A 72,089-nucleotide genomic window follows, 5' to 3' on the forward strand; every position below is an offset into this window, starting at 1 on the left:
TTATGTTCACCCACAAAATTGGTTAGTAGAATCACTTATTAAACGCCTCCAATTAATTACTAGACCCTTACTTATGAGAACAAATCTCCCAACTTCGGCTTGGGGCATGCTATTTTACATGCCGCAGTACTTATTCGTTTGAGGCCAACGAGTTACCATCAGTTCTCTCCTATGTAATTAGCTTTTAGTCAGCAGCCAAATGTTTCCCATTTAAGAATATTCGGGTGTGTGATATATGTTTCCATTGCACCACCTTCTCACACCAAAATGGGACCCCAAAGAAAATTGGGAATATATGTCGGATGTGATTCTCCCTCTATAGTAAGGTATCTTGAGATACAAACTGGAGATATATTAAAAGTTCGATTTGTGGATTGTCATTTTGATGAATTAAAATTTCTAACATTAGGGGGAGGGAATAAACTTCCTGAAAAGGAACTCAATTGGAATGCATCATCATTGATGCATTTAGATCCTCGATCAGGGTAATGTGAACTAGAAGTTCAAAAGATTATACATTTGCAAAGGATAGCAAATGAATTGCCTGATGCATTTTTTGATACAAAGAGGATAACTAAATCCTATATACCGGCTGAAAATGCTCCGATTCGAGTTGATGTCCTAGTCGAACAAATCGCCACCTAAGCAAATTCATGCCAGAAGCGTGGCAGGTCTGTCGGTTCTAAAGACAAAAATCCCTCGAAAAAGAAAAGAGGTAAATACTATTCCTGTTGAAAAAGACATAGTAAAGACACCTGCAGTTGTCCAAAATTCTAATATAATTTTAACGCCAGAAGACGTTCAGGTACCTGAAAATTGTGAAAATGACGAGATCTCGATAAATTATGTCTTTATAGGAGAGAAATAGAACCGAAATAAGACAATTGTCAATGAAATATTTGCATATAATATGGCATTAAATATCATGCATGAAAATAAGGATCTTGAGCCAAGATCAGTCGAAGAATGTCGACAAAAAAATGATTGACCAAAAATGGGAAGAAACCATGAAGGCTGAGCTAGACTCACTTGCAAAATGTGAAGTCTTTGGACCTGTAGTCCGTACACCAGAAGATGTGAAACCTGTTGGATACCGATGAGTATTTGTGAAAAACAAAATGAGAAAAATAAAGTTGTACGCTACAAAGCTGGACTTGTAGCATAAGATTTTTCACAAAGACCCGGTATAGATTATGAAGAAACATATTTTCCTGTAGTGGATGCAATAACATTGCGTTATTTGGTCAGTTTATCCGCATATCATAAACTACATATGCATTTAATGGATGTGGTAACAGCATACTTATACGGCTCATTAGATCATGATATCTATATGAAAGTCTCTGAAGGACTAAAGATATCTAAACTATCTAATGAATATTCACATGGGTTATACTCAGTCAAATTTCAAAGATCTTTATATGGTCAAAAGCAATATAGACGAATGTGGTATAATCGTCTTATTGAGTATCTGGCAAAAACGGATTTAAGAATGATGATATCTGCCCATGTGTTTTCATAAAGAAATCTGTATCTGAATTCATTATAATTGCTGTGTACGTTGATGATATCATTGGAACTCTTGAAGAGATTCCAACAATTATAAAAAGTATAAAAAAAGATTTTGAGATAAAAGATCTTGGAAAGACTAAATTTTGTCTCGGCCTGCAGATCGAGCATACAAAAAATGGGATCTTTATTTATCAAACAACATACACAGAAAAGATCTTGAAAAGATTCTATATGGATAAGTTACATCCATTAAGTACCCCAATAATTGTAAGATTTTTGGATGTAGAAAATGATCAATTCCGTCCTAAAGAAGATAATGAAGATATTCTTAGTCCTAAAGTACCATATCTTAGCGCCATTGGAACGCTAATGTATCTTGCTAATAATACACTACTCGATATATCATTTGCTGTGAATTTACTAGCAAGGTATAGTTCCTCTCCAATCAGAAGACATTGGAATGGAATCAAACAAATCTTTCGACATATTCATGGAACGGTTGATATGGGATTGTTTTACCCATATGGATCTAAGTCACAACTAGTTGGCTATGCAGATGCAGGCGATACTTGTCTGATCTATACAAAGGGAGATCTCAAACATGATATCTGTTCACATATGGTGGTACAGCTATTTCATGGAGGTCCACAAAACAGATGATAGCAGCAACCTCCTCTAATCATGCTGAAATACTAGCGATACATGAAGCTAGTCGCGAGTGTTTTTGGCTTATGAGTCTGATCCAATATATTATGTCATCATGTTGACTGATTGATTATAAGATAGCTCCAACTGTCCTGTTTGAAGATAATACAGCATGTATTGCTCAACTTAAGGGTGGACACATCAAAGGTGATAGAACAAAGCATATTTCTCCCAAATTCTTCTTCACTCATGATCTTCAAAATCAAGGGACAATTGATGTCCGACAGATCCGCTCAAGTGATAATCTGGCAGATTTATTTACAAAGTCACTCTCAAAATCCTCTTTCTTGATAAGGTTTTTAATGAGCCAGTCCCCATCAAAGGATATTGTATTCTTTTTCCTTTACTAAAATTTTTTCCTATTTGGTTTTTCTTTAGTAAGATTTTAGTGAGACATAATTCTAAATGGTCATTCAAGAGGAGTGTTATGATAAGTGTGAAGTGGATTTAAGGTGGATGACTATTTCTCTATGTTTTTGAGAATGTCAAGAAAGATTGTATAATTAATTAAGTTTGAAAAGGTGACCCTTATATGTATATAAATAGAGGTTTTGGTCCAAAGGAATATATACACATGAATAATAAACATCTCTCTTTATACAAAAATTTTCCTCTTCTCTCTTTTATACGTTCCTAATATATATAATATTAAGTTACTTATATTATTATAGTGAGATAATTATATTGGTAAATATCAAAACTAAAGTCATCTATTTACATTTTTATTTTATATTTGTTTTATTTATTATTCTACAACATAATATTTTTCTTATTATATATCATACAGCTCATTAATTATTATATAATTAAATTAAATTTTAAATAATAAATTTTGATAATATAAAAATAAAGTATTAATCTAAAATATTGATTAATATGAGTAAACAAATTTTCCTTTAATAATTTTTCTTTGAAAAAGTCTAAAGAATCAATACTTTTATTAAAATTTGACCAGCATCTAATTAGCAAAAAAAATTGAGTAATCTTACATCATTAGATGTAATCTCACACCATTAAAAATATAAATAATGACTAATTGATGACTACAAATCATAAAATCTACTCCTATATCATTCCTCTTTTTCTTTTACTACTCGATCGTTATCAGCTCATTATATAACCAGCAAAGGGCTAGCTAGTTAAGGCAATCGGAAGAAGAAATATAATTGAATTTGAAGAAGCCAATAACAATGGTTAATTTCTATGTTAATCGTAGACCTTCCTTGATCTCTTCCATTGTGCTGATTTTCCTTTTACTTGATGCATCCTCATTATCCTATGCAGCAAACAGAGTTGTGGAAATAAACGTAATATGCAAGAACAAAGACCTGATGGAAGACGACGTACCCTTCCGTGTGTGTTACAACCTTCTAAACTCAATTCCTGGTGGTGCAAAGGGTAAAGATCTCGTTACCCTAGTACGGTACACAATTGGCGTGGTACGTGCCAAAATTACGAACACAATCCATTTCATCGACTCTTTGATTGTGAATTCGCGTAATTCTAGTTTAAAGGATCACTACGAGACGTGTTTGGACCACTTCGGCGAAGAAGGCGCGCTCGGCAGCATTGATTACAGCGGAGAATTGTTGGAGAAAGGAGATTACCTGGGCGTGAATGTGGCTGCTAGTGCTGTCAATACCTTTATTGATGATTGTGTTTATGGAGAATCACCATCTGATCATCCTTTACCTGATCCATCTAGGCTCCCTCAACATGCTTCTAACGTTGAGAAACTTGTTGACATAATTATGGCTATTGCAAAGTTACTATACACAGGTTAATAATTAATTAGTTTAGCTAGTGCTTTAATTTGTACTTGAAGCTTAAAAGTTGGTGTTCATTGTTCAGGGTTTTTATGATATATAAATAAAGGCCAACAATATAAATAATACGAAATGAATTAATCTCCACACACAAGTCTTTTTGCTATACAAGTCTTACAAGTTCTGAAATTCACTTACTTTTAAAACGCGCCTCTTATAACACACGCTCTTTCTTAACAGATTTTTCGATCAACGCGCGCACGTTCTTCTTCCTTTTCGTTATCGTTGTCATCAACACCATCTCTTCTTATTCCTCCTCCTTTTTTCATTGGATTTTCTTCTCTTCCTTTCTTTTTCTCTTTCTCCCCCATCATCAATTATCTCGTTGTTAAATATAATGAATAATTCAAGTTCAGATTGTCAATTGAATCAGAACAAAATTGATTATTATTTTTTAATCCAATCAAGTGACTGAGGTGTGGTTCAATTCAGAAGAAAAAAATACATTAGAGGAAATATTTTTCTGTATTTGCAGCAAATTTGGGTATAACACGAAGATATTTGGGTGTAAAATGAATATATTTGAGTGTATTTTTATTCTAATAAGTTCTGCATAATTCAAAACTCTTTTTTTTTCTCCTCCTCATCTTCTGGTGCTGCTTTTTTTTTCATCATCATTACCATCTTCTTTTTCTTTTTTTCTTATTCATCTTTCCTTTTTGTTTTACCTTCTCAAGTTTCTTCTTGTTTTACTCTGTTAACAAGAATAAAAATAAAAAAAATCAAACAAAGAAGAAGAAGAAACACATAATGCTGCAAAATTACTTGAAAGAAGATGAACTAACATTTATTTAACTAAAAGAAAGAAAGAAATAAGGAAAAGAAGAAGAAGAAGAAGAAATGCAGCATTAGAGGAAATATTTTTCTGTACAAAAATGTTATTTGTACGTTAAAATCAGCTACCAATATATTTGTGTATAAATACATGCGTGCTTTAATTTATTTTCAATGTATATTTGTATTCCGGTATGTATTTTATACTGGTGGCTGACTTTGGTGCCTGATTTTAGTGTACACGTAGCATAACTCATTTCTATATTTGCAGCAAATTTGAGTGTATTTTTATTCTGATAAGTTCTGCATAATTCAGAACTATTCCTCTTCCTCCTCCTCATCTTCTGCTGCTTCTTTTTTTTCCATCATCATCACCATCTTCTTCTTTTTTTCTTATTCATCTTTTCTTTTTTGTTTTACCTTCTTAAGTTTCTTCTTGTTTTACTCTTTTAACAAGAATAAAAACAAAAAAATCAAACAAAGAAGAAGAAGAAAATACATAATGCTGCAAACTTACTTGAAAGAGGATGAACTTATATTCATTTAACTAAAAAAAAGAAAGAAATAAGGAAAAGAAGAAAAAGAAAAAAATGCAGCATTAGAGGAAATATTTTTCTGTACAAAATGTTATTTGTACACTAAAATCAGCCACTAAAATCAACCACCAATGTATTTGTGTATTAATACATGTGTGCTTTAATTTATTTTCATTGTATATTTGTATTACAGTATGTATTTTATACTGGTGGCTGACTTTGGTGGTTGATTTTAGTGTACACGTAGCATAACTCATTTCTGTATTTGCAGCAAATTTGGGTGTAAAACGAAGATATTTGGGTATATTTTTATTCTGATAAGTTCTGCATAATTCAGAACTCTTCCTCTTCCTCCTCCTCAACTTCTGCTGCTGCTTCTTCATCTTCATCTTCTTATTTCATATTTTTATAATTCTTTTTAGGAGAAAAAATCAAACAAAGAAAAAAATACATAATGTTACAAAATCAAAAGAAGAAGGAGGAGAAACACGACGATGAAGATGAAACACACGAAAAAATAGGAGGAGAAACACAAAGAAGAAGGAGAAGAAGAAGGAAGAAGAGGAGGAGGAGGAGGAGGAGAAACACGAAGAAAAACTGATAGTTGTGATTTTTATCGAGGAAGAAGAAGAAGAGTCGTTTATAATAGTAAAAGAGCGCTTTGAAAACGTGATGCGCATGTTAACACGCTTTTGTGGGTGAGTGTAGCTTCTGTTAGGTTTGGTCCAACTTGTAAGACTTGTAATGCAAAAAAACTTGTATGTGTAGCATAACTGGTACGAAATATATATTTGTGCTTGAGTATGAATGTTAAAATAAATGAATGATAAGTTTATTTATTATTTATTTAATTTTATCTTTCATTTTAAAAGTTAACCATCATTTTTAATACAAATTAAATCAAGAAAAATATATATTAGGAGGACAACAAATCTAGACATTTTATCTAGCTATTATAAAAACAAATTACACATTTTTAAACCGTAAAGATTAATTAAATTAAAAATTTGGTGAAATTATAGAATTAATAAATTAATTAAACCAAAAAATTAAAGCAATAAAGTGGGGCTAAAAATTATCCTTTAGGCTTTGTTTGGATATAGAAAAGAAAGTGGAAGGAAAGAAAATGGGAGAAAAGAAAATGAGTGGAAAGAAAATAGAAAGAAAAGTAGAGTTATTTGTATATTGTTTGGATTAAAAGAAAATAGATGGAAAGAAAATAGAGAGAAAATTTTCTTTTGTTTGGATGGAAAGAAAAGTGAAAAGAAAGAAAATCATAATAGTATAAGATTACATTAATACTCTTATATATATTATATATAAATTATAATATACTAATATATTTAAATTATTTTTTAAATAAAAAAAGTGTTTCTAATTATATTTTAGAATTTTAATGTATTATTATTATAAATAATAATATTTGTTAAATTTATTTTTTTTATTTTCTATTAAATATTATAAATTTTGTTTTTAATTTTAATAATGGATATGTTAGTAATTTTACTTTTACTTTGAAACTTTCAGCAGTTTTCTTAGCAAGTTGGGAAAGAAAACTTGGATGTGGCCCTACGTCATTATTTTTCTTTTCCATCTAATTTCTGTGCTGATCCAATTAAGAGAAAATTTCATTTTCCTTTAATTTTCCTTCCTTCAGTTTTCTTTCCTTCTAATTTCCATTTATCCAAATATAGTGTTAGAGTATATATGTTTACAAGTTTGGTTTTCGGATGATTTTGAAGAAAAAAAAGAAAGGTTTTAATTAGTTTTATTTTTTGAGAGGATAAGGATTTTTTAGGTTTTTATTAACCTTCCAAAACCCGTCAAACTCTTCATATTTTCAAATTCTCTAAAATTAGAGGTTTGATATTTAAATTTAAATTATGTTTTTCTAATAAATTTTTATATTATCATTTATTTTTTGAGTTTTAATTTTAATACACTGATAATATAAACTATTTTATATATTTATTTAATTATGTTTGTTTTTTTAAATGACCAAAAACATATTGAGTCATTGATTTTTAAAAGTAGTTATTTTTATTAACATAATGATATATAATTATATATACATGTAAAATTTATTTATACATAATATTTTAATAATAATTAAAATTGTAAAAACTTAGTATATGTATTTGTATAATATACAAATAAATATTTATTTTTTTATATTTATGTATAAAATATGTAAAATAATTTTTGTATGAACATATTTAACTTATATAGAATAAGCTCGTATATTTTTTTTTTGTCATTTATATGAATACTGAATAATGATATAAAAAGAACTCAAAAAATATTTGAATTTAATAAAGAGAAAGGTATAATACAATAAATAAATATCTCAATATATATATAAAAAAATATACGTACATACACAACTTTTTGGAAAAACTAATACTTCAATTTATAAGAAATTGTCTTATAAAAAATTAAAAAATATATTGTAAATAAAAAGTTCAAATAATATTCCATTTAATGCATATATTAAATTCAAGGTTATACAATAACCTAATTAATAACCATGACAATGGTTAAGTAAAAACATAAAAATTTAATTTAAAAATAATGTAATTTTAAAGGTCATAACCTGTCAATATAGTAGGAGACATATAGACTAAGATTAACTAAATTTAAAATTAGAAAATAATTTTTAATTAATAATGCAATAATTTAATTACAAAATAAATAAATATAAATATAATATATAATTAAATATTTTAGATTATATATATTAATTAAAAAATATAACATATGGTTATGCAATTAAAAAAACGTAATCAATTATATATTATTAAAATTAGATTTTTGTAGTTAATAGCATAGTTGACATGATATGTTTTTGAAGGTATTTTTTATTTATTTTATTTGATTTATTTAAATATATTATTTATTTATTTATTTATTTTATTACAATAAATATCAAATTATTTAATATTTTATTTGACCATAATAATTAGAACTAATCAATTACATTAATAATTTGATTTGACTAAAATAAATGAATTGATACTATAAGAAAAAGTATTTTTTTTTACGCCAAAAATCGACGTTTATTTCTGCCGTTGATAATTTTCGACGGCTTGCTGTCGATATTAATAAAAATTTAATTGAAAATGGAATATTAAAACCGACAATCAGGTCGTCGATATTTTTATAAAGCATTAATTTTTTTTCTATTATAGTCACATTATCGATGCACTTGAGGTCAAAAATACTTTAATTTAAAATCGATGCACATAATATCTATTCTGTTATTTAAAATATCGTAAAAGATATCGTCGATAAATTTAAATGGTCTAAATTGCTTTCCAAACTAAAATTAACAGTATAAATTTAATATATAAAATAGATGCTAGGAGTGTTATTTTTTTTTTAAATAAAAATCGACCCATATGCCGTCGATTTTTATAACCACAAACACATATACCCGCGCCCCCCTCCCGCTTCCAAAGTGCAGAAACGCAATTCTCCCAAATTCTCTCGTTCAACCCCAAATTCACACCATTCTTCGCTGCTGTGGTCGCTCCGTCATGGTTGTGCCGCCGTCGCATTCTGTTGCTGCCGTGTCACTATCGCTCCTCACATTCACGCCACCGTCGCTCCTCTTCCTCGCGCTGCCGTAAGAGGTAAATCATTTGGAGTTTCAATTGACAAGATCAAATAATTTTCTCTTTATTGAAGAAACCTGAAAAGTTCTGTGATTGGTTGGGGTTGAAATTGATGTATTGATTGTGTTAAATTTTCTCTTTATAAGGAATGATTTGCAGAAACTTCTGAATTTTGAATCGAATTCTTCAATGTGATCGAATTCGTTAAAATACATTTTTGAATTTGTGGAATGCTAGGTGATAAGCAAGAAAAAGATAATGGGAACGTCGCTGGTTTCGAACGTAAAGCGCGAGGTTTCGATCATGAGCAAGCTCAACCACCCAAACATCGTGAAGCTGCACGAGGTGCTGGCGACAAAGACCAAGATCTATTTCGTGTTGGAGTTCGTTAAAGGCGGTGAGTTATTTGCTAAGGTTTCGAAAGGGAGGTTCAGCGAGGATCTCGCTCGCAAGTATTTCCAGCAGCTTATCTCCGCCGTAGGGTACTGCCCTCGCGCGGCGTTTTTCACCGTGATTTGAAGCCGGAAAATCTCTTGCTTGATGAGAATGGGAATCTCAAGGTGTCCGATTTTGGACTCAGTGCCGTCAAAGACCAGGTCAGCCCCAAAATACTGTAATTTGCATTTACAGCATCATTTTGTTCTTTTTGTTCAGTTAAATTGTTGGAGAATTTGATTTTTCACAAGCAATTTGAACAAAAAAAATTCTGTCAAAATTCTTCCCATAATGAAATGCTAGAGCTCAAATTAGAGTTTAGGGTAATTAATGTGATAGATGATGGATTTTAGAATCCTGTGTTTAGGGTAATCAAAGGTGCTGGAGGATTGCTTCTAAATTTATGAATTTAATTAATTTGTTACAAAATTAAATGATTTGTTGGAGAAAAAGTTTATTGGTCCCATCATGATTTGGATATGTGGTTGTAATTCTAGCTGCAGTAAAATTTGCAGTTGATGTTGCTGTAATTGTTGTAAAGGGTTACAAAATTGTAACATCAATGCCGTAATCTTGATTGCAGAGTTTGAAATCATGGCTTGCACATTAATTTAGTAATTTATATTGAGGATAATTATGGGAACAATAATAATGACTGGTTAAATTAATATTTTCTGGAACATCTTTCTTGCTCTAAAACAATTAATGATCTCTCTCCTATAATGACAGGTAAACCTTTATTAAGAGTAGGTCCAATTTTCGATTATGATTCCTAGGAATTTTGCACAGCTTGGTTATTTAAAGAGACAAAAAATGTCTTATATTTATAAATTATTTAAAGATTATATCTTTAAAGAAATGTAAGACTTGTGGTAATTAGTATTGGAGTGTGATTTTTTTTAAGTGAAAGACGAAGGAAGAAAAAAGAGAAAAGGAAAGCAAAACATAGTAGTAGAATGAGTTAGTTGATTAATCCGAGACCCACTTCACTCACCATTCTTCCAGAACATTCTTCCAGAACATTCTTCCAGAACAATGGAAAAATCTCAACTAAGTCGGAAGTGGATTTTTTTAATTGGAAAAGTATAAGTAACTAACAAGATTTTTGAACAATGTGTAAACAATGTGAATTAATAAGGTTAAAAGAGTAAATTTAATTAGTAGTATTAAATTAGAGTGTAGTATATTTTCATTTGATTGGTGGTTGTTTATGTTGTTCAAAATTTTCATTGTTTTCTTAGCACTTCTCTTTTCAATTATACAGGATTTTCTTTTGAAAGTTCATTTGCAAATTGGAATTTTATAAGCTTAGTTCACATTTTAGTATCTCCAAATTATTTATATATGGCGTATAATTTTTAAGATAGAATATATGATGAAATTGAGTTCTGTCCGTTAGATTTAATTTTAAAAGATTTACAAATTATTCATCAACCATTTCAAAAGTAGTATTTTGTTCTAACTTTTTAACCTATTTAAAATGTCGCAGAGAATATATTGAAGAATGGTGAATTTGAAGAAGGACCATATGTATTCCCAAACACATCATGGGGAGTGCTAATCCCACCCAACATTGAAGATAGCCACTCGCCTTTACCGGTTTGGATGGTCGAGTTCCTCAAGGCTGTGAGGTACATCGACTCGGCCCACTTCTCCGTCCCCCAAGGGACAAGAGCCGTGGAGCTAGTAGCCGGTAAAGAGAGCGCGATCGCGCAAGTGGCGCGAACCGTCCCGGGCAAAACATATGTGCTCTCATTTGCAGTTTTTTTTTTTTTGGTCATGGCTCTCATTTGCAGTTGGAGATGCAAGCAATTCATGTGAAGGGTCTATGATTGTTGAAGCATATGCTGGGAAAGACACCCTAAAAGTGCCTTATGAGTCCAAAGGAAAAGGTGGGTTTAAAAGGGCAGCCCTAAAATTTGTTTCTGTTAGCCCAAGAACGAGGGTCATGTTCCTTAGCACTTTCTACACTATGAGGAGTGATGATTTCTCTTCTCTTTGTAGGCCTGTTGTTGATAATGTTAAGTTGCTTAGTCTTCGTAGGCCATAAAAAATTATAGTGTGTGATGGGTTTGGTCCATTAAGTTGTGAGGTCAATTAATGAATCAAAATATCATATATGGTTTTCTTGAGTCTTGGATATTTATATTTATATATTGTTAGGAGAATATATTATTATATAAAAGTGTTTGTTTTTTTTTTCAAAGAAGAATATAAGAGATGCAAGAGTTTTTAAGTTTGTTTTGCAATTTTATATGAGATGAGTGTGTATATCAAAGTGTGTATGTTAGGTATATATTAAAGGCTATATACCACATAGTTGAGTATTATTCCTATAAAATCTTCTATGTAATTCAATTTTCCAAAATAAATAGTGAAACATAGATTATTGATCATTATTGTTGCTTTCAGTTGAAGTACTATGTTTTAATTTAGTTTTAATTTCTTAGAGCTAATAATTAGTATTAGCATTAAAGTTAAATAGGTTTAATTATTCAACTTTCAAAAGCTAATTTAAGAAATGAATAATATCTTATATTTTTAAATTATTTAAAAGATATATTTTTGAGATGGATAATCCTGATTATTAGATAAATTTTGATATTATTTTAAAAATAAAATTAAATATATAACTTAATTTCAAAAATTAATTTAAGAAATAAAAAATATCTTATATTTATAAATTATTTAAAGATTATATTTTTAAAAAAATGTAAAACTTGTGGTAATTATTGTTGGTGTGTGATTTGGTTTGTAGATGAAAGAGGAGGAAAGAAAAAGAGAAAAAGAAAATAAAATATAGTAGCAAAATGAGTTAGTTGATTACTCTAAGACTCACTTCACTCACTATTCTTTCATAACAATGGAAAAATCTCGACTAAGTCCAAAGTGGATTTTTTCAATTATATAAGATTTTCTTTTAAAAGTTCATTTGCAAATTGAAAATATCTTTAAATTTAATAATTACTTAAATTCGTTTTTAAAATTATCCTTCGAGACTCGTAATAGTCCTTAAATTAATTTCTGTTTAGGCTTACCATTAAAGATATCATTTTACAGTTACTAAAAAAAAAAAAACTCTCCTTCTCCATTCCCTTTCCTTTCCCCTTCTCCTTCACAATCTGAGGCTTTCCCTTCCCCTCCTCCTTCCTCTTCTCCAACACATCCCCAATTCCCTTTTCCTTTTCTCTTCTCCTTCTGAAATTTTTCATATAAACCAAATCACAGATAAAATATTTTTAGCCTCTTCTACTTGCTAGGTTGAAAAGATTAAGAATAGCTGCATGTGTTTTCTATGGCATCAAGTTATTTACAATCCATCTTGTCACCACTTTAGTAGGAAAAGTGTTAGTTTTCCCTCTCCAAATTTCAATTCTAATTGGTTGGTTCATATGCTTTACCGGTCTTCTGGTCTATTAATTATTGAAAAACAGAATCGTCTTGTTTTATATTTATTATTGAATTGGCTCTATCTCTATTTCTCAAGCCTTCATGCCACTTTAGTAGTTTAAACTTACAACAAATTTTGGTTTCACAGTCACTGTCAGTGAAGTTGAAGCACTTTTTGAGCTATTTAAGAGCATAAGCAGTTCGGTTCGGTTGTTGATGATGATCTAATAAGCAAGGTACCATATAGCAAATGCGTTTTCCTCCTAATTTCAAACATAGTTGTATTTATGACATCTATTTTGTGATGTTCATTTTATTATGAGATATTTGGTGTGTCTTTTTTATTTCTTGATATGAATGATCAACAATATACTATATTGTTTTTTGTGCTTTTCATTTTCTTAAATAGAATCTGTCAGAGTCACACAATATCATGATGAATTGCTTATACAATTACCAATATTTTTTATTTCTATTTGTTCTTCACATTCATTTCATAGTCTGTTCTTTGATTACAGTGTTCTTTTTTTGCAGGAAGAATTTCAATTGGCAAGCTTCAAGAATAGGAAAAAGGAGAATATCTTTGTCAATCGGATACTATACATACACAACATGGGTCTGGTTTATGAATAAGGCCTTCATTTTTAAGGTTTCTTGCATGCATGAGTGAATGCCTATCTAGCATCACAAATTTACTTTGTTAAATCGATAATTTGCAATGCAAATAGGTTAATGAAGACATTGTTCTATCGCCATATACTTTCGGAAGAAACTCAATTTCTTAATCCCTTTAATAACCTGAAGCATAAATGCTCATGATGACACATTTAGCTAGAGGTCAGTATTCTTTTAGATATAAAGGCACATGCATCTCCATATTTAAATTTCCATATAGAAATAAGTGTTTTTTGAGTCTTCGCTAGTTGCTACTTAGTAATAAATTTCATTGTTTTTCATGGTATCTCCAAGCATTAGTCATTTCAGTTATCTGAATGTCCTTTTGACATTAGAATTTTACTGCATGCAGATTTTTTATCTATTTGATGTTAAGAGGAAGGGAGTAATTGACTTTGATGACTTTGTTCGATCTATCAATGTCTTCCACCCAAATGCACCACTGGAAGACAAGATTGATTGTAAGTAGAAGATTGAATCCTAACCCCTTTTCTGGTTAAAGTGGATTTCGATTGTGAAACTCATATTTAGGTTTTGCAATTATCTTGCAGTTTCATTTAGGCTCTATGATTTGGACAGCACAGGCATTGTAGAATGCCAAAAGGTAGCATATAACGCAATCCTATTATGTGTCAATTTACTTAGATTTTCACTCTGTTTTTCATGATATTAGATTTTCACTCTTTTTTTCATGATATAAAAAAACAACTAGCCCTACAGAAGTGTGCTCTACGAACACTTAATAAGTGATATTCGCCACTAAAATATGATTTGTTGTAGTGTTCATCTACGCCTCCGCTTACGTCCGATTAATTTTAGTCATCCTAGCTTCATTGTTCTTTTGCGTTATTTCTAACAGGTCAAGCAAATGTTGATTGCGCTTCTCTGTGAATCTGAAATGAAGCTAGCAGATGAGGTGATCGGATTTTCTTTTTTTTTTTTTCAATAAATAATTCAGGTTATTTTGATTCAGATTTTGTCCATATCTTCTATTAATTCAGGTTAATTGTGGCTGTTTACAGTTACGGATTTGAATGTTTTACTATTTTGATTTATTGTGTGCTTTGTAGTGAAGTTTTTAGTTGAAGTTTCAAGAAATTTTTAACTGATAAAGTTTCAAGAAGATATTATAAATATGTATGTAACTGCAAAATTAAAGTTAGAAATTGTACTGAAAATCAAATCCTTCTAGCCAAAAATGGATGAAATCCATTTACCTCTTCATTCATATTCACTATAGATTCTTTTAGTTTTTGGGGTGGGGGTGACCCACTAAAAAAGAAAATTGATCATGTGTGCAAATTAAATGTGTCTATAAGAATCAAGAATGTCTCTAAATTGCAAGTTACAAGCTATTGACTGCTGCTGGGTCCAAATCAGTGACACATGAGGATTGAAAGAAAAGAAAAGGGCATTTCTGAAGCTGATTTTAGTTTTATTTTTTATTTTTATTTCAATTGACAAGGAATTAATTAAAATACCAATAGCTCAAAATCTAACAGAAGATATATATGGTTTTACATTTAATCTAAAAAATCCCTCTTTCAATTTTGTTCTGTTTACTTTTTGGTTTCAGAATTCAATTTGGTGTACATTAATCTTTTTCTTCTTGATTTGGTTTCAATTTACTCTTTTGTTTTGATTTTGTTCTTGACAAGAACACAGGACAAAAGAGGTGAAGCAAAATCCAGTCCAGCAAGTCTTAACTGTACCGCTGTGAAGACTTGCCGCTGCAACGCGCTGCACCTCCATTCTGAGTCTTTCTTATCTGGTACATGATGTCATTTTCCTTTCACTGTACCTTTTTTTTAAGTCTGAAATTTATCTGTGATGTTCAAATGTAAAGTTCTACCAGATCTTGAAAGGAAATTATCTGTAATCAACACCCATGGAAACTCCTAAAAACTCAGTATATATTTGTGAAAAAGCAGAATCATTCATAAAATCTAAACGTGTTTTGTTACATAACCTATGCTAAGTAGTGCACTGCATTCTGAATTCATGAAACTTAGGCATTAATCATGTGGAAATGCATTAATACAGCTATATTTCACTGTCATCACTTGTAGTGTTCTGTTAAACAAAATATCTTTACTATGAAACCCAGTACAGCACATAAACTTGGGGTAGAATCAGTTGTCTTTAATTTGGATTCATTATGAAGTGGTTCAGGAGTGTATTTTAAACTTCTCTATGTTTTCTTTTTGTATCTTTGTAGTGGCTGGACTGCTAAACCTTCTTCCCCAAGGTACCATTGGCGCTATCTCTGCTTGTTTAGACAAAGACAATGCCAGATTTGCTCGCCATCTCCTCATACTCTTGCGTGGTTCAAATCTGCTGCAGCTATATAGATTCCTGATGAAGATATTGGACTTTATGAGGTTAGTTTATGGTGTCTCCTTTATTGGATTTCCTCAAGCGAGGGATCGATAGCGGACTTACTTGAGCCTGAGACCTTCCGCATTCCTCAGGTTGCCAAGAAAATCGACAACAGTATGGCTTCGCCACCTCGGGGATCCTCTTGCTCCTCCTTACTCTTCTCCTTCTTGGCCTCAACCTTGGTACCCAGGTACACAAACATGATAAATTTTTATTGTTTTTCATTTGGGGTGTGCTAATATATGTATAATTCGATTTGGAATTCAGCTTTATGAATTAAGTATTGTTTGAAATTGCTTGAAATGTTAGGGGGCAAGCTGCAACTTAGTTAACTCTACTGTTGGCTGTTTTCAATTGGATTCCTTAATTATTATGGTTATTATTATCAGAAGATTTAATTTAACTTGAATTAGTTTTTGAGCTTGAGCTGCACCTGAACTTCTAGTGATATGAGCTCAATCATGGGAATTAAGTTCACTTTTCATTGAGGTAGTTCAATTGACGGTTTGTATAAATAAACATAAATCCACATCCTTTGGTTAGGTGTGCTATGCGCTATGTTATATTAGGTGGATTTGTCATTAGTTGTTTCCTTCAATGGTTTCTTGGCTCTTTGTTGAAGTGAGTCCATATTGACTTATATTTTATAATGGAAGGTATTTTCCTCCGTTGCCGCTGCTGTGATCAATATTCAAACTTCGGGGATTAGGAAGTTTCTACAACTAAGTTTAGAAGAGGAGTTGGATGATAAAACCTCCGATTATAATTTTGGACTGGTGTTAAAGGAAACAATGCTTAATCTCGGCCCAACCTTTATAAAAGCTGTGAAATTTGATCTGATTAGCATCCTACTATAATTTTTTAGTTAAGTTTCCATCATAATTTCATTATCATGCTTTATATGATTCCTTTAGTGCGTATTGCATAAAAAAAAAATGGGTTTCTTCATTTATGTCATACATTCATAAGGATATCAATATTCTTGTTACATTCGTTTTATTGGTGATGCAGTTGGTCAGTCCCTTTCTACAAGAGCAGATATCATTGGTGTTGGGATGTCCAAGGTTAGATTAAAAACTGTATGTCTGTTGCTATTTTCTTATTGGTGGACATTTCTTTCTAGCAATGGATTCCAAAGGAAGGGGCAATGAATTCCAAAGGAAGGGCTTATTATTGGTTATGAGCAGTCATAATCTCTTGTTGGATGAAGATAATACATGGTTATAAGTCAAATTATTAGTGACTTAGTGTTAAGTATGTTCTTTAGCAGTGATACTAATTTGAGTGTAAAAAGGTATTTTTGTTTTCTATCTTAGACTCGTATGGCATCTACCTCTGACTCTGTGCTGAACTCTTTTTTTTTTGGGCCATGTACAAGTACAACATAATTCCATTTCACTGTCTTGGCAATTTATTCCTATAGGCGTTGTTTCAGAATGGTACTTTTTCTTGTGAGGCCTAAAGCATGTGCTTCTTTACCTGCTAAGCTCGAGTCAAAGTAGTCATGCTGTCATTTAGTGATTAAGTTTGTGGGTGGGTTGACAATTATTACAACCAAATTATTTTCTTTTATTGGTGTTATCAATTATACAAAATTACTATTTAGTGCTCTTTTATACAAGTATCTTAAGTTTAATCAATTATGATGTAAAGAAAATAAGTTATAGTAAAGAAAAAGGGTAAAACATGTAGTAGTTTAGTTTTAAATATCATGTAAAAAATTGTGGCGTTATGTAAACTATTTTTTTTAATATATTGAAACTATTACTTTTTAATTTGAAAAATAAAATAAAAAATAAAAAAGTAACCTTAATTTATGAAATACTTTTAAAGTGTTATCAAAGTTATATAATCACTCTAGTTTTTATAATTGTTAGGATATATATGATTTAGTTACTGAAATTAGTTAGAAAAGTGAGGCTTGGTTCAGTTTGTTATAGAGTGAGAAGCAAGGTTGTTGCATTATCTTGCTATATATAAGTTTAGACTCTAGAATCAGAATGTACACATCTTTCAATTAATTCTAATTCTAATATTCTCATTCTCACTCTTTCTACTCTCTCTTTCTCGATTACTCACACATTGCTTCATCTCCAAAACTCCAATATGGTATCCAGAGCCATAACTTAATCAAGATCATGATCAATTTTTCTTGTTTTTATTTCTCCAAATCAACCTTCTGTTTTAAGTTTTGCAACAATAATCATGGCACCTCTTCTATCAAATTCAACACCTGCATCCAAGAATGCTTTCGTCCCAATCCAAGATAAACTTCGTGAAGACAATTACACAACTTGGAGGATCACAACATGGAACGCTTTTAAGTTTTTTAATTGAATTTTTTTCTAAAAAAATATATTCAAATATTCAATGATGCGGACAACAATTTTGAAGAGAAAATCTTGCTATCTACTTTCTATCTTGCCTGAAAGAGAATTGCTTGTTTGAAGCTCTTCAAGTTGGAATCTTGAATGAAGATAACAAGCAAGAGATTATAGAAGTTGCTAATATTACAGCAAAGTGTTTGAGTCTTAAAGGGGAAGAAAGACCATACATGAAGGAAGTGGCAGTGAAATTGGAAGGAATAAGGGAAATGTCACAGCAACAATGGGTCAATAATGCCGACAACAATTTTGAAGAGACCCAATCGCCAGAAAGACATGATAGTATTGCCAATGATGAAGAAGCCTTATTGTCTTTTGCATATGGAAGGTGATAGGTGAAATACTATTGCCTTATTGCCTTATATAGCCTTATTGCCTTATATACGGTGATACTATCACCTTCCATATGCTAAAGACAATAAGGCTTCTTCATCATTGGCAATACTATCATGTCTTTCTGGCGATTGGGTCTCTTCAAAATTGTTGTCGGCATTATTGACCCATTGTTGCTGTGACATTTCCCTTATTCCTTCCAATTTCACTGCCACTTCCTTCATGTATGGTCTTTCTTCCCCTTTAAGACTCAAACACTTTGCTGTAATATTAGCAACTTCTATAATCTCTTGCTTGTTATCTTCATTCAAGATTCCAACTTGAAGAGCTTCAAACAAGCAATTCTCTTTCAGGCAAGATAGAAAGTAGATAGCAAGATTTGCTTTCTCTTCCGACCTCGCAAATGAAAGAGCTTTCTCTCCTGTAAGAAGCTCTGCCAGCACAACGCCAAAGCTATACACGTCGCTTTTCTCAGTAACCCATCTTTCCTTGCACCATTGTAGCTAATGCAACTTGATCCCGTGGAACAAATCTTGAAGCTTCAAATTCAGAGACTTTGGCAGTGTAATCTTTGTCTAAGAGAATGTTGGCACTCTTAACATTTTTGTGGACAATTGGAATGGAAGCAGCTGAGTGAAGATATGATAAAGCTCCGGCTGCCTCTGCTGCGATTCTTAACCTTAGGTATAACAAACAAGTCCCCACCAAAATAGCCATGAATCCTGCACTTGCACCTGATGAATGTGTTGGACAAAATTCTTTAATTTTCTCTTACAAGTATTATCTTATCTTATCTGATGCTATATATACATTAGAATAGAATAACAGCTATTTATTATTGAAATACAAACTGATATCTACAATTTTATTAATATGAAATATTTTACGCATTTAAATAAAAATATCTGACTAATTATTTATAAATGTAAACGTAATTAAATTTCTTACCAATAATAATACGTGGAAGCAAATTTTTCTTGTGGCAACCGTTTTGGTACCATTTTCTGATTGTCCCTTGGGACAAAAGCACTGGTAGGATCCAATTGTGTTAGGACAATTATTGTTCATTAGACATGTATGATTTCCCATATCACATTCATTAGTGTCTGCAATAACAGAGAAAACAAATTGAAATTGTCAAAGAAAAGATAACAAATTAAACTATATAAAGATAGATGAATATTTAATAGAATTAGTTAATAACCTGTGCAAGCATGAAGATATGGATTTCCTTCAAAACCTTGGTTGCATTGACACTGGTAACCATATCCACAATAATAAATAACAACATGCCCTTCACTCCCATTCCCTCCACAACTATATTAACGTCAATATGATCCTGTATGACTCACAAGATCAAGCTTCAACTCTCACAGATTAAACTCAAGTGTTAGGAATTTCAAGTGTGAATTCTGAATAGAAAGATTGCTCATGAGTTGATTCTCTTATAGATGTCAAGAAAGCTAAGCGCGTTAAGTGTTAGACAATGAGTTTCTCTAACTGGCTAAAGCGTGTTAAGTGTTAATTGTTTTTGAAATAGAATTCTTTCAGTTCCGTCCAACTTTCAAATTTCTACAATTGTTCATTGACCATATTAACTTTTTTTTAACAAAAAAAAGTCGTTTTAAAATTTATTGTAACGTAGTGATAATTTTGATTAAAAAAAAAAAACTAGAAAATTAAAATAATATTTTATCTACGTATTCTTGAACAAATTTTTTAATATATAGTTATTGTGACAATTATTAACACCAAGAATACTAAATATTTTTTTATAACAATTAAGTGACAGTGAAAAATACATTTAAACAAAAACAAGTATTTATTATTATGATTAACTTTAGTGGCCATCAAACTAGGTATTTTTCTTGTAGTGATATAGATATATAATCACAAATTTTACTACGATAACAATGCCATAGTATCATAATTTAACAATAATATTACAATTGCAAATTATTGTTAATATGGAATGGTCATTAATGTGAGATTATTTGAGACGAGAAGTTATTTAATCTCGTAGTCAATAGTGCTGAATTCAAATTCTAGAATTAGCAAAGGAGAAAGAAATTCTATCCAAATAGTTTAATTTTTTGTATACTAGTGTATTAATGATATTAACGTGTGAATGCTATAAATTGTGGTTAAGTTTTTCTCCGCTCCAAGACTTAAAAAAGAAACAAAAAGAAGAGACTGAGAAGGAAGTAATGGAGCCTGTAAGAAAACTAGCTATCTGATTCCAAGTTCAAGGTCAAAATAAATATTAGAACAATAATAAGTAGTTGGTTAGAGTAATAAATAAGTCCTTGAGAGTTAGTAGTTGGTAGCTAAATATTTATGAGATTAGTTTAAAATATTCTTATAAATAACATGACTCTTCATCATGTAAACAACAACTGGAATACATATCTTTTATTTTCATATTTTTATTTTCTTGTTAATAAACTTAAATTATATATAGTAAAAGTTTCACTCACAAGCCACCCTCTTCCTTTTTAAGCTGGTCATTTGTAACAAAACACTTCTTCATCATGGGTTTAATTCGTCCTTCAATTACTCACTGCAAGACAAAAATGTTTAGAAAAATTGTTTTACATAAACATCAGCGTTCCAGTTTTGTACCATGGAGCATATGGTACTTTTTCAAAAGTATAAAACAGATTTGAAGTCATCGCTCGCCATTGTTGACTTGACTTGCTTAGCTTAAACAAATTCTTAGAGTTGCAAATTGCTATAATCCCCAAGAACCCAGGTTCTTTCAAGGAATTTGTTACAGTACTCCTGTTCTTACAATGGTGTTAATATTTTATGTATATTTAATAATTGTAATAAGAAATGTCAGCTGATTAATATATAACTTAATTTTAAAAGTTAATTAAATAGACAAAAAATATCTTATATTTATAAATTATTTAAAGATTATATCTTTAAAAAAATATAAGACTTGTGGTAATTAGTGTTGGTGTGTGATTTCTTTTGTAGATGAAAGACGAGGGAAGAAAAAAGAGAAAAAGAAAATAAAATATAATAGCAAAATGAGTTAGTTGATTACTCTGAGACTCACTTCACTCACCATTCTTCCGAACAATGGAAAAATCTCAACTAAGTCGGAAGTGGATTTTTTCAATTATATAGGATTTTCTTTTGAAAGTTCATTTGCAAATTGGAATTTTATAAACTTAGTTCACATTTTAGTATCTCCAAATTATTTATATATGGCGTATAATTTTTAAGATAGAGTATATAATGAAATTGAGTTCTCTCCGTTAGATTTAATTTGAAAAGATTTACAAATTATTCATCAACCATTTCAAAAGTAGTATTTTGTTAATAAAAAGTTATTTTAAAATTTACTATTAACATTAGCGAGATCCTTTTAAAATGTACTATAACGTAATATTACAAGTTCTTGAGATTTTTGGATGTGCTTGTTATCCATAATGTTAAATTTGCATATAAATCTGAGTTATGTTTGTTTCTTGGATATGATGCTAATTTTAAAGGATACAGGTGCATGGCAAGAAATGGAAAAGTCTATATGGCTAGACATGTGAATTTTGATGAATCAATTTTTCCTTATCACACTATGTTCTCTTCTTCACAGCATGACAATAGTAATTCTGTATCTCCTTCAGATAATACTGTATTTGAAATTACTTTAACTCCAGGTTTATCTAATTCCAATTTCACTCACTTATACAATAGTACTAATTTACTTGATACAACAGCATCATCTATCATTACTACTCCCTCCTCCCCAACTACCCTCACTACACCACCATCACTACCATCTCCTACTACTCCAAGTTGAAGGCATAGATTATGAACAAATCTATAGCCCAGTTGTTAGACCATCTACAGTTCGTGTGATATTCTCTATTGCAGTGTCATTGGGGTGGCCTTTAAGGCAGTTTGACTTTGACAATGGCAAATTAGAGGAGACAGTTTTCATGACTCAACCACAACGTTATGTTCAAGGAGATGCTTCTCTGGTGTGTAAGTTAAATAAGGCTATCTATGGCTTGAAACAAGCTCCAAGAGCTTGGTTTCAAACCTTAGCAGCTACTTTACATCAATTTGGTTTCAACAATACCAAATCTGATGTATCCTTATTTGTAAAGGAAAATAATTCTACTGTGATATATCTCATCATTTATGTCGATGATATAATTGTAACAGGAAACAATATACAAGCTATAGATAATTTCATTAGTGATATTAACAAGATCTTTCCTCTCAAGGATTTAGGCCTATTTAGTTATTTCTCAGGTCTTGAAGCTAACTACAAGCCCAATGGCAACCTTCTTATTACTCAAACTAAATGTGCCTCTGAGCTTCTAAAGAAAACAGGAATGGAGGCAGCTAGTGCAATGCCTACACCAATGCTTTATATACATAAACTTGGTCAAAGAACCTCAATTATAAGTCCTACTCGTCTAAAAACCAAAAGAATAAACGACGAGCAGAAAATAAATTTTAACAACTCAACTTGTAAGCATAATCTTCTATGCTCCTGTAACTCCGCACTAAACCTTCGCACCTGTAGCTGAAAGGGGTAGAAATAAAGGATAAGAACTGGGGAGTTCTTAGTAGGGTCGGGGTCAGAAGTTAAGTTCGTTTCATTATGTTCTCAGTCAATAAGAACAGTCAACAAAGTATAATTCAACTCAGCAATTACAGAACATAGAATCCAATCACAAGCACACACAATCATAGAAAACACAATCACAAACAATATGCGCAAACAAGTATAATGCATGTGTAGTCTTATACAGGCCATGAGTTCATGTATCGGTTTGTTGCCCGATTTCCGACACTGGTCCTGAGATAAGCGTTTCGTACCGCCGTCTTTATCTCAGCCAACGTCCCCTCCATGAGCGTTATGCATCGCCATCCTCATGGGAGAACCTTCCTTTCGGTCTCCAGTGAGCGTTACGCATCGCTGTCCCCATTAGACACTTGGCACTAAGGCCCAAACAACACTCAATTTCTTTTCAATCTTTGCTCTCTACTCTATTGCGGTAGAGATCCCTTTAATTAATACCTTCTTTTCTATTTGCTCTATTGTGGCAGATGTTTATTAAAATCTTTTTAGTTACTGCTCTCTACTCTTCTGTCACAAAGATCCTTTTACTTAATGCATCATTCTCGTCACTACTCCCTGCTCTTCTGTGGCGGAGATTCTTTTACTTAATACATCATTCTCTTTTTATTCTTTTTCTTTTTTTTTCTTTCTCATTTTTCTCTTTTATTTTCTTACTTTTTTTTCTTTCTCTCTTTTTTTCTTTAATCTTTTAATTCTTTATCATAATTTAACTTCACATTCTTGCCTAGCCTTTCCCTAATGTCTTATGAAAAAGAATCATAAAATTTAATGATTATGAAATTATCAAACTCTACCTCTGTACGAAATCAAAATACTTAAAGCTCTGGAGACGCTTTCTAACCGAGCTACCGAAAAAGAAAATGTTAGAAATCACCTATACCTCCCAGAACTCCAACTGGTCGAACTCAAGGGAAAAGTGAGCTACGTTACCGTCAATTTCTACCAGACAAAAGTAATGCCAATGTGTAGAGGATGAAGATACGAACACTTTTATCTGATTAGATTTTTTATTGGAATTACGAATCTCAAGAAATTGAAATCAAAAGCTCTCGGGTTTCATGAAATTTACGTTCCCCTCTCTTTTCTTTCTTCTTGTAACGTTAAAGGAAGAAAATTAGATGCTGATGATGGTGATTAATAATGATGAGGATGGTTTTGAATGATTTGGTGAGTCAGCAATTTAAGTTATAAATATTCTAAACGGATAATTATGAAAACTGGACATATTAAAACATAAGTAATAATATATAGGAGTTACTAATATAAATGATATTAGTAACTTAAAAGATAATATATATATATATATATATATATGCGCGCGCATGTGTTCTCTTGGGAACAAATAATTTCAAAAAGCAGAGGCCAGCAAAAGAACCATAAGTCTTTAGCTGACTTATTCAAATAATATTGACAATTTGAATTTGAATGAGTTAGACACCGTAAATATTTTTCATATTTGGGAATGAAGTCTTTTTTAGGTTTTCTTTTCTTTTTTTCTGTATTAGAAAGTTTTCAATTTTTTTTTCTCTTTCAAAATTTACGGTAAATATTCTATATTAGTACGCTACTATGACATTAACCACAATTAAAATTACATGCAATTTTGGGGATGCTATACAAACCCGAGGGTTGGGGATTATATCGCAATTAGCAAGTCTATGAATTAGTAATATTAGAGATACAAATCAATTTGAGTTGGTCGAATGGTTAATTCGCTCATATATTTAAACAAGTATTGAAAGTTCGAATTTCGCCTTTTAAAAATTACCGTGAACAATAAAAAAATTACTAGAAACACAATATCTAAAATTATTTTATATAATATAATATTTATAATTTTATACCAATAACATTCATAATTATATATTTATTATTTTTAAAATTATATAAATATTTTAATAATAATTAATAAATATTAAATAAGATAATTTTAAAAAATTTAAAGCAATTTTTTATAAACAATTATTGCTATGAATTTGTTTAAGCTAAGCAAGTCAAGTAAGCAAGCGTGAGCGACGACTTCACATCCGACAGTGTTAATAAGTCTGAACGTGTTTTATACTTAATGGAAAATTATGACATGTCCGGAAAACTCTTCTATGTACGTACAATTGTTTCCCCAAACATTTTTGTCTTTGCAGCAAGTGAAGAATGATTTTTACCCTTTTTCAGAAGTGTTTTCTAACAAATGACCAACTTAGAAAGAAGGCTAAGGATTTGGTGACCTCTCTAAGAGAGGAGCACTAATTGCCTTCTCAAAATAAATATAAAATTTATCCCATTCTTCTATTTATTTTTTGTTTTAAAATTTAAACCCATCGCAAAATAATTGGGCTGTTAAAATTAAAAAACAACTCTACATTTTCTTTTCCTTTCATACATCATTTCTTAGTGCTAATATTGGATTGAGAGCCTGCCTTGGTTGACTCGGCTTGCATTGTCATTAGATCCCAACAAATCATTTTGCCCGAAACATACATAAAAAGACAATACATTTATGACTTTTTAGTACTGACTTAATACTGTTCTAGATCCTATTAGACGTGATCATTTTTTCTTGATACGGGTACATTTCATAAAATAAAAAATAAATAGAAGAATTTTAATCCATGCATTGTTACAGAATATCAATACAACTCGTGCATTATTATTACAACTCTATTCACGTTTAGCTCTAATTGTTGCAATAATCTATTCTTCATTTCTTCTCCTTACCTTACTCTTACAAATAGCCACCATATATGGAGACTCTTTTCCAGTCCTTCGTCTCCTATTTGTAGTAAAATATTTTTCGTTTTCGCTTCATTTTTGTCACGAATCTTTGTTTAATTTTTTATGGGAGACAAATATTTGCGATGGCAAACTGCAAACAGAACTGTAGCACGGTGATGGTTGTTAGTTTCTCTTCTCTTTCTCACGGTGAAAGTGTGAATATGATTTTTGAAAAAATAGAATAAAAGAAAAAGAATAAGACTGTGATTAGTGATTACATTATTGGCCAATGAGTAATAGCTCAAATGGTATAGTCTTCTCATACTCAATTAAGAGGTTGCGGGTTCGAGTCTCCTATCTTAAAAAAAAAAAATAGTGATTACATTAGTGACAGTTAAAAAATTACATATATAAATGTCACTATATTAATGAACGGAGACCCTTAAAATTTGGGTCATAAATCAAGTGTAGTTAAATGATTAATTTGGTGTAGTGATTGCATAAAAATAATCCTAAATAAATGGTCTCGCACACTGACCATTGTTTCGATGAAGAAAAAGATTCTTCTATTAGAGTGTTTTTTTGTAATTGTTATACCTGTAATACAAAAAAATTTTAACTTTGACACTGAACTTTTTTAACACATAAAAATTTTTAAAGTTTTAGACTTGTTATTTGACTTCTTCTTTTAATTCTTTTTTTTTAATTCTTAATTCTTCTTTTTGTTATATATATTTTTTTGTTTTTTCTCTTTTTGTTTTTTCTAGAGAGAAAAAAATAGAATAAAAAAGATGAATTCAGTTATTAAAGTTTTTATTTTAGAAGCAGCATTTCTATTTTTTAAAAGATAGAACTCTACACAACAAATCTTAAGCATAATTCTAAAAAAGAAAAACAACCACCAACACAATCACAACCAGACAAAACAAATACCATAAAGGTTTTTCACCGTCATCTTCACCCATCAGAATATCACTTTAGTATGTGTGTGGTAAGCTAGCATTATCACCTTCCATCTGCTAAAGCAATTGCCCCTTCTTGATCCCTGATGATACTATCATAATTTATATTTTGATGACTACTACTACTACTGCTATCACCATACTCATATCCTTTCGACGATGATGATATAGGAAGTAAGTGCTGCGTCTCTTCAAAATTTTTGTCTCCATTGTTAACCCACTGATGCTTTGACATTCTCCTTATTCCCTCCAATTCCATTGCCACTTCCTTCATGCTTGGTCTTTCTTCTCCTTTAAGTCTCAAACACTTTGCTGTAATATTAGCAACTTCCACAATCTCTTGCTTGTTTTCTTCATTCAAGATTCCATCTTGAAGAGTTTCAAACAAGCAATTCTCTTCTAGGCAAGATAGAAAGTAGATAGAAATATTTGTTTTCTCTTTCAACTTCCCCAACAAAAGAGGTTTCTTTCCTGTAAGAAGCTCAGCCAGCACAACACCAAAACTATACACATCGCTTTTCTCAGTTAATTGGCTAGTTTGCATGTACTCTGGATCCAAGTAACCAAAAGTTCCTTGCACCATTGTAGCTAGTGCAGTTTGATCCAATGGAACAAATCTAGAAGTTCCAAAGTCAGAGACTTTAGCAGTGTAGTCTTCGTCTAAGAGAATATTAGCACTTTTAACATCTCTGTGGACAATTGGAATGGAAGCAGATGAGTGAAGATATGATAAAGCTCCAGCCGCCTCTGCTGCAATTCTGAGACGATTTTTCCAGTTAAAATGATTTCTCTTCTTTTCATTATGGATGAAATCAAAGAGTGTACCATTGCTTACAAACTCATAGACTAGTAGAGGAACTTCTGTTTCTAAACAACAACCCAAAAGCTTCACCACATTTCTGTGGTTAATTTTAGAGACAACAATCACCTCATTGATGAATTGCATAACTTGGCCAGGATCAACTATTTTGGACTTCTTGATAGCAACAATTGTGTTATTCTCTAGAACTCCTTTGAAAACCGTGCCATAACCTCCCCTGCCAATGATTAACTTCTCGTCATAGTTGTTAGTGGCTTTCTTTAATTTGTCAGCAGTGAAAATTTTAACATGGGATGACTCTTCTCCTTGTTGTACTAAAATATGACCGCCGTTTTGCTCAAAAAACTTTTCCTTCAGTTTGATGAGTTTTTTCTTTTGGTGCGCTAAGTATAGCAAACAAGTCCCTACGAAAATAGCTATGAATCCTGCACTTGTACCTGCATGTAATGTGTTGGATACAATTCTTCAATTTTCTTTTACAAAATAATTTACGTATTTGAATATAAATATCTGACTAAATTTATAAACGTAAACGTGATTAAATTTCTTACCAATGACAATATGTGGAAGGAAATTTTTCTTGTGGCAACCATCTTCCTTGGTACCATTTCCAGATTGCCCCTTAGGACAGAAGCATGTGTAGAATCCATTTGTATTGTGACAATTATGGTCACTTACACATGAATGTTGTCCTGTCTTGCATTCATCAATGTCTGCACGTTCAGAGAAAATAAAATGATCAAATTAAACAAAAGCTATGAGACTTTCACAGATTCAAACTAAACATAGAGTTCAAACTTTGTTATTCAGTGAATAATTATCTAATTTCATCCCCCCCCCTTTTTTTGTAATTGAACAATATAATAGTTTAAGAGAAGTATAATACTACATGCACAATAGGAAATAGTATATTCAATGAGTTATAGGACGGGTTTTTTTAGAAGTTATGTGCTTGTTGTTTTGTGTAAGATTCTCTATTGTTATTAGTATTAATGGAAATTGTTCAAAGAATAATATTTTTCGGGTAAAAAATGAGATAATTAATAAATAATATTAATTAATTTAAATATATATAAGATAAAAACAAAAAAAGTATTAATTACCTAAATATTTTTTTAACTTGTTGTGTACATTTATTATTCAATTCATGTGTGATTAAGAACTCTTTGTACAATAAATAATTCATTATTGCATATAAAAAATTGTTTAATTTTATTTGTAAGGTCTTTTGTAACAAAAGAAAAACTACTTTTGTAATAATAATAATAATAATATTAAATTTTCAAGTAAAAGAATTGTTAAACATATCAGTTTGAATTAAATATTTTTCTACAATTATATGAGTGTGATATAGTCCAAACTCTAGCTAGATAAGTTGAATAACTTACTAAGAAAAACACATCTTATGTCTTCTTTTAAATTTTGCCTTTCCTCAGTAAATTCAAAACACTCGACCCGTAAAATAATGGGAGCATGAGTGCATTAGGGTTCACATAATTAGTCAAAAATGAAAAATCGGATCACTGTCCTATCAAATGGTCTAAAAGTAATCGTTTAGACTATTAAAGATAGGTCAAAATCAAATTTAAAATATTTTATCTATTTTTTATATCAAAAAGAAAAAAAAATTAGTTTATATACAATCTCATCTGATATAGAAGTGTGAACATAACATTAAATCAAAACAAGTCACGGAACACCAAAAATGATGATGGTATAAAAGACATTTGGGATCAAGTAAGTATTAAAAAAAAAATAGAGCTTGACGACAAAAAAAAAAGTTTTGGTTATTTTAAATATATTCAATATATAAAAATTTTAAAAACTAACATTTACTTTACTTATAAATTTTTTTTATTAGTGTACTTAAAATAATTATTAGCAAGACTTAGAAAAAATTATACATTAAGAATTAAAAATAAAATTGATGATGAACTTAAAATTAATCCGAATAATAAACAATAATTTGTTAACAATGTATAAATATTAAATTAAATAGTCTCTCTCTCTCTCTCATCATCAAGTCTCAAAGTATTATAGCAATCACCAAAATCATTACATAAATAGAGGAAGATAAGTACTTATTAGTTACCTATGCAGCCAAGAGGGTGGTAAGGATTTCCTTCAAAACCTTTATTGCATTGGCATATGTAACCATATCCAGTAGGGACAGAGTCATTACGAGTGGTGTTTCCCTTGCAAGCGTAACTGGTACCTCTTTTCCGAGAAGCTTCACGTGTTTCATCTCCAACACTCCAATCAAACACCACAGGGAATTCCTCAAAAGGCAGGTTTCTCAAGTGTTCCCTGTAAAATGTGTAGTTTTCTTTTTTGACAACAAAAGAATAGCTGCAGTTGTTGAATCTCCAAGTTTGGCTGAAATTGTAAAAGGAAAATGACTTGACAAAGGTCATCCTCATTTTAGGCGGAATATCCACCTGACAACACCCAATCCCAGAACAATGTCCATCCTCAACTTCCATAGAACTGCCATAACATCTTGTTATGCACCCTGTTGAATATGTTGCATTATCGTCGTCTTTGTAGGAGCTGTGAAGATAGCCATAGGTGTCGCAACCTACACTAACGAACTTGTTGTCTTCACTAGAAATGGTGAAAGAAGGAATATCTATGGAAACTCCTCTATAATAATGACCGTCACGACAAATCCTTGAGATAGGAATCGACATGTCAACTTTAGCCTGGGAAATTTTTATGTCTAAGACTTTGATATTTCCCCAGTATAAAGTTGAATTTGGGCATGTCAGCTCAAACGAACTTTGCAAGAAACAGCTTTTATGGGGGACGGATGATGAGTTCCCTATGCCAAATGGATATGGAACTCGGACACCACCACAGTCGCTTCTGCATCCTTCAAGGGTTTGATTATTTCCATCATCTGCTGCAATTGTTGCTAGAAGGACTAGTGCAACAACTATTAAGAGTAGTACTACTGTGGCCTTCAACGTCATGATGACTCACACCACTCACAAGACACAACTAAATATTAGAATTTCAAGTGTCAGTAGCCGTGAGGAGAAAATGGCTATGGCCTATGGGGGCTCTTTCTTCTTTTTATACTTCTCAACAAGGCGGGGTGATCAAATTTGTTATATAAAGTTAATTAAAAAAAAAACATATTATATATAGCATATTAGCAAGTTTCTAAGAAAACGCCCCTCGCGTAATTTTCACACAAAAATTGACTTAGTTTTGGGTGTTTGCTATGGTACGATGATAAATTCATACGTACTGATACGTTTAAAATATAGACAAATAACAATAAGACATGTAGAATTTATTTTCCACATCAGCATTTAATTTTTTCTTTTTTAAATATATAATATATCACCACTTTTACTAAAATACCCTTTTAATTAAATAAAAAAAAATTATTTATTTAATTTTATAAAAAGACTTAAACATCCCTCCTTTATTCCCAAACGCAAATTCTAGCAACCATCTTCTTCATAATCTTCGTCACTTGTGCACTCTTCAATGCCTTCCCGAACCGCCACACCACCATGCTAGAATCTGAATCCGACGACAACTCCGCCTTTGACATGACAGTAAATTTTGCCTCTGCCAGTCAACCCTGCTCCGACGCCGCCGCCATAGCCACTGCAGATTCCTCGTCCTCCGCCATTAAGGTTTACATGTATGACCTTCCCATTCGGTTCACCTACGGTGTCATCACCACCCGATCCGCCTCCCGAGGCGGCGGCACGCCAAAGAATCTAACCTCGCTGAGCTACCCAGGACACCAGCACATGGGAGAGTGGTTTCTGTTCCTGGACATGAACCGTCCAGAGTCAGATCGGATAGGGTCACCGGTGACCCGGGTGATGGACCCGGAAGAAGCGGAGCTGGTCTACGTGCCGTTCTTCTCGTTGCTGAGCCAGATGGTGTCGACGAGCCAACAAGGCGATGGGTCGGAGGCGGCATACAGTGACGAGGAGACGCAGAAAGCGCTGGTGGAGTGGCTGGAGGGGCAGAAGTACTGGCAGAGGAATGGAGGGAGGGACCACGTGTTCACGGCGGCAGACCCCAAGTCGCTGTTGCATGTGTGGATAAGGTGAAGAATAGTGTGCTTCTTGTGGTTGGGTTTGGGAGGTTGAGAGGTTCTCTGGTGAAGGATGTGGTGGTTTCTTATCCTCATAAGATGTGGTGAACGAGAGGGTTTTTGAACCCAGATGAAGAACAATTTTAGTTTTTTGTTTTTTAATATATTTAATACAGATGAAGAACAATTTTAATTTTTTATTTTTTTAATATGTTTTTGTTTTGTTGTTTCAATTATTTGAAACTATAAAATTAGGATTAATTGAATTCTAAAATTTGATTAATTTAAAAGAGTATTTTTGTCTAATCAAATAAAGAAAGGATGTTTAAGTCTTTTTATAAAATTAATTAAATAAATATTTTTTATTTTTATTTAATTAAAAGGGTGTTTTAGTAAAAGTGGTGATATACTATATATTTAAAAAAGAAAAAATTAAATACTGACATGAAAAATAAATTCCACATGTCTTATTGTTATTTGTCCATATTTTAAACGTATCGATACGTATGAATTTATCATCGTATCGTAGCAATCACCTAGTTTTGTCCTTTACTTGTGACAACTGTCCAATAAATAATTCACACTCTATACGTATATGTATGTGGAGACATTTTAATGAAGATTAACGTAGAGTTAAGGGAAAATGTTTAAATAACTAATAATTTTTTTGATTGATTGTTTACGGTATCTCCAACCCGATAGGTCAAGAACTAATTCGTCGTGGATCAAAGCTCCATTTAAGGGTTTGTCGCTGGCCAATGGAATAACTAATAATTTTGACAATGTTTCTTACCATTAATTTTCAAAGCAATAATCATCCCATGTGTATTCAAAAAGTCAATAATAAAAATTAATTATTCGTATAATGTTGGGACATAAATTCATAGTTCATTGATTTGATGATTATTTTTAAAATTCATATATCATTTTTAAAATTCATAGAAAAATATGTAGTACGGTGGTAGAAAATTAGAGGGGAAGTGTAGGGGTTGAATATTCATTCTTTTTGGTCGAAATTATATTCTTCGCGTTAGAAAGCTTCTCATTTTTGAAGCTATGTTTGTGAATATGACACGGGGATCCTCTCAAACTTTTTTCTCAATTATTATGATAAGATGTAATTTTTTTTATCATATATTTTATATGCAAAAAATATATATATATATACAAAAATATTAAATAATAAAAAATTATACTTGACAAAATAAATAAATAAATAATTGAGAAGATTTATTCTTCTATAAAAAATATTTTCATGGATTTTAGATTATATTTGATTTTAAATATAGAATAAGATATAATACTGAGCATAATATACAAAGGACAACAATATAAAAATTAGCATTTTATATTTTATTTGGTGATCAATTAAATATAAGAAATAATAAATTATAAAAGTTTAATTTACTCTATTTTTTCATACAAGAAATTTAAAAAAATATATAATGATAAAAAAAATATAATTATATGATAGAAATAGTAAAACTAAAAAAATTAGAACTTTTGTTAGTGTTTCTATATCCTTATCAAAAAAATATAAAATACACTAATTTAATATTTTTTGATATAATATCTATACTCATATTTCATTTATCAAATATAATTTTATATCTTATATACTTCAAAAAAATTAGAATGGTCTTATCTATTAAATTTAAATTTAAAAAGTTAGAAAAAAAGGTGACAATAAATAAAAAAGGAAAATATTTCGTGTATGGAATAAATAAGAATTTCTCTTTCATAGCTTATAAATGTAATAGTGATACACACATTTTTTTAGAAAATTTCTCTCATCTAATAAAAATTGTCACTTCCTTTATGTTTGGTCTTTTTTCCCCTCTAAGTCTCAAACACCTTGCTGTAACATTAATCAGTAACTTCCATAATTTTCTGCTTGTTTTTTTCATTCAAGCTAAGATTCTAACTTGAAGAGTTTCAAACAAGCACTCATCTTTCAGGTAAGATAGAAAGTAGATAGCAAGAATTACTTTCTCTTCTGACTTCACAAATGAAAAAAAACTTTTATTTTAATAAAAAGTTCTGTCAGCACAACACCAAAGCTATACGCATATCACTTTTTTCAGTTAGTTGACTAATCTGCATGTACTCTGAATTCAAGTAACCAATAGTTCTGATCCTTACACCATTGTAACTAATGCAACTTGATGATCCACTGGAAAAAAATCTTAAAACTCTAAAATTAGAGATTTTGGCAGTGTAATCTTCGTCTAAGAGAATGTTAGCACTTTTAAAATTGTTGTAGACAATTGAAATAATATCTATACTCATATTCTGGTGCCTCATGTCATGTCACTCCGAAACGTAAATTTTTCACTTCTTATACTGCTGGAAATTTTGGCAAGATTAAATTGGGAGACAAAGGAGTGTGTGATATCATTGGTATAGGTGATAAGTGGCTTGAAACCAACATGGGATGCAAGTTACAGTTGAAGAACGTTAGGCATATGCCAGATATACAATTCAATCTCATTTCAGTGAAGGCATTGGATCAAGAGGGGTATTGCACTTCCTTTGCTAGTAAAAAATGCAAGATTACCAAAGAGGCTCTCATTGTTGCTAGAGAAGATAATAGTCTCACTACTCTTTACCGGTTGCAAGCAAAGTTGTGCAAAGAAGAGGTGAGTGTAGCTGATGATTCCTCTTTTGATTTGTGGCATATACGTCTTGGTCACTTGAGCGAGAAAGGACTAAGTGTCTTAGCCAAGAAGCACTCACTTCCTGTGAAAGGTACAACTTTAAATACTTGTACTCATTGTTTTGTTGGAAATCATGCTAGAGTATCATTTCATAGTTCTGGACCTCATAGGAGATCACATGTTCTAGATTTAGTTCACACTGATGTTTGCACTATAGATGCTAAGACACTAGGTGGTGCATCGTATTTGTTACTTTTATTGATGATTATTCTCGAAAAGTGTGGAATTTTGTTTTGAAATATAAAGACCAGGTACTCTGTATCTTCAAACACTTTCATGCAAGTGTTAAAAGAGAAACAGGAAGGAAATTGAAATGTGTTCGAGCAAACAATGGTGGTGAATACAGGGGTCTGTTTGAAGAGTATTGTAAAGGACATGGGATCAAGATTGAGAAGACAGTTCCTAAGACTCCTCAACATAATGGAGTTGCAGAGAGAATAAATCGCACTATCAATGATAAAGTCAGGTGTATGAGCTCTCATGCAAAGTTACCTAAGTCCTTTTGGGGTGAAGCGATGAGGATTGCAGTAGATCTGATCAACCTTTCTCTTTCAGTTCCACTAAATGGTGATGTTCCAGAGAAAGTTTGAAGAGGGAAAGATGTCTCCTATAGTCACTTGCGAGTGTTCGGCTACAAGGCTTTTGTTCACATTCCAAGAGATGAAAGGTCTAAACTTGATGGAAAGTCAAAGCAGTGTATCTTCATGGGTTATGATCATGAAGACTTTGGTTACAGATTATGGGATCCGGTTTGCAAGAAGATAATTAGAAGCCGAGATGCAATTTTTCTTGAAGACCAAACTATTGAAGACTTGGAGAAGACAGATAAGCCAATAATAACTGTTAGACGTTCTGCTGTTGATGAACCTGGTCCCTCCACTAGACCTCCTATTGATGGGGGAGATGTACAAGTTGATAATGATGATGATGATTTGCATGATGAACCTACACCTCAACCTGAGGTGCCAGATGTTGAAGTTCTACCTGAACCACCAGTTGAGCCTGAATTGAGAAGATCTACTAGAGAGCGTCATCCTTCTCAGAAATACTCTCCTCATGAGTATGTGATGAACACTGAGACTGGGGAGCCAGAGAGCTACCAAGAAGCTATGTCTGATGAGCATAAGGAAGATTGGTTGAAGGCCATACAAGAAGAAATAAATTCCTTACATGAGAATCATACGTTTGAATTGGTGATGCTACCTAAGGGTAAGAGAGCATTCAAGAATAAATGGGTGTTCAAATTGAAACGGATGAAAATGTCTCACGGCCAAGGTACAAAGCTCGATTGGTTGTGAAAGGCTTTGAGCAAAAGAAAGGTGTTGATTTTGAGGAGATTTTCTCTCCAGTTGTGAAGATGTCCTCTATTCGAGTTGTGCTTGGATTGGCGGCTAGCTTGAATTTAGAGGTTGAGCAGCTTAATGTGAAGAGTGCATTCCTTCACGATGACATAGATAAAGAAATTTATATAGAGCAACCAGAGGGTTTCGAAGTTAAAGGAAAGGAGCACTTTGTATGCAAGTTGAAGAAGAGCTTATATGGGTTGAAGCAAGTACCAAGGCAGTGGTACACGAAGTTTGATTCCTTCATGGAAGGTCATGGGTATAGTAAGACTTCTTCTAATCATTGTGTGTATGTTAAGAAATTCTCTAATGGTGATTTTATAATTCTCTTGCTTTATGTTGATGACATGTTAATTGTTGGTCATGACACTAAGAAGATTGAAAGTCTTAAGAAAGACTTGAATAGATTCTTTGCTATGAAGGATTTGGGTCCTGCAAAGAAAATCCTTGGCATGAGTATCACTCGTGACAAGAAGAATGAAAAACTGTGGTCGTCGCAGCAGAAGTACATTGAGAAGGTTTTAGAGAGGTTTAGCAAGAGTAATTCCAAACTTGTTAGTACTCCACTTGCTAGTCATTTCAAGCTGAATTCGCAGCAATATCCTACAAGTAAGAAAGAGAAAGCAGAAATGAAGAAGATTCCATATGCATCTGTAGTTGGCAGTTTGATGTATGTTATGGTTTGCACCAGGCCGGATATTGCTCATGCCGTTGGAGTTATTAGTCGGTTTCTCTCTAATCCTGGCAAAGAACACTGGCAAGCGGTGAAGTGGATTCTCAGATACGTTAATGGTACTTCTAGAGTTTGTTTATGTTTTAGGAGTGGCCAACCTGTGTTGGATGGTTACACAGATACAGATACGGCTGGGGATCTTGATTCAAGGAAGTCTACTTCTGGTTATCTGATGACTTTTGCAGCGGAAGCTATGTCGTGGAAATCTCGACTTCAGAAATGTGTTACTTTGTCTACTACAGAGGTAGAATACATTGCTGTTATTGAAGCTTCCAAGGAACTCTTGTGGATGAAGAAGTTTCTACAAGAGTTAGGCATCAATCAAGAGAAGTTTGTATTATTTTGTGACAGTTAGAGTGCTATCCATCTCAGCAAGAATTCGACGTTTCATTCCAGATCGAAGCACATAGAGGTGAGGTATCATTGGATACGTCAAGCGCTTGAGATGAAGTCATATGCACTTGAGAAGATCCATACTGATGATAACGGTTCAGATATGATGACTAAGAGTTTACCTGCAGTGAAATTTGATTCCTGCAAAGAGAAGGCGGGCTTGGTGGAGTAGTCTATCCCCACTTGAGTTGGTGAGGGGGAGATTTGTTGGTGGGTCCCCAACTAAGTGGGGCCCACACATATTAAAAACAAAACAAAAAAAATAAATGAAGAAAGCATCAAAAGCCATGGTGAAAGGGAGAGAGAGTTAGAGACTCTCACTTTTGAAAGGAAAAGGAAAAAAAAACAAAGAGCATCGCGACAAAGGGAGAAGAAGAATTTAGGGGAAAAGAGCAAGCCTTTTTTATCCGATTGAATTGGTAAACTTGCTCCATTTCTTATGAAATTTTAGTATGTTATTCCTGGTATAGAGATGAATATTAGGATATAACTTTCTAGTTGTATTGCCTTCTCTTTTACCTGATTTGAGATACCCACTTTGTGGAGGGTTTATGTTGATTCCATCAGTTTGATAATGTATTTTGTTGATTGTTGAGATACTGGTACACGAAATCATGATCGCACACTTTTCACACAACTCCGTGCAGCTGACCAGCAAGTGCACTGGGTCGTCCAAGTAATACCTTACGTGAGTAAGGGTCGATCCCACGGAGATTGTTGGCTTGAAGCAAGCTATGGTCATCTTGTAAATCTCAGTCAGGCGGATTCAATTGGTTATGGAGAATTGATAATTAAAAGATAAACAAAACATAAAATAGGATAGAGATACTTATGCAATTCATTGGTAGGAATTTCAGATAAGCGTATGGAGATGCTTTGTTCTTTCTGAACCTCTGCTTTCCAATTGCCTTCATCCAATCATTCATACTCCTTTCCATGGCAAGCTGTATGTTGAGGGATCACCGTTGTCAATGGCTACCGTCCGTCCTCTCAGTGAAAATGGTCCAAAATGTGCTGTCACCACACGACTAATCATCTGTCGATTCTCACTCATGTCGGAATAGGATCCATTGATCCTTTTGCGTCTGTCACTATGCCCAACACTCGTGAGTTTGAAGCTCGTCACAGTCATCCCATCCCAAATCCTACTCAGAATACCACAGACAAGGTTTAGACGTTCCAGATCTCAAGAATGCTGCCAATTGATTCTAGCTTATACCACGAAGACTCTAATATCTCGGACTCGGTCCCCTGTATTAGATATCCAAGAGATATGCATTCAAGCTTGTTTTCATGTAGAACGGAGGTGGTTGTCAAGCACGCGTTCATAGGTGAGAATGGTGATGAGTGTCACTTGATCATCACATTCATCATGTTCTTGGGTGCGAATGAATATCTTAGAACAAGAATAAGCTTGAATTGAATAGAAAAACAGTAGTACTTTACATTGATTCATGAGGAACAACAGAGCTCCACACCTTAATCTATGGTGTGTAGAAACTCCACCGTTGAAAATCCATAAGTGATAATGGTGTTCATTGGCTTCGGCCCCAGAGGAGGAACCAGAATAACTAAGACGAAAATACAATAGTAAAAGGTCCTATTTATAATGAACTAGTAGCCTAGGGTTTACAGAAATGAGAAAATGATGTAGAAATCCACTTCCGGACCCACTTGGTGTGTGCTTGGGCTGAGCATTGAAGCTTTCACGTGTATAGGCTTCTCTTGGAGTTAAACGCCAGTTCTGGTGCCAGTATGGACGTTTAACTCCAGCGTTTGTGCCAGTTTTGGCGTTTAACGCCAGAAAAGGGTCTCTGACCGGCGTTTTGACGCCAATTTGGGCCATCAAATCTCGGGCAAAGTATGGCCTATTATATATTTCTGGAAAGCCCAAGATGTCTACTTTCCAACGCAATTGAGAGCGCGCCAATTGGACTTCTGTATCTCGAGAAAATTCATTTCGAGTGCAGGAGGGTCAGAATCCAACAGCATCTGCAGTCCTTTTTCAGCCTCTGAATCAGATTTTTGCTCAGGTCCCTCAATTTCAGCCAGAAAATACCTGAAATCACAGAAAAACACACAAACTCATACTAAAGTCCAGAAATGTGATTTTTATTTAAAAACTAATAAAAATATAATAAAAAGTAACTAAAACATACTAGAAACTACCTAAAAACAGTGCCAAAAAGCGTATAAATTATCCGCTCATCAGATACCCTAGTGCTACTAGGAAGACTTATTGTGTACCCATTATTCTAATAGTGGAAGATTTTACTAGACTAGGTTTCGTGGAATTTTTGTCCCTCTTTTGGGAGTTTTTTCACGTTAAAATTCTGGTGTTTGATTATTTAATTTCTGCCATTATATTTGCTACTTGGAGTATCTTTGGTATTGCCTATTTAATTGCACAGGTTGTGCGAAAATTATTTTTGGTGCTTCTGCTGTTAGACAGCTTCTTGTAGGGGTGCACATGGGCCGGGTGAAGACGGGTTTAATGTAACCCAGACCCGGCCCGAAATATACACCGGGTCTATTTATTAGACCCGAACCCGACCCTAGATCCGATGAAACCAATACACTTTCGGGCCACAATTATACCGAGTGAAAACCGGGCTGTTAACATTACATTACATTGATACCTTCTTGTAAGCTAGCATGTAAAAATATCCAAATTTCCAAGATTCCAACCATTATTTGACATGGTAAAATTTATTTAGAAAAATATAACAAGAACCAACCCTTCTTCAAAATTAAAGCATAACCACAATCAATACTAATATTGTCTAATAACACTAAATATTTAAATCAATACAAATAACACAATATTATGTATTAGTCTAAAGTCTTATGCATTCTAAACATAAAATATTAACTTATAGTCTTATAATGACTACTAATATAAAATATTAAGGTTTACAATACTTAAATTCCACGTAAGAATAGCCATGATCCATCACTAATAACACAAAATATTAATTGTGTATGATGACCAGGCTATTGAGCCGAGTTCGGATGACTCGAGCTATGCCTCGGACCTAACCCGAAATAATGCCCGGGTTTATTTTTGAGACCCTTACCCAACCCTAAACCCAGTGAAATCATACAAAATTAGCCGCTAAAATATTTGAGACCGGACTGAATTTTCGAGTCGAGTCGGACCATGTGCACCCCTAGATTCTTGTTTGAACCTGTGTTGAATTTTCTCAACAGATATAACTATGAAGGTATGGAATTTTAAATTTTTATTTTTAAATATTAAAATAACTTTAATAGTTTTATTATAAATAAAAGGTATACAGAAACACGCCTAGTTGTCTAAATCTCACTCATTATAAAAATATTATATATTTGTCTAATTGTCTTTATCGTATATATTTTGATTTGTACGGAAGTCAAATCTAAAAGTTATATCTAATATTTTATATTTATACATTAACTACATTGACTTGTGTAAAGAAGACTAGCCTAAAATTTATATCTAATATTTTGCTTTTATGAAAATATTTTCATTTTAACTGATTTTTTCATGTAATATGTTAAATTTATACTTTTTATATGGGTAAAAGATTATATTCCGTAACGGATTTGGTTATTACTTTGTTTTATGTCTCTAACAAAGTAAAACTGCAGCTTTTCATGAAGTTATACGTCAAATTATTTCTTTGTAAATTTATTTCATTTATCCTCTAAAAAATCCATGGGTATATTTTTTTTTTGTTTGAAAAATCTATAAATCTATTGTAGAATTCTTTGTAGGGTACTCTTATCAAATGCTCATAGATATTTGTTAAAGTATACGTGGCTGAAAATGTCAAATTTACTGCTAATTAATTAAAATTCTTTTAATCTTTTAAAATATTTTTAAATATTATTTAAAACATAATTAAATTGAAAATATTAAGAGATTAGTACATGTTTAGTGAAAAAAGAGTTAGTTAGCATTGACTTAAATACAAGAGATAAATATAAAAGAATATTGAACACCAAATATTTCTTATTGCAATAATTAATTATACATAAAATACTAACGCTATTTTAAGAACGAGAGAACTGTAACAAATTTTTTAAAAGAATTATTTGGTTCTTTTTTTAGACTAAATAATAATGATTATACTATGTGTATATTAAAATTAATTATTAGTATAAAATATATATTAAAATATAAATATACATTAAAAATAAATTAAATTACACATATATTTATACACAAATTTATTAATAATTAATTTTAATATAAAAATAATATTTTTAAAACCATCGATATGCTAAAAAAGTATAAGTATATATTTCTCTTTAGTGAAGATGCTAAGTGAATGCTATACGAACCCGGGCTGTTGGGGATTATATAGCAATTAGCAAGTCTATGAATCAGTAATATTAGAGACCCAAATTAATTTAAGTTGGTTAAATAATTAACTCACTCGTATATTTAAATAAGTATTGAGAATTCAAATTTTTCTTTTTAAAAAATATCATAAACAAAAAAAAGTATTAGAGATATAATATCTAAAATTATTTTATATAATATAATATTTATAATTTTATACTTATAGCATTTATAATTATATATTTATTATTTCTAAAATTATATAAGTATTTTAATAATAATTAATAAATATTAAATAAGATAATTTAAAAAAATTTAAATCAATTTTTTATAAACAATTATTGCTATGAATTTGTTTAAGCTAAGAAAAGTCAAGTAAACAAGCGTGAGCGACGACTTCACATCCGACAGTGTTAATAAGTCTGAACGTGTTTTATACTTATTTATTGGAAAATTATGACATGTCCGAAAAACTCTTCTTTGTACGTACAATTATTTTCCCAAACATTTTTGACTGACTTTGCAGCAAGTGAAGGATGATTTTAACCCTTTCCGAAGTGTTTTCTTACAAATGACCAACTTAGAAAGAAGGCTAAGGATTTGGTGACCTCTCTAAGAGAGGAGCACTAATTGCCTTCTCAAAATAAATATAAAATTTATTCCATTCTTCTATTTATTTTTTATTTTAAAATTTAAACCCATCGCAAAATAATTGGGCTGTTAAAATTAAAAAACAACTCTACATTTTCTTTTCCTTTCATACATCATTTCTTAGTGCTAATATTGGATTGAGAGCCTGCCTTGGTTGACTCGGCTTGCATTGTCATTAGATCCCAACAAATCATTTTGCCCGAAACATACATAAAAAGACAATACATTTATGACTTTTTAGTACTAACTTAATACTGTTTTAGATCCTATTAGACGTGATCATTTTTTCTTGATACGGGTACATTTCATAAAATAAAAAATAAATAGAAGAATTTTAATCCATGCATTGTTACAGAATATCAATACAACTCGTGCATTATTATTACAACTCTATTCACGTTTAGCTCTAATTGTTGCAATAATCTATTCTTCATTTCTTCTCCTTACCTTACTCTTACAAATAGCCACCATATATGGAGACTCTTTTCCAGTCCTTCGTCTCCTATTTGTAGTAAAATATTTTTCGTTTTCGCTTCATTTTTGTCACGAATCTTTGTTTAATTTTTTATGGGAGACAAATATTTGCGATGGCAAACTGCAAACGGAACTGTAGCACGGTGATAGTTGTTAGTTTCTCTTCTCTTTCTCACGGTGAAAGTGTGAATATGATTTTTGAAAAAATAGAATAAAAGAAAAAGAATAAGACTGTGATTAGTGATTACATTATTGGCCAATGAGTAATAGCTCAAATGGTATAGTCTTCCCATACTCAATTAAGAGGTTGCGGGTTCGAGTCTCCTATCTTAAAAAAAAAAAATAGTGATTACATTAGTGACAGTTAAAAAATTACATATATAAATGTCACTATATTAATGAATGGAGACCCTTAAAATTTGGGTCATAAATCAAGTGTAGTTAAATGATTAATTTGGTGTAGTGATTGCATAAAAATAATCCTAAATAAATGGTCTCGCACACTGACCATTGTTTCGATGAAGAAAAAGATTCTTCTGTTAGAGTGTTTTTTTGTAATTGTTATACCTGTAATACAAAAAAATTTTAACTTTGACACTGAACTTTTTTAACACATAAAAATTTTTAAAGTTTTAGACTTGTTATTTGACTTCTTCTTTTAATTCTTTTTTTTTATTCTTAATTCTTCTTTTTGTTATATATATTTTTTTGTTTTTTCTCTTTTTGTTTTTTCTAGAGAGAAAAAAATAGAATAAAAAAGATGAATTCAGTTATTAAAGTTTTTATTTTAGAAGCACCATTTCTATTTTTTAAAAGATAGAACTCTACACAACAAATCTTAAGCATAATTCTAAAAAAGAAAAACAACCACCAACACAATCACAACCAGACAAAACAAATACCATAAAGGTTTTTCACCGTCATCTTCACCCATCAGAATATCACTTTAGTATGTGTGTGGTAAGCTAGCATTATCACCTTCCATCTGCTAAAGCAATTACCCCTTCTTGATCCCTGATGATACTATCATAATTTATATTTTGATGACTACTACTACTGCTATCACCATACTCATATCCTTTCGACGATGATGATATAGGAAGTAAGTGCTGCGTCTCTTCAAAATTTTTGTCTCCATTGTTAACCTACTGATGCTTTGACATTCTCCTTATTCCCTCCAATTCCATTGCCACTTCCTTCATGCTTGGTCTTTCTTCTCCTTTAAGTCTCAAACACTTTGCTGTAATATTAGCAACTTCCACAATCTCTTGCTTGTTTTCTTCATTCAAGATTCCATCTTGAAGAGTTTCAAACAAGCAATTCTCTTCTAGGCAAGATAGAAAGTAGATAGAAATATTTGTTTTCTCTTTCGACTTCCCCAACAAAAGAGGTTTCTTTCCTGTAAGAAGCTCAGCCAGCACAACACCAAAACTATACACATCGCTTTTCTCAGTTAATTGGCTAGTTTGCATGTACTCTGGATCCAAGTAACCAAAAGTTCCTTGCACCATTGTAGCTAGTGCAGTTTGATCCAATGGAACAAATCTAGAAGTTCCAAAGTCAGAGACTTTAGCAGTGTAGTCTTCGTCTAAGAGAATATTAGCACTTTTAACATCTCTGTGGACAATTGGAATGGAAGCAGATGAGTGAAGATATGATAAAGCTCCAGCCGCCTCTGCTGCAATTCTGAGACGATTTTTCCAGTTAAAATGATTTCTCTTCTTTTCATTATGGATGAAATCAAAGAGTGTACCATTGCTTACAAACTCATAGACTAGTAGAGGAACTTCTGTTTCTAAACAACAACCCAAAAGCTTCACCACATTTCTGTGGTTAATTTTAGAGACAACAATCACCTCATTGATGAATTGCATAACTTGGCCAGGATCAACTATTTTGGACTTCTTGATAGCAACAATTGTGTTATTCTCTAGAACTCCTTTGAAAACCGTGCCATAACCTCCCCTGCCAATGATTAACTTCTCGTCATAGTTGTTAGTGGCTTTCTTTAATTTGTCAGCAGTGAAAATTTTAACATGGGATGACTCTTCTCCTTGTTGTACTAAAATATGACCGCCGTTTTGCTCAAAAAACTTTTCCTTCAGTTTGATGAGTTTTTTCTTTTGGTGCGCTAAGTATAGCAAACAAGTCCCTACGAAAATAGCTATGAATCCTGCACTTGTACCTGCATGTAATGTGTTGGATACAATTCTTCAATTTTCTTTTACAAAATAATTTACGTATTTGAATATAAATATCTGACTAAATTTATAAACGTAAACGTGATTAAATTTCTTACCAATGACAATATGTGGAAGGAAATTTTTCTTGTGGCAACCATCTTCCTTGGTACCATTTCCAGATTGCCCCTTAGGACAGAAGCATGTGTAGAATCCATTTGTATTGTGACAATTATGGTCACTTACACATGAATGTTGTCCTGTCTTGCATTCATCAATGTCTGCACGTTCAGAGAAAATAAAATGATCAAATTAAACAAAAGCTATGAGACTTTCACAGATTCAAACTAAACATAGAGTTCAAACTTTGTTATTCAGTGAATAATTATCTAATTTCATCCCCCCCCCTTTTTTTGTAATTGAACAATATAATAGTTTAAGAGAAGTATAATACTACATGCACAATAGGAAATAGTATATTCAATGAGTTATAGGACGGGTTTTTTTAGAAGTTATGTGCTTGTTGTTTTGTGTAAGATTCTCTATTGTTATTAGTATTAATGGAAATTGTTCAAAGAATAATATTTTTCGGGTAAAAAATGAGATAATTAATAAATAATATTAATTAATTTAAATATATATAAGATAAAAACAAAAAAAGTATTAATTACCTAAATATTTTTTTAACTTGTTGTGTACATTTATTATTCAATTCATGTGTGATTAAGAACTCTTTGTACAATAAATAATTCATTATTGCATATAAAAAATTGTTTAATTTTATTTGTAAGGTCTTTTGTAACAAAAGAAAAACTACTTTTGTAATAATAATAATAATAATATTAAATTTTCAAGTAAAAGAATTGTTAAACATATCAGTTTGAATTAAATATTTTTCTACAATTATATGAGTGTGATATAGTCCAAACTCTAGCTAGATAAGTTGAATAACTTACTAAGAAAAACACATCTTATGTCTTCTTTTAAATTTTGCCTTTCCTCAGTAAATTCAAAACACTCGACCCGTAAAATAATGGGAGCATGAGTGCATTAGGGTTCACATAATTAGTCAAAAATGAAAAATCGGATCACTGTCCTATCAAATGGTCTAAAAGTAATCGTTTAGACTATTAAAGATAGGTCAAAATCAAATTTAAAATATTTTATCTATTTTTTATATCAAAAAGAAAAAAAAATTAGTTTATATACAATCTCATCTGATATAGAAGTGTGAACATAACATTAAATCAAAACAAGTCACGGAACACCAAAAATGATGATGGTATAAAAGACATTTGGGATCAAGTAAGTATTAAAAAAAAAATAGAGCTTGACGACAAAAAAAAAAGTTTTGGTTATTTTAAATATATTCAATATATAAAAATTTTAAAAACTAACATTTACTTTACTTATAAATTTTTTTTATTAGTGTACTTAAAATAATTATTAGCAAGACTTAGAAAAAATTATACATTAAGAATTAAAAATAAAATTGATGATGAACTTAAAATTAATCCGAATAATAAACAATAATTTGTTAACAATGTATAAATATTAAATTAAATAGTCTCTCTCTCTCTCTCTCATCATCAAGTCTCAAAGTATTATAGCAATCACCAAAATCATTACATAAATAGAGGAAGATAAGTACTTATTAGTTACCTATGCAGCCAAGAGGGTGGTAAGGATTTCCTTCAAAACCTTTATTGCATTGGCATATGTAACCATATCCAGTAGGGACAGAGTCATTACGAGTGGTGTTTCCCTTGCAAGCGTAACTGGTACCTCTTTTCCGAGAAGCTTCACGTGTTTCATCTCCAACACTCCAATCAAACACCACAGGGAATTCCTCAAAAGGCAGGTTTCTCAAGTGTTCCCTGTAAAATGTGTAGTTTTCTTTTTTGACAACAAAAGAATAGCTGCAGTTGTTGAATCTCCAAGTTTGGCTGAAATTGTAAAAGGAAAATGACTTGACAAAGGTCATCCTCATTTTAGGCGGAATATCCACCTGACAACACCCAATCCCAGAACAATGTCCATCCTCAACTTCCATAGAACTGCCATAACATCTTGTTATGCACCCTGTTGAATATGTTGCATTATCGTCGTCTTTGTAGGAGCTGTGAAGATAGCCATAGGTGTCGCAACCTACACTAACGAACTTGTTGTCTTCACTAGAAATGGTGAAAGAAGGAATATCTATGGAAACTCCTCTATAATAATGACCGTCACGACAAATCCTTGAGATAGGAATCGACATGTCAACTTTAGCCTGGGAAATTTTTATGTCTAAGACTTTGATATTTCCCCAGTATAAAGTTGAATTTGGGCATGTCAGCTCAAACGAACTTTGCAAGAAACAGCTTTTATGGGGGACGGATGATGAGTTCCCTATGCCAAATGGATATGGAACTCGGACACCACCACAGTCGCTTCTGCATCCTTCAAGGGTTTGATTATTTCCATCATCTGCTGCAATTGTTGCTAGAAGGACTAGTGCAACAACTATTAAGAGTAGTACTACTGTGGCCTTCAACGTCATGATGACTCACACCACTCACAAGACACAACTAAATATTAGAATTTCAAGTGTCAGTAGCCGTGAGGAGAAAATGGCTATGGCCTATGGGGGCTCTTTCTTCTTTTTATACTTCTCAACAAGGCGGGGTGATCAAATTTGTTATATAAAGTTAATTAAAAAAAAAAACATATTATATATAGCATATTAGCAAGTTTCTAAGAAAACGCCCCTCGCGTAATTTTCACACAAAAATTGACTTAGTTTTGGGTGTTTGCTATGGTACGATGATAAATTCATACGTACTGATACGTTTAAAATATAGACAAATAACAATAAGACATGTAGAATTTATTTTTCACATCAGCATTTAATTTTTTCTTTTTTAAATATATAATATATCACCACTTTTACTAAAATACCCTTTTAATTAAATAAAAATAAAAAAATTATTTATTTAATTTTATAAAAAGACTTAAACATCCCTCCTTTATTCCCAAACGCAAATTCTAGCAACCATCTTCTTCGTAATCTTCGTCACTTGTGCACTCTTCAATGCCTTCCCGAACCGCCACACCACCATGCTAGAATCTGAATCCGACGACAACTCCGCCTTTGACATGACAGTAAATTTTGCCTCTGCCAGTCAACCCTGCTCCGACGCCGCCGCCATAGCCACTGCAGATTCCTCGTCCTCCGCCATTAAGGTTTACATGTATGACCTTCCCATTCGGTTCACCTACGGTGTCATCACCACCCGATCCGCCTCCCGAGGCGGCGGCACGCCAAAGAATCTAACCTCGCTGAGCTACCCGGGACACCAGCACATGGGAGAGTGGTTTCTGTTCCTGGACATGAACCGTCCAGAGTCAGATCGGATAGGGTCACCGGTGACCCGGGTGATGGACCCGGAAGAAGCGGAGCTGGTCTACGTGCCGTTCTTCTCGTCGCTGAGCCAGATGGTGGCGACGAGCCAACAAGGCGATGGGTCGGAGGCGGCATACAGTGACGAGGAGACGCAGAAAGCGCTGGTGGAGTGGCTGGAGGGGGCAGAAGTACTGGCAGAGGAATGGAGGGAGGGACCACGTGTTCACGGCGGCAGACCCCAAGTCGTTGTTGCATGTGTGGATAAGGTGAAGAATAGTGTGCTTCTTGTGGTTGGGTTTGGGAGGTTGAGAGGTTCTCTGGTGAAGGATGTGGTGGTTTCTTATCCTCATAGGATGTGGTGAACGAGAGGGTTTTTGAACCCAGATGAAGAACAATTTTAGTTTTTTGTTTTTTAATATATTTAATACAGAAGAAGAACAATTTTAATTTTTTATTTTTTTAATATGTTTTTGTTTTGTTGTTTCAATTATTTGAAATTATAAAATTAGGATTAATTGAATTCTAAAATTTGATTAATTTAAAAGAGTATTTTTGTCTAATCAAATAAAGAAAGGATGTTTAAGTCTTTTTATAAAATTAATTAAATAAATATTTTTTATTTTTATTTAATTAAAAGGGTGTTTTAGTAAAAGTGGTGATATACTATATATTTAAAAAAGAAAAAATTAAATACTGACGTGAAAAATAAATTCCACATGTCTTATTGTTATTTGTCCATATTTTAAACGTATCGATACGTATGAATTTATCATCGTATCGTAGCAATCACCTAGTTTTGTCCTTTACTTGTGACAACTGTCCAATAAATAATTCACACTCTATACGTATATGTATGTGGAGACATTTTAATGAAGATTAACGTAGAGTTAAGGGAAAATGTTTAAATAACTAATAATTTTTTTGATTGATTGTTTACGGTATCTCCAACCCGATAGGTCAAGAACTAATTCGTCGTGGATCAAAGCTCCATTTAAGGGTTTGTCGCTGGCCAATGGAATAACTAATAATTTTGACAATGTTTCTTACCATTAATTTTCAAAGCAATAATCATCCCATGTGTATTCAAAAAGTCAATAATAAAAATTAATTATTCGTATAATGTTGGGACATAAATTCATAGTTCATTGATTTGATGATTATTTTTAAAATTCATATATCATTTTTTTCCCAAAACGATTTCATATACATCAATACGGTTGTGATGCGGACTGCTATACCGCCTATACATGTAATGATGACAACCATATAATTTGAAAGCTTTCGATCCCAAGTCAAGTCAAGTCAATAACTCCCTTCGTAACTTGTAGCATGGGCAATTGTAATATATATGGACATGTTTAATGGTGAAAGATGAAGCTTCTTTGCGAGATCAGAAATTCAGAATGACCAGGTTCTTTCAGGTATATATATGCATAGAAAAATATGTAGTACGGTGGTAGAAAATTAGAGGGGAAGTGTAGGGGTTGAATATTCATTCTTTTTGGTCGAAATTATATTCTTCGCGTTAGAAAGCTTCTCATTTTTGAAGCTATGTTTGTGAATATGACACGGGGATCTTCTCAAACTTTTTTCTCAATTATTATGATAAGATGTAATTTTTTTTATCATATATTTTATATACAAAAAATATATATATATATATATACAAAAATATTAAATAATAAAAAATTATACTTGACAAAATAAATAAATAAATAATTGAGAAGATTTATTCTTCTATAAAAAATATTTTCATGGATTTTAGATTATATTTGATTTTAAATATAGAATAAGATATAATACTGAGCATAATATACAAAGGACAACAATATAAAAATTAGCATTTTATATTTTATTTGGTGATCAATTAAATATAAGAAATAATAAATTATAAAAGTTTAATTTACTCTATTTTTTCATACAAGAAATTTAAAAAAATATATAATGATAAAAAAAATATAATTATATGATAGAAATAGTAAAACTAAAAAAATTAGAACTTTTGTTAGTGTTTCTATATCCTTATCAAAAAAATATAAAATACACTAATTTAATATTTTTTGATATAATATCTATACTCATATTTCATTTATCAAATATAATTTTATATCTTATATACTTCAAAAAAATTAGAATGGTCTTATCTATTAAATTTAAATTTAAAAAGTTAGAAAAAAAGGTGACAATAAATAAAAAAGGAAAATATTTCGTGTATGGAATAAATAAGAATTTCTCTTTCATAGCTTATAAATGTAATAGTGATACACACAGTTTTTTAGAAAATTTCTCTCATCTAATAAAAATTGTCACTTCCTTTATGTTTGGTCTTTTTTCCCCTCTAGGTCTCAAACACCTTGCTGTAATATTAATCAGTAACTTCCATAATTTTCTGCTTGTTTTTTTCATTCAAGCTAAGATTCTAACTTGAAGAGTTTCAAACAAGCACTCATCTTTCAGGTAAGATAGAAAGTAGATAGCAAGAATTACTTTCTCTTCTGACTTCACAAATGAAAAAAAAAACTTTTATTTTAATAAAAAGTTCTGTCAGCACAACACCAAAGCTATATGCATATCACTTTTTTCAGTTAGTTGACTAATCTGCATGTACTCTGAATTCAAGTAACCAATAGTTTTGATCCTTACACCATTGTAACTAATGCAACCTGATGATCCACTGGAAAAAAATCTTAAAACTCTAAAATTAGAGATTTTGGCAGTGTAATCTTCGTCTAAGAGAATGTTAGCACTTTTAAAATTGTTGTAGACAATTGAAATGGAAGCAACTAAGTGAAGATATAATAAAGTTTCTGCCACTTTTGTTGCGATTCTAAGTGAGTGAAGATATAACAAAGTGGTATCTAGAGCTCTGGTTGTTTATTTCTGTGCTGATTAAAAGGAGGAAAATACTCATGGAACGAATATGGTTAAATTGAATTTCCAAAATTATTCAATTTGGAAGACCCTCATGGAAGACATGTTGTATAGCAAGGACTTGTATGATCCTGTGGACGGGGATAAGTCCAAAGGTACCAAATCCGATGCTGAATGGAAGAAGTTGAATCGGAAGGCAGTTGCTTTGATTAGGCAATGGCTTGATCTTAGTGTGTATCCATATGTTGACACCGAAATGAATGCCGAGAAGATGTAAAAGAAATTGAAAGAGTTATATGAGAGGAAGAATGTGCAAAATAAAGCATTCTTGATTAGGAACCTTGTCAATATGAAGTATATTGAAGGTAAATCAATGCCGAAGCACTTGAGCATTTTTAGAAGACGAGATGCGATTTTTCTTGAAGACCAAACTATTGAAGACTTGGAGAAGACAGATAAGCCAATAATAACTGTTAGACGTTCTGCTGTTGATGAACCTGGTCCCTCCACTAGACCTCCTATTGATGGGGGAGATGTACAAGTTGATAATGATGATGATGATTTGCATGATGAACCTACACCTCAACCTGAGGTGCCAGATGTTGAAGTTCTACCTGAACCACCAGTTGAGCCTGAATTGAGAAGATCTACTAGAGAGCGTCATCCTTCTCAGAAATACTCTCCTCATGAGTATGTGATGAACACTGAGACTGGGGAGCCAGAGAGCTACCAAGAAGCTATGTCTGATGAGCATAAGGAAGATTGGTTGAAGGCCATACAAGAAGAAATAAATTCCTTACATGAGAATCATACGTTTGAATTGGTGATGCTACCTAAGGGTAAGAGAGCATTCAAGAATAAATGGGTATTCAAATTGAAACGGATGAAAATGTCTCACGGCCAAGGTACAAAGCTCGATTGGTTGTGAAAGGCTTTGAGCAAAAGAAAGGTGTTGATTTTGAGGAGATTTTCTCTCCAGTTGTGAAGATGTCCTCTATTCGAGTTGTGCTTGGATTGGCGGCTAGCTTGAATTTAGAGGTTGAGCAGCTTAATGTGAAGAGTGCATTCCTTCACGATGACATAGATAAAGAAATTTATATAGAGCAACCAGAGGGTTTCGAAGTTAAAGGAAAGGAGCACTTTGTATGCAAGTTGAAGAAGAGCTTATATGGGTTGAAGCAAGTACCAAGGCAGTGGTACACGAAGTTTGATTCCTTCATGGAAGGTCATGGGTATAGTAAGACTTCTTCTAATCATTGTGTGTATGTTAAGAAATTCTCTAATGGTGATTTTATAATTCTCTTGCTTTATGTTGATGACATGTTAATTGTTGGTCATGACACTAAGAAGATTGAAAGTCTTAAGAAAGACTTGAATAGATTCTTTGCTATGAAGGATTTGGGTCCTGCAAAGAAAATCCTTGGCATGAGTATCACTCGTGACAAGAAGAATGAAAAACTGTGGTCGTCGCAGCAGAAGTACATTGAGAAGGTTTTAGAGAGGTTTAGCAAGAGTAATTCCAAACTTGTTAGTACTCCACTTGCTAGTCATTTCAAGCTGAATTCGCAGCAATATCCTACAAGTAAGAAAGAGAAAGCAGAAATGAAGAAGATTCCATATGCATCTGTAGTTGGCAGTTTGATGTATGTTATGGTTTGCACCAGGCCGGATATTGCTCATGCCGTTGGAGTTATTAGTCGGTTTCTCTCTAATCCTGGCAAAGAACACTGGCAAGCGGTGAAGTGGATTCTCAGATACGTTAATGGTACTTCTAGAGTTTGTTTATGTTTTAGGAGTGGCCAACCTGTGTTGGATGGTTACACAGATACAGATACGGTTGGGGATCTTGATTCAAGGAAGTCTACTTCTGGTTATCTGATGACTTTTGCAGCGGAAGCTATGTCGTGGAAATCTCGACTTCTGAAATGTGTTACTTTGTCTACTACAGAGGTAGAATACATTGCTGTTATTGAAGCTTCTAAGGAACTCTTGTGGATGAAGAAGTTTCTACAAGAGTTAGGCATCAATCAAGAGAAGTTTGTATTATTTTGTGACAGTTAGAGTGCTATCCATCTCAGCAAGAATTCGATGTTTCATTCCAGATCGAAGCACATAGAGGTGAGGTATCATTGGATACGTCAAGCGCTTGAGATGAAGTCATATGCACTTGAGAAGATCCATACTGATGATAATGGTTCAGATATGATGACTAAGAGTTTACCTGCAGTGAAGTTTGATTCCTGCAAAGAGAGGGCGGGCTTGGTGGAGTAGTCTATCCCCACTTGAGTTGGTGAGGGGGAGATTTGTTGGTGGGTCCCCAACTAAGTGGGACCCACACATATTAAAAACAAAAAAAAAATAAATGAAGAAAGCATCAAAAGCCATGGTGAAAGGGAGAGAGAGTTAGAGACTCTCACTTTTGAAAGGAAAAGGAAAAAAAAAACAAAGAGCATCGGCGACGAAGGGAGAAGAAGAATTTAGGGGAAAAGAGCAAGCCTTTTTTATCCGATTGAATTGGTAAACTTGCTCCATTTCTTATGAAATTTTAGTATGTTATTCCTGGTGTAGAGATGAATATTAGGATATAACTTTCTAGTTGTATTGCCTTCTCTTTTACCTGATTTGAGATACCCACTTTGTGGAGGGTTTATGTTGATTCCATCAGTTTGATAATGTATTTTGTTGATTGTTGAGATACTGGTACACGAAATCATGATCGCACACTTTTCACACAACTCCGTGCAGCTGACCAGCAAGTGCACTGGGTCGTCCAAGTAATACCTTACGTGAGTAAGGGTCGATCCCACGGAGATTGTTGGCTTGAAGCAAGCTATGGTCATCTTGTAAATCTCAGTCAGGCGGATTCAATTGGTTATGGAGAATTGATAATTAAAAGATAAACAAAACATAAAATAGGATAGAGATACTTATGCAATTCATTGGTAGGAATTTCAGATAAGCGTATGGAGATGCTTTGTTCTTTCTGAACCTCTGCTTTCCTATTGCCTTCATCCAATCATTCATACTCCTTTCCATGGCAAGCTGTATGTTGAGGGATCACCGTTGTCAATGGCTACCGTCCGTCCTCTCAGTGAAAATGGTCCAAAATGTGCTGTCACCACACGACTAATCATCTGTCGATTCTCACTCATGTCGGAATAGGATCCATTGATCCTTTTGCGTCTGTCACTATGCCCAACACTCGTGAGTTTGAAGCTCGTCACAGTCATCCCATCCCAAATCCTACTCAGAATACCACAGACAAGGTTTAGACGTTCCAGATCTCAAGAATGCTGCCAATTGATTCTAGCTTATACCACGAAGACTCTAATATCTCGGACTCGGTCCCCTGTATTAGATATCCAAGAGATATGCATTCAAGCTTGTTTTCATGTAGAACGGAGGTGGTTGTCAAGCACGCGTTCATAGGTGAGAATGGTGATGAGTGTCACTTGATCATCACATTCATCATGTTCTTGGGTGCGAATGAATATCTTAGAACAAGAATAAGCTTGAATTGAATAGAAAAACAGTAGTACTTTACATTGATTCATGAGGAACAACAGAGCTCCACACCTTAATCTATGGTGTGTAGAAACTCCACCGTTGAAAATCCATAAGTGATAATGGTGTTCATTGGCTTCGGCCCCAGAGGAGGAACCAGAATAACTAAGACGAAAATACAATAGTAAAAGGTCCTATTTATAATGAACTAGTAGCCTAGGGTTTACAGAAATGAGTAAATGATGTAGAAATCCACTTCCGGACCCACTTGGTGTGTGCTTGGGCTGAGCATTAAAGCTTTCACGTGTATAGGCTTCTCTTGGAGTTAAACGCCAGTTCTGGTGCCAGTTTGGGCGTTTAACTCCAGCGTTTGTGAACGCCAGAAAAGGGTCTCTGACCGGCGTTTTGACGCCAATTTGGGCCATCAAATCTCGGGCAAAGTATGGACTATTATATATTTCTGGAAAGCCCAAGATGTCTACTTTCCAACGCAATTGAGAGCGCGCCAATTGGACTTCTGTATCTCGAGAAAATTCATTTCGAGTGCAGGAGGGTCAGAATCCAACAGCATCTGCAGTCCTTTTTCAGCCTCTGAATCAGATTTTTGCTCAGGTCCCTCAATTTCAGCCAGAAAATACCTGAAATCACAGAAAAACACACAAACTCATAGTAAAGTCCAGAAATGTGATTTTTATTTAAAAACTAATAAAAATATAATAAAAAGTAACTAAAACATACTAGAAACTACCTAAAAACAGTGCCAAAAAGCGTATAAATTATCCGCTCATCAGATACCCTAGTGCTACTAGGAAGACTTATTGTGTACCCATTATTCTAATAGTGGAAGATTTTACTAGACTAGGTTTCGTGGAATTTTTGTCCCTCTTTTGGGAGTTTTTTCACGTTAAAATTCTGGTGTTTGATTATTTAATTTCTGCCATTATATTTGCTACTTGGAGTATCTTTGGTATTGCCTATTTAATTGCACAGGTTGTGCGAAAATTATTTTTGGTGCTTCTGCTGTTAGACAGCTTCTTGTAGGGGTGCACATGGGCCGGGTGAAGACGGGTTTAATGTAACCCAGACCCGGCCCGAAATATACACCGGGTCTATTTATTAGACCCGAACCCGACCCTAGATCCGATGAAACCAATACACTTTCGGGCCACAATTATACCGAGTGAAAACCGGGCTGTTAACATTACATTACATTGATACCTTCTTGTAAGCTAGCATGTAAAAATATCCAAATTTCCAAAATTCCAACCATTATTTGACATGGTAAAATTTATTTAGAAAAATATAACAAGAACCAACCCTTCTTCAAAATTAAAGCATAACCACAATCAATACTAATATTGTCTAATAACACTAAATATTTAAATCAATACAAATAACACAATATTATGCATTAGTCTAAAGTCTTATGCATTCTAAACATAAAATATTAACTTATAGTCTTATAATGACTACTAATATAAAATATTAAGGTTTACAATACTTAAATTCCACGTAAGAATAGCCATGATCCATCACTAATAACACAAAATATTAATTGTGTATGATGACCAGGCTATTGAGCCGAGTTCGGATGACTCGAGCTATGCCTCGGACCTAACCCGAAATAATGCCCGGGTTTATTTTTGAGACCCTTACCCAACCCTAAACCCAGTGAAATCATACCAAATTAGCCGCTAAAATATTTGAGACCGGACTGAATTTTCGAGTCGAGTCGGACCATGTGCACCCCTAGATTCTTGTTTGAACCTGTGTTGAATTTTCTCAACAGATATAACTATGAAGGTATGGAATTTTAAATTTTTATTTTTAAATATTAAAATAACTTTAATAGTTTTATTATAAATAAAAGGTATACCAGAAACACGTCTAGTTGTCTAAATCTCACTCATTATAAAAATATTATATATTTGTCTAATTGTCTTTATCGTATATATTTTGATTTGTACGGAAGTCAAATCTAAAAGTTATATCTAATATTTAATATTTATACATTAACTACATTGACTTGTGTAAAGAAGACTAGCCTAAAATTTATATCTAATATTGCTTTTATGAAAATATTTTCATTTTAACTGATTTTTTCATGTAATATGTTAAATTTATACTTTTTATATGGGTAAAAGATTATATTCCGTAACGGATTTGGTTATTACTTTGTTTTATGTCTCTAACAAAGTAAAACTGCAGCTTTTCATGAAGTTATACGTCAAATTATTTCTTTGTAAATTTATTTCATTTATCCTCTAAAAAATCCATGGGTATATTTTTTTTTTGTTTGAAAAATCTATAAATCTATTGTAGAATTCTTTGTAGGGTACTCTTATCAAATGCTCATAGATATTTGTTAAAGTATACGTGGCTGAAAATGTCAAATTTACTGCTAATTAATTAAAATTCTTTTAATCTTTTAAAATAATTTTAAATCTTATTTAAAACATAATTAAATTGAAAATATTAAGAGATTAGTACATGTTTAGTGAAAAAAGAGTTAGTTAGCATTGACTTAAATACAAGAGATAAATATAAAAGAATATTGAACACCTAATATTTCTTATTGCAATAATTAATTATACATAAAATACTAACGCTATTTTAAGAACGAGAGAACTGTAACAAATTTTTTAAAAGAATTATTTGGTTCTTTTTTTAGACTAAATAATAATGCTTATACTATGTGTATATTAAAATTAATTATTAGTCTAAAATATATATTAAAATATAAATATACATTAAAAATAAATTAAATTACACATATATTTATACACAAATTTATTAATAATTAATTTTAATATAAAAATAATATTTTTAAAACCATCGATATGCTAAAAAAGTATAAGTATATATTTCTCGTTAGTGAAGATGCTAAGTGAATGCTATACGAACCCGGGCTGTTGGGGATTATATAGCAATTAGCAAGTCTATGAATCAGTAATATTAGAGACCCAAATTAATTTAAGTTGGTTAAATAATTAACTCACTCGTATATTTAAATAAGTATTGAGAATTCAAATTTTTCTTTTTAAAAAATATCATAAACAAAAAAAAGTATTAGAGATATAATATCTAAAATTATTTTATATAATACAATATTTATAATTTTATACTTATGGCATTTATAATTATATATTTATTATTTCTAAAATTATATAAGTATTTTAATAATAATTAATAAATATTAAATAAGATAATTTAAAAAAATTTAAATCAATTTTTTATAAACAATTATTGCTATGAATTTGTTTAAGCTAAGAAAAGTCAAGTAAACAAGCGTGAGCGACGACTTCACATCCGACAGTGTTAATAAGTCTGAACGTGTTTTATACTTATTTATTGGAAAATTATGACATATCCGGAAAACTCTTCTTTGTACGTACAATTATTTTCCCAAACATTTTTGACTGACTTTGCAGCAAGTGAAGGATGATTTTAACCCTTTCCGAAATGTTTTCTTACAAATGACCAACTTAGAAAGAAGGCTAAGGATTTGGTGACCTCTCTAAGAGAGGAGCACTAATTGCCTTCTCAAAATAAATATAAAATTTATCCCATTCTTCTATTTATTTTTTGTTTTAAAATTTAAACCCATCGCAAAATAATTGGGCTGTTAAAATTAAAAAACAACTCTACATTTTCTTTTCCTTTCCTACATCATTTCTTAGTGCTAATATTGGATTGAGAGCCTGCCTTGGTTGACTCGGCTTGCATTGTCATTAGATCCCAACAAATCATTTTGCCCGAAACATACATAAAAAGACAATACATTTATGACTTTTTAGTACTAACTTAATACTGTTCTAGATCCTATTAGACGTGATCATTTTTTCTTGATACGGGTACATTTCATAAAATAAAAAATAAATAGAAGAATTTTAATCCATGCATTGTTACAGAATATCAATACAACTCGTGCATTATTATTACAACTCTATTCACGTTTAGCTCTAATTGTTGCAATAATCTATTCTTCATTTCTTCTCCTTACCTTACTCTTACAAATAGCCACCATATATGGAGACTCTTTTCCAGTCCTTCGTCTCCTATTTGTAGTAAAATATTTTTCGTTTTCGCTTCATTTTTGTCACGAATCTTTGTTTAATTTTTTATGGGAGACAAATATTTGCGATGGCAAACTGCAAACGGAACTGTAGCACGGTGATGGTTGTTAGTTTCTCTTCTCTTTCTCACGGTGAAAGTGTGAATATGATTTTTGAAAAAATAGAATAAAAGAAAAAGAATAAGACTGTGATTAGTGATTACATTATTGGCCAATGAGTAATAGCTCAAATGGTATAGTCTTCCCATACTCAATTAAGAGGTTGCGGGTTCGAGTCTCCTATCTTAAAAAAAAAAAATAGTGATTACATTAGTGACAGTTAAAAAATTACATATATAAATGTCACTATATTAATGAATGGAGACCCTTAAAATTTGGGTCATAAATCAAGTGTAGTTAAATGATTAATTTGGTGTAGTGATTGCATAAAAATAATCCTAAATAAATGGTCTCGCACACTGACCATTGTTTCGATGAAGAAAAAGATTCTTCTATTAGAGTGTTTTTTTGTAATTGTTATACCTGTAATACAAAAAAATTTTAACTTTGACATTGAACTTTTTTAACACATAAAAATTTTTAAAGTTTTAGACTTGTTATTTGACTTCTTCTTTTAATTCTTTTTTTTTATTCTTAATTCTTCTTTTTGTTATATATATTTTTTTGTTTTTTCTCTTTTTGTTTTTTCTAGAGAGAAAAAAATAGAATAAAAAAGATGAATTCAGTTATTAAAGTTTTTATTTTAGAAGCAGCATTTCTATTTTTTAAAAGATAGAACTCTACACAACAAATCTTAAGCATAATTCTAAAAAAGAAAAACAACCACCAACACAATCACAACCAGACAAAACAAATACCATAAAGGTTTTTCACCGTCATCTTCACCCATCAGAATATCACTTTAGTATGTGTGTGGTAAGCTAGCATTATCACCTTCCATCTGCTAAAGCAATTACCCCTTCTTGATCCCTGATGATACTATCATAATTTATATTTTGATGACTACTACTACTGCTATCACCATACTCATATCCTTTCGACGATGATGATATAGGAAGTAAGTGCTGCGTCTCTTCAAAATTTTTGTCTCCATTGTTAACCCACTGATGCTTTGACATTCTCCTTATTCCCTCCAATTCCATTGCCACTTCCTTCATGCTTGGTCTTTCTTCTCCTTTAAGTCTCAAACACTTTGCTGTAATATTAGCAACTTCCACAATCTCTTGCTTGTTTTCTTCATTCAAGATTCCATCTTGAAGAGTTTCAAACAAGCAATTCTCTTCTAGGCAAGATAGAAAGTAGATAGAAATATTTGTTTTCTCTTTCGACTTCCCCAACAAAAGAGGTTTCTTTCCTGTAAGAAGCTCAGCCAGCACAACACCAAAACTATACACATCGCTTTTCTCAGTTAATTGGCTAGTTTGCATGTACTCTGGATCCAAGTAACCAAAAGTTCCTTGCACCATTGTAGCTAGTGCAGTTTGATCCAATGGAACAAATCTAGAAGTTCCAAAGTCAGAGACTTTAGCAGTGTAGTCTTCGTCTAAGAGAATATTAGCACTTTTAACATCTCTGTGGACAATTGGAATGGAAGCAGATGAGTGAAGATATGATAAAGCTCCAGCCGCCTCTGCTGCAATTCTGAGACGATTTTTCCAGTTAAAATGATTTCTCTTCTTTTCATTATGGATGAAATCAAAGAGTGTACCATTGCTTACAAACTCATAGACTAGCAGAGGAACTTCTGTTTCTAAACAACAACCCAAAAGCTTCACCACATTTCTGTGGTTAATTTTAGAGACAACAATCACCTCATTGATGAATTGCATAACTTGGCCAGGATCAACTATTTTGGACTTCTTGATAGCAACAATTGTGTTATTCTCTAGAACTCCTTTGAAAACCGTGCCATAACCTCCCCTGCCAATGATTAACTTCTCGTCATAGTTGTTAGTGGCTTTCTTTAATTTGTCAGCAGTGAAAATTTTAACATGGGATGACTCTTCTCCTTGTTGTACTAAAATATGACCGCCGTTTTGCTCAAAAAACTTTTCCTTCAGTTTGATGAGTTTTTTCTTTTGGTGCGCTAAGTATAGCAAACAAGTCCCTACGAAAATAGCTATGAATCCTGCACTTGTACCTGCATGTAATCTGTTGGATACAATTCTTCAATTTTCTTTTACAAAATAATTTACGTATTTGAATATAAATATCTGACTAAATTTATAAACGTAAACGTGATTAAATTTCTTACCAATGATAATATGTGGAAGGAAATTTTTCTTGTGGCAACCATCTTCCTTGGTACCATTTCCAGATTGCCCCTTAGGACAGAAGCATGTGTAGGATCCATTTGTATTGTGACAATTATGGTCACTTACACATGAATGTTGTCCTGTCTTGCATTCATCAATGTCTGCACATTCAGAGAAAATAAAATGATCAAATTAAACAAAAGCTATGAGACTTTCACAGATTCAAACTAAACATAGAGTTCAAACTTTGTTATTTAGTGAATAATTATCTAATTTCATCCCCCCCCCCTTTTTTTTTGTAATTGAACAATATAATAGTTTAAGAGAAGTATAATACTACATGCACAATAGGAAATAGTATATACAATGAGTTATAGGACGGGTTTTTTTAGAAGTTATGTGCTTGTTGTTTTGTGTAAGATTCTCTATTGTTATTAGTATTAATGGAAATTGTTCAAAGAATAATATTTTTCGGGTAAAAAATGAGATAATTAATAAATAATATTAATTAATTTAAATATATATAAGATAAAAACAAAAAAAGTATTAATTACCTAAATATTTTTTTAACTTGTTGTGTACATTTATTATTCAATTCATGTGTGATTAAGAACTCTTTGTACAATAAATAATTCATTATTGCATATAAAAAATTGTTTAATTTTATTTGTAAGGTCTTTTGTAACAAAAGAAAAACTACTTTTGTAATAATAATAATAATAATATTAAATTTTCAAGTAAAAGAATTGTTAAACATATCAGTTTGAATTAAATATTTTTCTACAATTATATGAGTGTGATATAGTCCAAACTCTAGCTAGATAAGTTGAATAACTTACTAAGAAAAACACATCTTATGTCTTCTTTTAAATTTTGCCTTTCCTCAGTAAATTCAAAACACTCGACCCGTAAAATAATGGGAGCATGAGTGCATTAGGGTTCACATAATTAGTCAAAAATGAAAAATCGGATCACTGTCCTATCAAATGGTCTAAAAGTAATCGTTTAGACTATTAAAGATAGGTCAAAATCAAATTTAAAATATTTTATCTATTTTTTATATCAAAAAGAAAAAAAAATTAGTTTATATACAATCTCATCTGATATAGAAGTGTGAACATAACATTAAATCAAAACAAGTCACGGAACACCAAAAATGATGATGGTATAAAAGACATTTGGGATCAAGTAAGTATTAAAAAAAAAATAGAGCTTGACGACAAAAAAAAAAGTTTTGGTTATTTTAAATATATTCAATATATAAAAATTTTAAAAACTAACATTTACTTTACTTATAAATTTTTTTTATTAGTGTACTTAAAATAATTATTAGCAAGACTTAGAAAAAATTATACATTAAGAATTAAAAATAAAATTGATGATGAACTTAAAATTAATCCGAATAATAAACAATAATTTGTTAACAATGTATAAATATTAAATTAAATAGTCTCTCTCTCTCTCTCTCATCATCAAGTCTCAAAGTATTATAGCAATCACCAAAATCATTACATAAATAGAGGAAGATAAGTACTTATTAGTTACCTATGCAGCCAAGAGGGTGGTAAGGATTTCCTTCAAAACCTTTATTGCATTGGCATATGTAACCATATCCAGTAGGGACAGAGTCATTACGAGTGGTGTTTCCCTTGCAAGCGTAACTGGTACCTCTTTTCCGAGAAGCTTCACGTGTTTCATCTCCAACACTCCAATCAAACACCACAGGGAATTCCTCAAAAGGCAGGTTTCTCAAGTGTTCCCTGTAAAATGTGTAGTTTTCTTTTTTGACAACAAAAGAATAGCTGCAGTTGTTGAATCTCCAAGTTTGGCTGAAATTGTAAAAGGAAAATGACTTGACAAAGGTCATCCTCATTTTAGGCGGAATATCCACCTGACAACACCCAATCCCAGAACAATGTCCATCCTCAACTTCCATAGAACTGCCATAACATCTTGTTATGCACCCTGTTGAATATGTTGCATTATCGTCGTCTTTGTAGGAGCTGTGAAGATAGCCATAGGTGTCGCAACCTACACTAACGAACTTGTTGTCTTCACTAGAAATGGTGAAAGAAGGAATATCTATGGAAACTCCTCTATAATAATGACCGTCACGACAAATCCTTGAGATAGGAATCGACATGTCAACTTTAGCCTGGGAAATTTTTATGTCTAAGACTTTGATATTTCCCCAGTATAAAGTTGAATTTGGGCATGTCAGCTCAAACGAACTTTGCAAGAAACAGCTTTTATGGGGGACGGATGATGAGTTCCCTATGCCAAATGGATATGGAACTCGGACACCACCACAGTCGCTTCTGCATCCTTCAAGGGTTTGATTATTTCCATCATCTGCTGCAATTGTTGCTAGAAGGACTAGTGCAACAACTATTAAGAGTAGTACTACTGTGGCCTTCAACGTCATGATGACTCACACCACTCACAAGACACAACTAAATATTAGAATTTCAAGTGTCAGTAGCCGTGAGGAGAAAATGGCTATGGCCTATGGGGGCTCTTTCTTCTTTTTATACTTCTCAACAAGGCGGGGTGATCAAATTTGTTATATAAAGTTAATTAAAAAAAAAACATATTATATATAGCATATTAGCAAGTTTCTAAGAAAACGCCCCTCGCGTAATTTTCACACAAAAATTGACTTAGTTTTGGGTGTTTGCTATGGTACGATGATAAATTCATACGTACTGATACGTTTAAAATATAGACAAATAACAATAAGACATGTAGAATTTATTTTTCACATCAGCATTTAATTTTTTCTTTTTTAAATATATAATATATCACCACTTTTACTAAAATACCCTTTTAATTAAATAAAAATAAAAAAATTATTTATTTAATTTTATAAAAAGACTTAAACATCCCTCCTTTATTCCCAAACGCAAATTCTAGCAACCATCTTCTTCGTAATCTTCGTCACTTGTGCACTCTTCAATGCCTTCCCGAACCGCCACACCACCATGCTAGAATCTGAATCCGACGACAACTCCGCCTTTGACATGACAGTAAATTTTGCCTCTGCCAGTCAACCCTGCTCCGACGCCGCCGCCATAGCCACTGCAGATTCCTCGTCCTCCGCCATTAAGGTTTACATGTATGACCTTCCCATTCGGTTCACCTACGGTGTCATCACCACCCGATCCGCCTCCCGAGGCGGCGGCACGCCAAAGAATCTAACCTCGCTGAGCTACCCGGGACACCAGCACATGGGAGAGTGGTTTCTGTTCCTGGACATGAACCGTCCAGAGTCAGATCGGATAGGGTCACCGGTGACCCGGGTGATGGACCCGGAAGAAGCGGAGCTGGTCTACGTGCCGTTCTTCTCGTCGCTGAGCCAGATGGTGGCGACGAGCCAACAAGGCGATGGGTCGGAGGCGGCATACAGTGACGAGGAGACGCAGAAAGCGCTGGTGGAGTGGCTGGAGGGGGCAGAAGTACTGGCAGAGGAATGGAGGGAGGGACCACGTGTTCACGGCGGCAGACCCCAAGTCGCTGTTGCATGTGTGGATAAGGTGAAGAATAGTGTGCTTCTTGTGGTTGGGTTTGGGAGGTTGAGAGGTTCTCTGGTGAAGGATGTGGTGGTTTCTTATCCTCATAGGATGTGGTGAACGAGAGGGTTTTTGAACCCAGATGAAGAACAATTTTAGTTTTTTGTTTTTTAATATATTTAATACAGAAGAAGAACAATTTTAATTTTTTATTTTTTTAATATGTTTTTGTTTTGTTGTTTCAATTATTTGAAATTATAAAATTAGGATTAATTGAATTCTAAAATTTGATTAATTTAAAAGAGTATTTTTGTCTAATCAAATAAAGAAAGGATGTTTAAGTCTTTTTATAAAATTAATTAAATAAATATTTTTTATTTTTATTTAATTAAAAGGGTGTTTTAGTAAAAGTGGTGATATACTATATATTTAAAAAAGAAAAAATTAAATACTGACGTGAAAAATAAATTCCACATGTCTTATTGTTATTTGTCCATATTTTAAACGTATCGATACGTATGAATTTATCATCGTATCGTAGCAATCACCTAGTTTTGTCCTTTACTTGTGACAACTGTCCAATAAATAATTCACACTCTATACGTATATGTATGTGGAGACATTTTAATGAAGATTAACGTAGAGTTAAGGGAAAATGTTTAAATAACTAATAATTTTTTTGATTGATTGTTTACGGTATCTCCCAACCCGATAGGTCAAGAACTAATTCGTCGCGGATCAGAGCTCTATTTAAGGGTTTGTCGCTGGCCAATGGAATAACTAATAATTTTGACAATGTTTCTTACCATTAATTTTCAAAGCAATAATCATCCCATGTGTATTCAAAAAGTCAATAATAAAAATTAATTATTCGTATAATGTTGGGACATAAATTCATAGTTCATTGATTTGATGATTATTTTTAAAATTCATATATCATTTTTTTTCCCAAAACGATTTCATATACATCAATACGGTTGTGATGCGGACTGCTATACCGCCTATACATGTAATGATGACAACCATATAATTTGAAAGCTTTCGATCCCAAGTCAAGTCAAGTCAATAACTCCCTTCGTAACTTGTAGCATGGGCAATTGTAATATATATGGACATGTTTAATGGTGAAAGATGAAGCTTCTTTGCGAGATCAGAAATTCAGAATGACCAGGTTCTTTCAGGTATATATATGCATAGAAAAATATGTAGTACGGTGGTAGAAAATTAGAGGGGAAGTGTAGGGGTTGAATATTCATTCTTTTTGGTCGAAATTATATTCTTCGCGTTAGAAAGCTTCTCATTTTTGAAGCTATGTTTGTGAATATGACACGGGGATCTTCTCAAACTTTTTTCTCAATTATTATGATAAGATGTAATTTTTTTTATCATATATTTTATATACAAAATATATATATATATATATATATATATATACAAAAATATTAAATAATAAAAAATTATACTTGACAAAATAAATAAATAAATAATTGAGAAGATTTATTCTTCTATAAAAAATATTTTCATGGATTTTAGATTATATTTGATTTTAAATATAGAATAAGATATAATACTGAGCATAATATACAAAGGACAACAATATAAAAATTAGCATTTTATATTTTATTTGGTGATCAATTAAATATAAGAAATAATAAATTATAAAAGTTTAATTTACTCTATTTTTTCATACAAGAAATTTAAAAAAATATATAATGATAAAAAAAATATAATTATATGATAGAAATAGTAAAACTAAAAAAATTAGAACTTTTGTTAGTGTTTCTATATCCTTATCAAAAAAATATAAAATACACTAATTTAATATTTTTTGATATAATATCTATACTCATATTTCATTTATCAAATATAATTTTATATCTTATATACTTCAAAAAAATTAGAATGGTCTTATCTATTAAATTTAAATTTAAAAAGTTAGAAAAAAAGGTGACAATAAATAAAAAAGGAAAATATTTCGTGTATGGAATAAATAAGAATTTCTCTTTCATAGCTTATAAATGTAATAGTGATACACACAGTTTTTTAGAAAATTTCTCTCATCTAATAAAAATTGTCACTTCCTTTATGTTTGGTCTTTTTTCCCCTCTAGGTCTCAAACACCTTGCTGTAATATTAATCAGTAACTTCCATAATTTTCTGCTTGTTTTTTTCATTCAAGCTAAGATTCTAACTTGAAGAGTTTCAAACAAGCACTCATCTTTCAGGTAAGATAGAAAGTAGATAGCAAGAATTACTTTCTCTTCTGACTTCACAAATGAAAAAAAAAACTTTTATTTTAATAAAAAGTTCTGTCAGCACAACACCAAAGCTATATGCATATCACTTTTTTCAGTTAGTTGACTAATCTGCATGTACTCTGAATTCAAGTAACCAATAGTTTTGATCCTTACACCATTGTAACTAATGCAACCTGATGATCCACTGGAAAAAAATCTTAAAACTCTAAAATTAGAGATTTTGGCAGTGTAATCTTCGTCTAAGAGAATGTTAGCACTTTTAAAATTGTTGTAGACAATTGAAATGGAAGCAACTAAGTGAAGATATAATAAAGTTTCTGCCACTTTTGTTGCGATTCTAAGTGAGTGAAGATATAACAAAGTGGTATCTAGAGCTCTGGTTGTTTATTTCTGTGCTGATTAAAAGGAGGAAAATACTTATGGAACGAATATGGTTAAATTGAATTTCCAAAATTATTCAATTTGGAAGACCCTCATGGAAGACATGTTGTATAGCAAGGACTTGTATGATCCTGTGGACGGGGATAAGTCCAAAGGTACCAAATCCGATGCTGAATGGAAGAAGTTGAATCGGAAGGCAGTTGCTTTGATTAGGCAATGGCTTGATCTTAGTGTGTATCCATATGTTGACACCGAAATGAATGCCGAGAAGATGTAAAAGAAATTGAAAGAGTTATATGAGAGGAAGAATGTGCAAAATAAAGCATTCTTGATTAGGAACCTTGTCAATATGAAGTATATTGAAGGTAAATCAATGCCGGAGCACTTGAGCATTTTTCAGGAGACGGTAAACCAACTGACAAATAATGAAATCACTTTGAATGATGAGTTGCAAGCCTTGTTGTTGTTGAGCTCTTTGCCTGATAGTTGGGAAGTTCTGGTTGTGACACTAACTAACTCAACTCCAAAAGGAAAGTTGACATTAGCAATGGTTAAAGAAAGCATGTTGAATGAAGAAGGTAGAAGAAGAGAGCGAGGTTTGACTAATGCCTCTTCCCAGTCAAAAGCACTTGTTTCAGAGTCACGGGGGAGAAGTCAAAGTAGAAAATCTTACAGTTCTGACAAGTCAGAGAATCGAAGCAAGTCAAGAGGAAAGTACAAGCCGGGGTATATCAAGAGGTATTGTAGGTTCTTGAAAAGAGAACAATCAAGGGGAAGAAACAAAGACAAAGGTAAAGATAGTGATAAAGAAACTGCTGCTATTGTTTATAAAGATGTTCTTATCACATATGATAAAAATTATGTGAATCTTGTCTGTGATGATTCCACTTGGATTATGAATTCTGGTGCCTCATGTCATGTCACTCTGAAACGTAAATTTTTCACTTCTTATACTGCTGGAAATTTTGGCAAGATTAAATTGGGAGACAAAGGAGTGTGTGATATCATTGGTATAGGTGATATGTGGCTTGAAACCAACATGGGATGCAAGTTACAGTTGAAGAACGTTAGGCATATGCCAGATATACAATTCAATCTCATTTCAGTGAAGGCATTGGATCAAGAGGGGTATTGCACTTCCTTTGCTAGTAAAAAATGCAAGATTACCAAAGAGGCTCTCATTGTTGCTAGAGAAGATAATAGTCTCACTACTCTTTACCAGTTACAAGCAAAGTTGTGCAAAGAAGAGGTGAGTGTAGCTGATGATTCCTCTTTTGATTTGTGGCATATACGTCTTGGTCACTTGAGCGAGAAAGGACTAAGTGTCTTAGCCAAGAAGCACTCACTTCCTGTGAAAGGTACAACTTTAAATACTTGTACTCATTGTTTTGTTGGAAATCATGCTAGAGTATCATTTCATAGTTCTGGACCTCATAGGAGATCACATGTTCTAGATTTAGTTCACACTGATGTTTGCACTATAGATGCTAAGACACTAGGTGGTGCATCGTATTTGTTACTTTTATTGATGATTATTCTCGAAAAGTGTGGAATTTTGTTTTGAAATATAAAGACCAGGTACTCTGTATCTTCAAACACTTTCATGCAAGTGTTAAAAGAGAAACAGGAAGGAAATTGAAATGTGTTCGAGCAAACAATGGTGGTGAATACAGGGGTCTGTTTGAAGAGTATTGTAAAGGACATGGGATCAAGATTAAGAAGACAGTTCCTAAGACTCCTCAACATAATGGAGTTGCAGAGAGAATAAATCGCACTATCAATGATAAAGTCAGGTGTATGAGCTCTCATGCAAAGTTGCCTAAGTCCTTTTGGGGTGAAGCGATGAGGATTGCAGTAGATCTGATCAACCTTTCTCTTTCAGTTCCACTAAATGGTGATGTTCCAGAGAAAGTTTGAAGAGGGAAAGATGTCTCCTATAGTCACTTGCGAATGTTCGGCTACAAGGCTTTTGTTCACATTCCAAGAGATGAAAGGTCTAAACTTGATGGAAAGTCAAAGCAGTGTATCTTCATGGGTTATGATCATGAAGACTTTGGTTACAGATTATGGGATCCGGTGAGCAAGAAGATAATTAGAAGCCGAGATGCGATTTTTCTTGAAGACCAAACTATTGAAGACTTGGAGAAGACAGATAAGCCAATAATAACTGTTAGACGTTCTGCTGTTGATGAACCTGGTCCCTCCACTAGACCTCCTATTGATGGGGGAGATGTACAAGTTGATAATGATGATGATGATTTGCATGATGAACCTACACCTCAACCTGAGGTGCCAGATGTTGAAGTTCTACCTGAACCACCAGTTGAGCCTGAATTGAGAAGATCTACTAGAGAGCGTCATCCTTCTCAGAAATACTCTCCTCATGAGTATGTGATGAACACTGAGATTGGGGAGCCAGAGAGCTACCAAGAAGCTATGTCTGATGAGCATAAGGAAGATTGGTTGAAGGCCATACAAGAAGAAATAAATTCCTTACATGAGAATCATACGTTTGAATTGGTGATGCTACCTAAGGGTAAGAGAGCATTCAAGAATAAATGGGTGTTCAAATTGAAACGGATGAAAATGTCTCACGGCCAAGGTACAAAGCTCGATTGGTTGTGAAAGGCTTTGAGCAAAAGAAAGGTGTTGATTTTGAGGAGATTTTCTCTCCAGTTGTGAAGATGTCCTCTATTCGAGTTGTGCTTGGATTGGCGGCTAGCTTGAATTTAGAGGTTGAGCAGCTTAATGTGAAGAGTGCATTCCTTCACGATGACATAGATAAAGAAATTTATATAGAGCAACCAGAGGGTTTCGAAGTTAAAGGAAAGGAGCACTTTGTATGCAAGTTGAAGAAGAGCTTATATGGGTTGAAGCAAGTACCAAGGCAGTGGTACACGAAGTTTGATTCCTTCATGGAAGGTCATGGGTATAGTAAGACTTCTTCTAATCATTGTGTGTATGTTAAGAAATTCTCTAATGGTGATTTTATAATTCTCTTGCTTTATGTTGATGACATGTTAATTGTTGGTCATGACACTAAGAAGATTGAAAGTCTTAAGAAAGACTTGAATAGATTCTTTGCTATGAAGGATTTGGGTCCTGCAAAGAAAATCCTTGGCATGAGTATCACTCGTGACAAGAAGAATGAAAAACTGTGGTCGTCGCAGCAGAAGTACATTGAGAAGGTTTTAGAGAGGTTTAGCAAGAGTAATTCCAAACTTGTTAGTACTCCACTTGTTAGTCATTTCAAGCTGAATTCGCAGCAATATCCTACAAGTAAGAAAGAGAAAGCAGAAATGAAGAAGATTCCATATGCATCTGTAGTTGGCAGTTTGATGTATGTTATGGTTTGCACCAGGCCGGATATTGCTCATGCCGTTGGAGTTATTAGTCGGTTTCTCTCTAATCCTGGCAAAGAACACTGGCAAGCGGTGAAGTGGATTCTCAGATACGTTAATGGTACTTCTAGAGTTTGTTTATGTTTTAGGAGTGGCCAACCTGTGTTGGATGGTTACACAGATACAGATACGGCTGGGGATCTTGATTCAAGGAAGTCTACTTCTGGTTATCTGATGACTTTTGCAGCGGAAGCTATGTCGTGGAAATCTCGACTTCAGAAATGTGTTACTTTGTCTACTACAGAGGTAGAATACATTGCTGTTATTGAAGCTTCTAAGGAACTCTTGTGGATGAAGAAGTTTCTACAAGAGTTAGGCATCAATCAAGAGAAGTTTGTATTATTTTGTGACAGTTAGAGTGCTATCCATCTCAGCAAGAATTCGACGTTTCATTCCAGATCGAAGCACATAGAGGTGAGGTATCATTGGATACGTCAAGCGCTTGAGATGAAGTCATATGCACTTGAGAAGATCCATACTGATGATAATGGTTCAGATATGATGACTAAGAGTTTACCTGCAGTGAAGTTTGATTCCTGCAAAGAGAAGGCGGGCTTGGTGGAGTAGTCTATCCCCACTTGAGTTGGTGAGGGGGAGATTTGTTGGTGGGTCCCCAACTAAGTGGGACCCACACATATTAAAAACAAAAAAAAAATAAATGAAGAAAGCATCAAAAGCCATGGTGAAAGGGAGAGAGAGTTAGAGACTCTCACTTTTGAAAGGAAAAGGAAAAAAAAACAAAGAGCATCGGCGACGAAGGGAGAAGAAGAATTTAGGGGAAAAGAGCAAGCCTTTTTTATCCGATTGAATTGGTAAACTTGCTCCATTTCTTATGAAATTTTAGTATGTTATTCCTGGTGTAGAGATGAATATTAGGATATAACTTTCTAGTTGTATTGCCTTCTCTTTTACCTGATTTGAGATACCCACTTTGTGGAGGGTTTATGTTGATTCCATCAGTTTGATAATGTATTTTGTTGATTGTTGAGATACTGGTACACGAAATCATGATCGCACACTTTTCACACAACTCCGTGCAGCTGACCAGCAAGTGCACTGGGTCGTCCAAGTAATACCTTACGTGAGTAAGGGTCGATCCCACGGAGATTGTTGGCTTGAAGCAAGCTATGGTCATCTTGTAAATCTCAGTCAGGCGGATTCAATTGGTTATGGAGAATTGATAATTAAAAGATAAACAAAACATAAAATAGGATAGAGATACTTATGCAATTCATTGGTAGGAATTTCAGATAAGCGTATGGAGATGCTTTGTTCTTTCTGAACCTCTGCTTTCCTATTGCCTTCATCCAATCATTCATACTCCTTTCCATGGCAAGCTGTATGTTGAGGGATCACCGTTGTCAATGGCTACCGTCCGTCCTCTCAGTGAAAATGGTCCAAAATGTGCTGTCACCGCACGGCTAATCATCTGTCGATTCTCACTCATGTCGGAATAGGATCCATTGATCCTTTTGCGTCTGTCACTATGCCCAACACTCGTGAGTTTGAAGCTCGTCACAGTCATCCCATCCCAAATCCTACTCAGAATACCACAGACAAGGTTTAGACGTTCCAGATCTCAAGAATGCTGCCAATTGATTCTAGCTTATACCACGAAGACTCTAATATCTCGGACTCGGTCCCCTGTATTAGATATCCAAGAGATATGCATTCAAGCTTGTTTTCATGTAGAACGGAGGTGGTTGTCAAGCACGCGTTCATAGGTGAGAATGGTGATGAGTGTCACTTGATCATCACATTCATCATGTTCTTGGGTGCGAATGAATATCTTAGAACAAGAATAAGCTTGAATTGAATAGAAAAACAGTAGTACTTTACATTGATTCATGAGGAACAGCAGAGCTCCACACCTTAATCTATGGTGTGTAGAAACTCCACCGTTGAA

General features: G+C 32.6%; 4 protein-coding genes, 1 long non-coding RNA gene and 5 pseudogenes across 7 annotated transcripts; 6 read left to right on the forward strand and 4 right to left on the reverse strand.

Moving 5' to 3' along the window:
• The first annotated feature begins 3,407 nt into the window (after positions 1–3,407).
• LOC107647495 (pectinesterase inhibitor 2-like) lies at positions 3,408–4,001 on the forward strand. The gene has a single exon (XM_016351566.1). The coding sequence runs from the start codon at positions 3,408–3,410 to the stop codon at positions 3,999–4,001; it is 594 nt and encodes a 197-aa protein (XP_016207052.1).
• A 6,123-nt stretch (positions 4,002–10,124) lies between these two features.
• LOC107605112 (BIIDXI-like protein At5g11420 pseudogene) lies at positions 10,125–11,488 on the forward strand (annotated as a pseudogene).
• A 956-nt stretch (positions 11,489–12,444) lies between these two features.
• Positions 12,445–17,288, forward strand: LOC107605109 (uncharacterized). 3 transcript variants are annotated; one of them, XM_016306859.3, is made up of 10 exons: positions 12,445–12,784; positions 12,941–13,028; positions 13,327–13,441; positions 13,820–13,928; positions 14,019–14,071; positions 14,327–14,383; positions 15,133–15,238; positions 15,686–15,848; positions 15,939–16,036; positions 16,858–17,288. In XM_016306859.3, the coding sequence occupies exons 3-10, from the start codon at positions 13,418–13,420 to the stop codon at positions 16,995–16,997; spliced, it is 750 nt and encodes a 249-aa protein (XP_016162345.1). In that variant the 5' UTR covers positions 12,445–12,784; positions 12,941–13,028; positions 13,327–13,417; the 3' UTR covers positions 16,998–17,288. The 3 variants fall into 3 exon arrangements, with proteins under 3 accessions (XP_016162345.1, XP_016162346.1, XP_016162344.1); XM_016306860.3 differs by having other exon boundaries at positions 12,445–12,749; positions 16,503–17,288; XM_016306858.3 differs by having other exon boundaries at positions 12,445–12,749.
• A 512-nt stretch (positions 17,289–17,800) lies between these two features.
• Positions 17,801–19,981, reverse strand: LOC107648445 (uncharacterized). The gene is made up of 4 exons (XR_015885981.1): positions 19,768–19,981; positions 19,512–19,669; positions 18,960–19,297; positions 17,801–18,266 (listed from the first exon to the last, which is right to left on the reverse strand). It is a non-coding gene; the product is annotated as an uncharacterized LOC107648445 (long non-coding RNA).
• Positions 19,982–26,886: 6,905 nt separating this feature from the next.
• Positions 26,887–30,635, reverse strand: LOC107647492 (wall-associated receptor kinase 2-like). The gene is made up of 3 exons (XM_088491321.1): positions 29,756–30,635; positions 28,215–28,376; positions 26,887–28,100 (listed from the first exon to the last, which is right to left on the reverse strand). Exons 1-3 carry the CDS (start codon positions 30,633–30,635, stop codon positions 26,887–26,889), a joined length of 2,256 nt encoding a protein of 751 aa, XP_088347447.1.
• A 552-nt stretch (positions 30,636–31,187) lies between these two features.
• Positions 31,188–31,742, forward strand: LOC107647493 (putative arabinosyltransferase ARAD1 pseudogene; annotated as a pseudogene).
• Positions 31,743–43,509: 11,767 nt separating this feature from the next.
• LOC148563048 (wall-associated receptor kinase 2 pseudogene) lies at positions 43,510–47,086 on the reverse strand (annotated as a pseudogene).
• Positions 47,087–47,643: 557 nt separating this feature from the next.
• Positions 47,644–48,291, forward strand: LOC148563049 (putative arabinosyltransferase ARAD1 pseudogene; annotated as a pseudogene).
• An 11,008-nt stretch (positions 48,292–59,299) lies between these two features.
• LOC148563050 (wall-associated receptor kinase 2-like) lies at positions 59,300–63,176 on the reverse strand. Its single transcript, XM_088491125.1, has 3 exons — positions 62,180–63,176; positions 60,634–60,795; positions 59,300–60,519 (listed from the first exon to the last, which is right to left on the reverse strand). Exons 1-3 carry the CDS (start codon positions 63,057–63,059, stop codon positions 59,309–59,311), a joined length of 2,253 nt encoding a protein of 750 aa, XP_088347251.1. The 5' UTR covers positions 63,060–63,176; the 3' UTR covers positions 59,300–59,308.
• Positions 63,177–63,615: 439 nt separating this feature from the next.
• On the forward strand, positions 63,616–64,263 carry LOC148563051 (putative arabinosyltransferase ARAD1 pseudogene; annotated as a pseudogene).
• Positions 64,264–72,089: the final 7,826 nt, after the last annotated feature.

This window comes from Arachis ipaensis, chromosome B6, assembly GCF_059453495.1.
Source record: "Arachis ipaensis isolate K30076 ecotype BB chromosome B6, ASM5945349v1, whole genome shotgun sequence".
Taxonomy (NCBI): domain Eukaryota; kingdom Viridiplantae; phylum Streptophyta; class Magnoliopsida; order Fabales; family Fabaceae; genus Arachis; species Arachis ipaensis.

Coding starts and splice junctions, on each gene's coding strand:
- LOC107647495 (XM_016351566.1), top strand. CDS start 3,408: ATGGTTAATTTCTATGTTAATCGTAGACCTTCCTTGATCTCTTCCATT.
- LOC107605109 (XM_016306859.3), top strand. CDS start 13,418: ATGAATAAGGCCTTCATTTTTAAG. Junction 14,072..14,326: donor GCATTGTAGAATGCCAAAAG/GTAGCATATAAC, acceptor TATTTCTAACAG/GTCAAGCAAATGTTGATTGC. Junction 15,849..15,938: donor AAGATATTGGACTTTATGAG/GTTAGTTTATGG, acceptor CGCATTCCTCAG/GTTGCCAAGAAAATCGACAA.
- LOC107647492 (XM_088491321.1), bottom strand. CDS start 30,635: ATGACGTTGAAGGCCACAGTAGTACTACTCTTAATAGTTGTTGCACTA. Junction 28,377..29,755: donor CCACCCTCTTGGCTGCATAG/GTAACTAATAAG, acceptor CTGAACGTGCAG/ACATTGATGAATGCAAGACA. Junction 28,101..28,214: donor CCTTCCACATATTGTCATTG/GTAAGAAATTTA, acceptor CATTACATGCAG/GTACAAGTGCAGGATTCATA.
- LOC148563050 (XM_088491125.1), bottom strand. CDS start 63,059: ATGACGTTGAAGGCCACAGTAGTACTACTCTTAATAGTTGTTGCACTA. Junction 60,796..62,179: donor CCACCCTCTTGGCTGCATAG/GTAACTAATAAG, acceptor CTGAATGTGCAG/ACATTGATGAATGCAAGACA. Junction 60,520..60,633: donor CCTTCCACATATTATCATTG/GTAAGAAATTTA, acceptor GATTACATGCAG/GTACAAGTGCAGGATTCATA.